This window comes from Pseudorca crassidens, chromosome 4 (assembly GCF_039906515.1).
Source record: "Pseudorca crassidens isolate mPseCra1 chromosome 4, mPseCra1.hap1, whole genome shotgun sequence".
NCBI lineage: Eukaryota > Metazoa > Chordata > Mammalia > Artiodactyla > Delphinidae > Pseudorca > Pseudorca crassidens.
Window position 1 is genome coordinate 93,879,181 of NC_090299.1, and position 72,089 is coordinate 93,951,269.

Consider the following 72,089-nt stretch of genomic DNA (forward strand, 5'->3'; position numbering starts at 1 on the left):
TAAATTGCCCACAGCCACTCTGGAGAAGTGTATGGTGTTTCCTGAAACATCTAAAAAAAAAGCAACAGAGCCTGGGGCACTTCCACTTATGGTCCTATAGCTTAGGGAAATTAAAATCAAAAAGACAAAGCCACCCCAAAATTTGGGACGGTTCTGTTTACAAGAACCTCGTTTACGGTACAAGTTCAATATCACAAAAAGCGAAAAATGGATAAAGAAGTTGTGGTACTTACGTACAATGCAATCTCACTCAACAATAAAATCTATGTCATCAGGCCCGTAGCAGCATAATGAGTGGATTCAGGTACGATGATTCTAAGAGAAATAAGTCACACAGAAAAAGAAACATCATAAAATATCACTACTACACGGAATGTAAACTTGGCTACAGAGGAACTGAATTACAAAACAGAACAGGGTCTCAAATGTAGAAAACCAACGTATGCTTGCTTAAGGGGAAAGGTGAGTTGGGGTGCTGCACAAAACCAGAGATTGAAATTAGCACAGATACCGTTCCATAAGACAAATATGTAATAGACAAGAGCTAAACCTTGCTCAACGAAGTGGACTCAACACCCCATATTAAACGCCTAATAATATACCTGACTAGTAAGAATCTTAAAACCTATGGATTTATATGTCTCTGCAAGAGAATCAAGTGTGTGTACAGCGGCATAAACGCAGCAGTGATAGGACTGGTGAGGATCGGTGAGCAAATGCAGACCCTTTGAAGTCATATTGCATGGTACCCATTCCATGGGTCTCAACTCTCCAGGTTTAAGGGATTCTTCCTTCAGCTAAAACATGCATGTGGAACCCAGAGTATGATCCACCGTGTGATCGGGAAACGTGTTCAAATGTGAGTCAGTTTTCGTACCCCGGTACTCGGGTGCAACATTCCAGACGCTTTACTAACACTCTCCCCACTTGGAGAGTCAGTGCCTTTAACCTCCTGTTTGGCCCAGTTTGCAATTTCTGCGGAAAATGAACAGGAATAGGGAGAACCAATGAGAGACTAGCTGGAGGTGTCTGGACAGGCAAATTTAACTCTCATTTCCCACCAGGAAGAGGAATTAACCAAAGGCTCAGCGTGCCATGCCGGAACCACACTAGGGCCTGACGCAATGCTGCGGTGTTGCGGCCAGCTCACAACAAAGCGAGTTGAAGAAAGGAGCTCAGGGGCACTGTAATTCACAAACCTGCAGAGTTATAAATGACAGCTATCGTCCAAAAAGATATTGAAGTAAGGCTGCCAAGAGGACTTGAAAGCGGGGCAGAATTGCAGGAAACCGATTTCAGGAGGTAGACTGGAATTGTATGTAAAGCATAGGAAAAGAGGCAGAACGTCCACAATGATGCACTTGGCCAAAAAGGGCGTATGCGTTTTTTCCTGAATATATTCAGGAAAAAACGCATACGCCCTTTTTGGCCAACCAAGGAAGCTTGAAAAGGAAATCTGCACTACAATGAAGTCTCACTGCCCCCCGGTCAAAGGGGCCATCTGAAAAAAGTGTAAAATCCAGAAAGGCAGGACAGGCCATGGAGAACTGGGAGCCTTGTTATGCTCATGGGCGGGATGTAAATTGCCAACAGCCACTCTGGAGAAGTGTATGGTGTTTCCTGAAACATCTACAAAACAAAGCAACAGAGCCTAGGGCACTTCCACTTATGGTCCTATAGCTTAGGGAAATTAAAATCAAAAAGACTCAGCCACCCCAAAGTTAGGGACAGCTCTGTTTACAAGAACCTCATTTATGGTCCAAGTTCAATATCACAGAAAGCGAAAAATGGATAAAGAAGTTGTGGTACTTACGTACAATGCAATATCACTCAGCAATGAAATCTATGTCATCAGGCCCGTAGCAGCATAATGAGTGGATTCAGGTACGATGATTCTAAGTGAAATAAGTCACACAGAAAAATAAACATCATAAGATATCACTACTACAAGGAATGTAAACTTGGCTACACAGGAACTGAATTACAAAACAGAACAGGGTCTCAAATGTAGAAAACAAACTTGTGCTTGCTTAAGGCGAAAGGTGAATTGGGGTGCTGCATAAAACCAGAGATTGAAATTAGCACAGATACCGTTCCATAAGCCAAATATTTAATAGACAAGAGCTACTCCTTGCTCAACGAAGTGGACTCTACACCCCATAATAAACGCGTAAGAATATACCTGACTAGAAAGAATCTTAAAACCTATGGATTTATATGTCTCCGAAAGAGAATCCAGCATGTGTACAGTGTCATAAACGCAGCAGTGATAGGATTGGTGAGGTTCGGTGAGCAAATGCAGAACCTTTGAAGACATATTGCATGGTACCCATTCCATGGGTCTCAACTCTCCAGGTTTAAGGGATTCTTCCTTCAGATAAAACATGCATGTGGAACCCAGAGTATGATCCACCGTGTGATCGGGAAACATGTTCAAATGTGTCTCAGTTTTTGTCCCCTGGTACTCGGGTGACACATTCCAGACGCTTTACTTAAACTCTCCCCACTTGGAGAGTCAGTGCCTTTAACCTCCTGTTTGGCCCAGTTTGCAATTTCTGCGGAAAATGAACAGGAATAGGGAGAACCAATGAGAGACTAGCTGGAGGTGTCTGGACGGGCAAATTTAACTCTCATTTCCCACCAGGAAGAGGAATTAACCAAAGGCTCAGCGTGCCATGCCAGAACCACACTAGGGCCTGAAGCAATGCTGCGGTGTTGCGGCCAGCTCACAAGAAAACGAGTTGAAGAAAGGAGCTCAGGGGCACTGTCATTCACATACCTGCAGAGTTATAAATGACAGCTATCGTCCAAAAATATATTGAAGTAAGGCTGCCAAGAGGACTTGAAAGCGGGGCAGAATTGCAGGAAACCGATTTCAGGAGGTAGACTGGAATAGCATGTAAAGCATAGGAAAAGAGGAAGAACGTCCACAATGATGCACTTGGCCAAAAAGGGCGTATGCCTTTTTTCCTGAATATATTCAGGAAAAAACGCATACGCCCTTTTTGGCCAACCAAGCAAGCTTGCAAAGGATATCTGCACTACAATGAAGTCTCACTGCCCCCGGTCAAAAGGGCCATCTGAAAAAAGTGTAAAATCCAGAAAGGCAGGACAGGCCATGGAGAATTGGGAACCTTGTTATGCTGATGTGCAGGATGTAAATTGCGAACAGCCACTCTGGAGAAGTGTATGGTGTTTCCTGAAACATCTAAAAAGCAAAACAACAGAGCCTAGGGCACTTCCACTTATGGTCCTATAGCTTAGGGAAATTAAAATCAAAAAGACACAGCCACCCCAAAGTTTGGGACGGCTCTGTTTACAAGAACCTCATTTACGGTACAAGTTCAGTATCACAGAAAGTGAAAAATGGATAAAGAAGTTGTGGTAATTACGTACAATGCAATATCACGCAGCAATGAAATCTATGTCATCAGGCCCATAGCAGCATAATGAGTGGATTCAGGTACGATGATTCTAAGTGAAATAAGTCACACAGAAAAAGAAACATCATAAGATATCACTACTACACGGAATGTAAACTTGGCTACACAGGAACTGAATTACAAAACAGAACAGGGTCTCAAATGTAGAAAACCAACTTATGCTTGCTTAAGGGGAAAGGTGAGTTGGGGTGCTGCATAAAACCAGAGATTGAAATTAGCACAGATACCGTTCCATAAGCCAAATATGTAATAGACAAGAGCTACTCCTTGCTCAACGAAGTGGACTCTACACCCCATAATAAACGCCTAAGAATATATACCTGACTAGGAAGAATCTTAAAACCTATGGATTTATATGTCTCTGAAAGAGAATCAAGCGTGTGTACAGCGGCATAAACGCAGCAGTGATAGGATTGGTGAGGTTCGGTGGACAAATGCAGACCCTTTGAAGTCATATTGCATGGTACCCATTCCATGGGTCTCAACTCTCCAGGTTTAAGGGATTCTTCCTTCAGCTAAAACATGCATGTGGAACCCAGAGTATGATCCACCGTGTGCTCGGGAAACGTGTTCAATTGTGTCAGTTTTCGTCCCCTGGTACTCGGGTGCAACATTCCAGATGCTTTACTAACACTCTCCCCACTTGGAGAGTCAGTGCCTTTAACCTCCTGTTTGGCCCAGTTTGCAATTTCTGCGGAAAATGAACAGGAATAGGGAGAACCAATGAGAGACTAGCTGGAGGTGTCTGGACGGGCAAATTTAACTCTCATTTCCCACCAGGAAGAGGAATTAACCAAAGGCTCAGCGTGCCATGCCGGAACCACACTGGGGCCTGAAGCAATCCTGCGGTGTTGCGGCCAGCTCACAAGAAAGCGAGTTGAAGAAAGGAGCTCAGGGGCACTGTCATTCACAAACCTGCAGAGTTAAAATTGACAGCTATCGTCCAAAAATATATTGAAGTAAGGCTGCCAAGAGGACTTGAAAGCGGGGCAGAATTGCAGGAAACCGATTTCAGGAGGTAGACTGGATTTGCATGTAAACCACAGGGAAAGAGGCAGAACGTCCACAATGATGCACTTGGCCAAAAAGGGCGTATGCGTTTTTTCCTGAATATATTCAGGAAAAAACGCATACGCCCTTTTTGGACAACCAAGCAAGTTTGCAAAGGAAATCTGCACTACAATGAAGTCTCACTGCCCCCCGGTCAAAAGGGCCTTCTGAAAAAAGTGTAAAATCCAGAAAGACAGGACAGGTCATGGAGAACTGGGAGCCTTGTTATGCTCATGGGCGGGATGTATATTGCCAACAGCCACTCTGGAGAAGTGTATGGTGTTTCCTGAAACATCTAAAAAACAAAGCAACAGAGCCTAGGGCAATTCCACTTATGTTCCTATAGCTTAGGGAAATTAAATTCAAAAAGACACAGCCACCCCAAAGTTTGGGACGGTTCTGTTTACAAAAACTTCGTTTACGGTACAAGTTCAATATCACAGAAAGCGCAAAATGGATAAAGAAGTTGTGGTACTTATGTACAATGCAATATCACTCAGCAATGAAATCTATGTCGTCAGGCCCAGAGAAGCATAACGAGTGGATTCAGGTACGATGATTCTAAGTGAAATAAGTCACAGAGAAAAAGAAACATCATAAGATATCACTACTACACGGAATGTAAACTTGGCTACACAGGAACTGGATTATAAAACAGAACAGGGTCTCAAATGTAGAAAACCAACTTATGCTTGCTTAAGGGGAAATGTGAGTTGGGGTGCTGCAAAAATCCAGAGATTGAAATTAGCACAGATACCGTTCCATAAGCCAAATATGTAATAGACAAGAGCTACTCCTTGCTCAACGAAGTGGACTCAACACCCCATATTAAACGCCTACGAATATACCTGACTAGTAAGAATCTTAAAACCTATGGATTTATATGTCTCCGAAAGAGAATCAAGCGTGTGTACAGCGGCATAAACGCAGCAGTGATAGGATTAGTGAGGTTCGGTGAGCAAATGCAGACCCTTTGAAGTCATATTGCATGGTACCCATTCCATGGGTCTCAACTCTCCAGGTTTAAGGGATTCTTCCTTCAGCTAAAACATGCATGTGGAACCCAGAGTATGATCCACCGTGTGATCGGGAAACGTGTTCAAAGTTGTCTCAGGTTTCGTCCCCCGGTACTCGGGTGCAACATTCCAGACGCTTTACTAACACTCTCCCCACTTGGAGAGTCAGTGCCTTTAACCTCCTGTTTGGCCCAGTTTGCAATTTCTGCGGAAAATGAACAGGAATAGGGAGAACCAATGAGAGACTAGCTGGAGGTGTCTGGACGGGCAAATTTAACTCTCATTTCCCACCAGGAAGAGGAATTAAACAAAGGCTCAGTGTGCCATGCCGGAACCACACTAGGGCCTGAAGCAATCCTGCGGTGTTGCGGCCAGCTCACAAGAAAGCGAGTTGAAGAAAGGAGCTCAGGGGCACTGTCATTCACAGACCTGCAGAGTTATAAATGACAGCTATCGTCCAAAAATATATTGAAGTAAGGCCGCCAAGTGGAGTTGAAAGCGGGGCAGAATTGCAGGAAACCGATTTCAGGAGGTAGACTGGAATTGCATGTAAAGCATAGGTAAAGAGGCAGACCGTCCACAATGATGCACTTGGCCAAAAAGGGCGTATCCGTTTTTTCCTCAGGAAAAAACGGACACGCCCTTTTTGGCCAACCAAGCAAGCTTGCAAAAGAAATCTGCACTACAATGAAGTCTCACTGCCCCCCGGTCAAAAGGGCCATCTGAAAAAAGTGTAAAATCCAGAAAGGCAGGACAGGCCATGGAGGACTGGGAGCCTTGTTATGCTGATGGGCGGGATGTAAATTGCCAATAGCCACTCTGTAGAAGAGTATGGTGTTTCCTGAAACATCTAAAAAACAAAGCAACAGAGCCTAGGGCACTTCCACTTATGGTTCTATAGATTAGGGAATTTAAAATCAAAAAGACACAGCCACCCCAAAGTTTGGGACAGCTCTGTTTACAAAAACCTCGTTTACGGTACAAGTTCAATATCACAGAAAGCGAAAAATGGATAAAGAATTTGTCGTACTTACGTACGATGCAATATAACTCAGCAATGAAATCTATGTCATCAGGCCCATAGCAGCATAATGAGTGGATTCAGGTACGATGATTCTAAGTGACATAAGTCACACAGAAAAAGAAACATCATAAGATATCACTACTACACGGAATGTAAACTTGGCTACACAGGAACTGAATTACAAAACAGAACAGGGTCTCAAATGTAGAAAACCAACTTATGCTTGCTTAAGGGGAAAGCTGAGTTGGGGTGCTGCATAAAACCAGAGATTGAAATTAGCACAGATACCGTTCCATAAACCAAATATGTAATAGACATGAGCTACTCCTTGCTCAACGAAGTGGACTCAACGCCCCATATTAAACGCCTAAGAATATACGTGACAAGTAAGAATCTTAAAACCTATGGATTTATATGTCTCCGAAAGAGAATCAAGCGTGTGTACAGCGGCATAAACGCAGCAGTGATAGGATTGGTGAGGTTTGGTGAGCAAATGCAGACCCTTTGAAGTCATATTGCATGGTACCCATTCCATGGGTCTCAACTCTCCAGGTTTAAGGGATTCTTCCTTCAGCTAAAACATGCATGTGGAACCCAGAGTATGATCCACCGTGTGATCGGGAAACGTGTTCAAATGTGTCTCAGTTTTCGTCCCCTGGTACTCGGGTGCAACATTCCAGACGCTTTACTAACACTCTCCCCACTTGGAGATTCAGTGCCTTTAACCTCCTGTTTGGCCCAGTTTGCAATTTCTGCGGAAAATGAACAGGAATAGGGAGAACCAATGAGAGACTAGCTGGAGGTGTCTGGACGGGCAAATTTAACTCTCATTTCCCACCAGGAAGAGGAATTAACCAAAGGCTCAGCGTGCCATGCCGGAACCACACTAGGGCCTGAAGCAAGACGGCAGTGTTGCGGCCAGCTCACAAGAAAGCGAGTTGAAGAAAGGAGCTCAGGGGCACTGTAATGCACAAACCTGCAGAGTTATAAATGACAGCTATCGTCCAAAAATATATTGAAGTAAGGCTGCGAAGAGGACTTGAATGCGGGGCAGAATTGCTGGAGACCGATTTCAGAAGGTACACGGGAGTCGCTCTTAAAGCATAGGAAAAGAGACAGAACTTGGAAAATAATGCACTTGGCAAAAAAGGGCATATGTGTTTTATCCAGAGCTCTCATAACCGAGGGGAGGAGATTCTCAGCAGGCCCCAACTGCCACCTGAGTGCTCACGTTGCCAAGGCAACATGAGCAAGCCAGGCATGAGTTACCTCACAGCAGAGGTCCCACCTCACAGAAGGGTGAGAAACCCAGCCAACATCAGACTCTCACCAGAGGGCCCACATCACCAAGGGGATGGGAACCAGGCAGGAGTGTCTTCACACCAGTGGGGCCACATCAGCGAAAGGTGACGTACTCAGCACATGTGTCCTCAAACCAGAGGACCCACATCACCAAGGGCCTTGGAGTGAGGCAGGCAGGAGTAGCCTCACAACACTGGGCCCATAGAATAAAAAAGTGAGGAATCCAGCAGTTGGAACCTCCCAGCAGGTGGCCCAGAGCACCGAGGCTATGGGATCCAGGCCACAGTGAACTCACAGAAGAGGGCCCATGTCATGAAACTGAGCAACCCAGCCATTGGGACCTCAGAGCAGGAGGCCCACATCCCCATGGGGATATAAATCTGGTAGGAGTGTCCTCGCACCACTGAGAACATGTCAGAAAATTTTGGGAGACCTGCAGTTAGGGCCTGACGCCAGAGGACCCTCATCACCAAGGGAAGGAGGCTCCCAGCAGGCTCCAACTGCCACCAGAGGGCTGACGTCACCAAGGCGATGTGTGCCAACCAGGCACGAATGACCTCACAGCAGAGGGCCCACCTCAGAGAAGTGTGACGAACCCAGTCAGGATCAGACGTGCACCAGAGGGCCCACATCACCAAATGGATTGGAACCAGGCAGGAGTGTCCTCACATGAGTAGGGCCACATCATCTAAAGGTGAGGAACCCAGAACATGTGGCTTCAAACCATAGGACACCTATCACCAAGGGGCTGGGAGTGAGGCAGGCAGGAGGAGCCTCACAACAGAGGGCCCCAAAATAAGAAAGGTGAGGAATCCAGCAGTTGGAACCTCCCAGCAGGTGGCCCAGAGCACAGAGGCTAGGGGATCCAAGCCAGAGTGAACTAACACCAGACAGCCCACATCATGAAACTGTGAGCAACCCAGACATTGGGACCTCAGAGCAGAAGGCCCACATCCCCATGGTGATGGGAACATGACAGGAGTGTCCTGGCATCACTGGGCTCACATCAGAAAACGTGGGGTGCTCAGAAGTTAGGGCCTGACGCTAGAGGGCACTCATCACCAAGGGGAGGAGGCTCCCAGCAGGCTCCAGCTGCCACCAGAGGGCCAATGTCACCAAGGCGATGTGTGCCAGCCCGGCAGGAGTGACCTCACAGCAGAGGGCCCACCTCACAGAAGGGTGAGGAACACAGCCAGGATCAGACTCTCACCAGAGGGCCCACATCGCCAAGGGGATGGGAACCAGGCAGGAGTGTCCCCACACCAGTGGGACAACATCATCGAAAGGTGAGGATCCCAGCACATGTAGCCTCAAACCAGAGGAACCACATCACCAAGGGTTTCGGAATTAGGCTGGCAGGACTGGCCTCACAACACAGGGTCCATAGAATATAAAAGTTGAGGAATCCAGCAGTTGGAACCTCCCAGCAAGTGGCCCAGAGCACCGAGGCTATGGGATCCAGGCCACAGTGAACTCACAGCAGAGGGCCCACATCATGAACCTGTGAGCAGCCCAGCCGTTGGGACCTCAGAACAGAAGGCCCACATCCCCATTGGGATGGGAACCTGGCAGGAGTGGCTTCGCACCACTTAGCACATATCAGAAAATGTTAGGAGCCCAGCAGTTAGGGCCCGACGCCAGGGAGCCCTCATAACTGAGGGGAGGAGACTCCCAGCAGGTTCCAACTGCCAACAGAGGGCCCACGTCTACAAGGTGGCATGCGCCAGCCAGGCAGTAGTGACCTCACAGCAGAGGGCCTATCTCACAGAAGGGTGAGGAACCGAGGTAGGATGAGACTCTTGCCAGAAGGCCCACAACACCAAGGGGATGGGAACCAGTCAGGACTGTCCTCCCACCAGTGGGGCCACATCATTGAAAGGTGAAGAACCCAGCACATGCGGCCTCATATCAGAGGACATACATCACAAAGGGGATGGGAGTGAGGCAGGTAGGAGTAGCCTAAAAACAGAGGGCCCAAAGAATAAAAAAGGTGAGGAATCCAGCATTTGGAACCTCCCAGCAGGCGGCCGAGAGCACAGAAGCTATGGGATGCAGGCAGGAGTGAACTAACACCAGAGAGCCCACATCATGAAACTGTGAGCCACCCAGGCGTTGGGACCTCAGAGCAGAAAGCCCACATCCCCATGGGGATGGGAACCTGACAGGAGTGTCCTGGCATCACTGGGTTCACATCAGAAAACGTGGGGAGCCCAGCAGTTAGGGCCTGATGCTAGAGGGCCGTCATCACCGAGGGCAGGAGGCTCCCAGCAGGCTCCATGTGCCAACAGAGGGCCCACGTCGCCAAGGTGATGTGTGCAAGTCAGGCAGGATTGACCTCACAGCAGAGGGCCTACCTCACAGAAGAGTGAGGAACCCAGCCAGGATAAGACTGTCACCAGAAGGCCCACATCACCAAGGGGATGGGAACCAGGCAGGAGTGTCCTCACACCAGTGGGGCCACATCATTGAAAGTTGCGGAACCCAGCCCATGTGGCCTCAAACCAGAGGACCCACATCAAGAAGGGGTTGCGAGTGAGGCAGGCAGGAGGAGCATCGCAACACAGGACCCATAGAATACAAAAGTTGAGGAATCGAGCAGTTGGAACCTTCCAGCAGGCGGCCCAGAGCACAGAGGCTATGACATCCAGGCCAGAGCGAACTAACAGCAGAGAGCCCACATCATGAAACTGTGAACAACCCAGCCGTTGGGACCTCAGAGCAGAAGGCCCACATCCCAATGGGGATGTGAACCTGGATGGAGTGTCTTCGAACCACTGGGCGCACATCACAAAATGTGGTGAGCCCAGCAGTTAGGGCCTGATGCCAGAGGGTCCTCATCACCGAGGGGAGGAGACTCCCAGCAGGCTCCAAGTGCCACCAGAGGGCTCATGTCCACAAGGCGAGGTGAGCAAGCCAGGCAGGAGTGACCTCACAGCAGACGGCCCACCTCAAAGAAGGTGAGGAACCCAGCCAGGATCAGACTCTCAACAGAGGGCCCACATCACCAAGGGGATGTGAACCAGGCAGGAGTCTCCTAAGACCATTGGTCCCACATCATCGAAAGGTGAGGAACCCAGCACATGTGGCCTCAAACCAGAGGACACACATCACGAAGGGGCTGGGAGTGAGGCAGGCAGGAGGATCCTCACAACAGAGGGCCTAAAAAATTTAAAAAGTGAGGAATCCAGCAGTTGGAACCTCCCAGCAGGCGGCCAAGAGCACAGAGGCTATGGGATCCAGGCCACAGTGAACTAACACCAGAGAGCCCACATCATGAAACTGTGATCAACCCAGCCGTTGGAACCTCAGAGCAGAAGGCCCACATCCCCATGGAGATGGGAACCTAAGAGGAGTGCCCGAGCATCACTGGGCTCACTAAGAAAAGTTGGGGAGCCCAACAGTTAGGGCCTGACGTCAGAGGGCCCTCATCACAGAGGTGAGGAGGCTCCCAGCAGGGTCCAAGTGCCACCAGAGGGCTCATGTCAACAAGGCGAGGTGAGCAAGCCAGGCAAGAGTTACCTGATAGTAGAGGGCCCACCTCACAGATGGGTGAGGAACCCAGCCAGGATCAGACTCTCACCAGAGGGCCCACATCACAAAGGGGATGTGAACCAGGCAGGAGTCTCCTAAGACCATTGGTCCCACATCATCGAAAGGTGAGGAACCCAGCACATGTGACCTCAAACCAGAGGACACACATCACGAAGGGGCTGGGAGTGAGGCAGGCAGGAGGATCCTCACAACAGAGGGCCTAAAAAATTAAAAAAGTGAGGAATCCAGCAGTTGGAACCTCCCAGCAGGCGGCCAAGAGCACAGAGGCTATGGGATCCAGGCCTCTGTGAACTAACACCAGAGAGCCCACATCATGAAAATGTGAACAACCCAGCCGTTGGGACCTCAGAGCAGAAGGCCCACATCCCCATGGAGATGGGGTCCTAAGAGGAGTGCCCAAGCATCATTGGGCTCACTAAGAAAAGTTGGTGAGCCCAGCAGTTAGGGCCTGACGCAAGAGGGCTCTCATCACCGGGGGCAGGAGATCCCCAGCACGCTCCAACTGCCACCACACAGCTGACTTCACCAAGGCAATGTGTGCCAGCCATGCAGGAGTGACCTATCAGCAGAGGGTCTCCCTCACAGAAGGGTGAGGAACACAGCCAGGAACAGACTCTCACCAGGGGGTCCACATAACCACGTGGATGAGAACCAGGCAGGAGTGTCCTCACACTAGTGGGGCCACATCATCGAAAGGTGAGGAACCCAGCAAAGGTGGCCACAAACCAGAGGACCCACATCACCAAGGGGTTGAGAGTGAGGTAGGTGTCTGGACGGGCATATTTAACACTCATTTCCCACCAGGAAGAGGAATTAACCAAAGGCTCAGCGTGCCCTGCCAGAAGCAGATTAGGGCGTGAAGCAGTCTTGCGGGTTTGCGGCCAGCTCACAAGAAAGCGAGTTGAAGAAAGGAGCTCAGGGGCCCTGTAATTCACAAACCTGCAGAGTTATAAATGACAGATAATGTCCAAAAATATATTGAAGTAAGGCTGCGAAGAGGACTTGAAAGCGGGGCAGAATTTCAGGAAACCGATTTCAGGAGGTAGACTGGATTTGCATTTAAAGCATAGGAAAAGAGGCAGAACATCGACAATGATGCACGTGACAAAAAAGGGCGTATGAGTTTGTTCCTGAATATATTCAGGAACAAACACATACGCCCTTTTTGGCAAACCAAGCAAGCTTACAATGGAAATCCGAACTACTATGAAGTGTCACTTCCCCCCGGTCTAAAGGGCCATCTGAAAAAAGTGTAAAATCCAGAAAGGCAGGACAGGCCATGGAGAACTAGGAGCCTTGTTATGCTGATGGGCGGGATGTAAATTGCCAACAGTCACTCTGGAGAAGTGTATAGTGTTTCCTGATACATCTGAAAAACAAAGCAACAGAGTCTAGGGCATTTCCACTTATGGTCTTATAGCTTAGGGAAATTAAAATCAAAAAGACACAGCCACCCCAAAATTTGGGATGGCTCTGTTTATAGGAACCTCTTCTACGGTACAAGTTAAATATTCCAGAGAACAAATAATTGATAAAGAAGTTGCGGTACTTACGTACAACAGAATACCACTCAGCAATGAAATCTGTGTCACCAGGCCTGTACCAGCATAATGAGTGGATTGAGGCACGATGATTCTAAGTGAAATAAGTCACACAGAAAAAGAAACATCATAAGGTATCACTAATGCACGGAATGTAAACTTGGCTACACAGGAACTGAATTACAAAACAGAACAGGGTCTCAAGTTTAGAAAACCAACTTATGCTTGCTTAAGGGGAAAGGTGAGTTGGGGTGCTGCATAAAACCAGAGTTTGAAATTAGCACAGATACCGTTCCATAATCCAAATATGTAATAGACAAGACCTACCCCTTGCTCAACGAAATGGACTCAACAATGAGGTATCACCTCACACCTGTTAGAATGGGCATCATCTGAAAATCTACAAACAACAAATGCTGGAAAGGGTGTGGAGAAAAGGAAGCCTCTTCCACTATTGTTGGGAATATAAATTGATACAGTCACTATGGAGAACAATATGGAGTTTCTTAAGAAACTATTAATAGAATTACCATATGATACAGCAATCCCAGTACTGGACATATACCCAGACAAAACCATAAATCAAAAAGAGACATTCACCGCAATGTTCATTGCATCACTATTTACAATATCGAGGTAATGGAAGCAACCTAAATGCCCACAGACAGACGAATGCATAAAGATGTGGTACATATATAAAATGGAATATTACTAAGCCATGAAAGGAATGAAATTGGGTCATTTGTAGAGACGTCGATGGATCTAGAGACTGTCATACAGAGTGAAGTAAGTCAGAAAGAGAAAAACAAATCTTGTATATTCATGCATGTATGTGGAACCTAGAAAAACTGTACAGATTAACCGTTTTGCAAGGCATAAATAGAGCAACAGATGTAGACAACAATCGTATGGACAACAAGGGGGGAAAGCTCTTGGGGGGGTGGTGGTGGGAGGAGTTGAGAGATTGGGATTGGCATGTAAACATTTATATGTATAAAATAGATAACAAATAAGAACTTGCTGTATAAAAATATAAAATAAAATTCAAAATTAAAAAGAAATAAAATTTAAAAAACAAAACAGAAAAAACAATTATTCCCTTCACATACATGTATTTATATGAATAAATTATTTCCATGCTTATATCTGTAAATACAAAAAAGAGGAATAAATTCTACCTTGAACCAAAAACGAAAAAGAGAAAAAAAAAACAGAACCCACCAGTTACTCAGAGGAAAACCGTATCAGGGCCCTTGCTCCTGTTGTAAACAATTCTGAAGTTGGTCAGTGGTGGGGAATCGTCTCCCATTCAGCCAGCAGCCCCCACACAACAAGCGTCCTCATTGCAAAGCTGGGGCACCGTGCCGAGGCATCTGTGAGTGAACGTGAGCTGAGCCCCAGGCCAGTTGCTGCTGAACTGTTCCCACCCTTCCCAGGTAAAACACCTGAATATATACAAGGACTTGAAAGCCTAGAGGAAGGGCCATGGAGCCACATGAGTGACAGCATGCCAGCTGACTTGGTGCCTGCAGGCCAGCCAGGATGGCCCTGGTCCTGGGTGCTCTTCTGGAAGATTTCCATTTCCCTGCCTGAGATACCCGTCCTGTCCCTGCTCCCACTGCTTTTTTCCTTCCTCACCTCTGCCCAGGGAGAAATTCCAGCAGCAGGTATGGGTGACACATCCTCTTCTTTAGCAGGTGGCAGCCTGGCAACTGCTGCAGAAAGTCCAGCAGAGCCCCACTCACACTGGGCCACCCACAAAGCCGTGGCCTCTCACTCCCTCCCACCAGCCCAGCCCCGAGACTGCTGACAGGGCAGAGAAAATGGCGTCAGGCACAGCTGCAGGGGCTCTTGCTGCCTGGAGTGGTATTTATATTGATCTCAACCCAGGCACACCTGGGGAGGGCTGGCCGGCACGGTAAGGCTGCCCAGGTCAGCCAATCATCACCCCTCAGGGGCTCACAGTTGCAGAAAATGGAACTTGCTGAACCGGCCAGGTCCAAGGAACAGGTGTGGGCTCCTGAGAGTCAGGATAGACAAGGGGCTGCAGCTTTGGCTTGTTTTCTAATCATTTTATCTGGCCCATGAGTGGGAGACAACTTCAAGAAAAGCCTCTCCTAATGAGAGGAACCCAGGAGTCAGGGAGAGGAGGGGTGGGTGGTGGTTGGAGACAGAGGCCTGGTGCCCCGGGTGCAGTGGAAGTCTCTGGAAGACCAGGTGGAGGGAGGCCACACAGAGTGATGCCCAGGGTCACAGACCTGTCGGAGCTGCTGTTTGTTAGTTCAAGTCCTGCTCTGAGGTGCTCTGTGTCAGCTCTGAGCGACAGGTGAGATGGGGGTGCTCTTCAGTGAGAGCTATGTGCACGGTTCCTGTGTGCTCAGCCCTGCCACGGTACCTGCAAGGGTAGCTCTGTATCCTGGGAGAGGCCTGACCACGAGAGCCCCGTGGGCTGGGTTGGGGGTGGGGTACCTGCCCAGGAGAGCTCCATATCCTGGGATTGGCCTGACCACGAGAGCCCCATGGGCTGCTGGGGACCTGGTAAAGGATGTCAGGACAGTCAGTGAAGCCACCGAGGATATACCTCCAGTTGCTCCTAATTCCTACACCCTGCTGGTCATTCTACCAACCACCAGGACATGGTATTCTGTATTAGTCTCAATGATGCCTTCTTTTGTATTCCATTAGTCCCAGAGTCACAAGAAATTTTGGCTTGTGAGTGGCAGGACTCAACATACAACTAAAACAATACTTCCGGGCCGTCTTGCCCCAAGGGTTCAAAAATTCCCACACCATCTTTGGGGAAAGCTTAGCTAAAGACCAAAAAGTTCTACCTCTGGAAAAGGAAACCCTCCTTCAATATGCAGATGACATTCTGATCGCCAGCCCTACTAAGGAGGCCTCTGAACTACCAAGCCAATAAAGGATAGAAGTTGTCCAAGAAAAAGCTCAAATATCACAGACTGCGGTGACCTGCCTGGGCTTCATTCTCACAGAAGGTCAGAGAAGCCCATCCCAGGAAAGGGAAGAAACCATTTGCAGCCTTACCCCTTTCTAAAACTAGAAGACAGCTTAGGGGTTCCTGGGGAGGCCAGGGTTTGCTGCTTCTGGATCCCTAACTACAGTCTACTAGCTGGGCCTCTATATGAAACACTGAAAGGAAAAGATGATGATCCTTTTGAACAGAATCCAGAAGTGGCCTTTCAAGAATGGAAAGAGCAGTCAATTCAGACCCTTGCCCTGGAACTCCCTAATTGAGCTAAACCCTTTGACCTTTCCATTCCCGGTGAAAGGTGAGTCGCCATTGGAGAATTAGTGCAAAAACTGGGACCACTTGAAATGGAACAACACAAGAATGCCATCCAGGTAGGATAAACTACAGTCACCAAGGGGCTTGGCCCACTGCCACATCTGGCCAAGATACTGGCGGTATCTAAAAACCTGAAAATCAGCAGCCCAAAAGGCCACCTCTCTCCTAAGGGAAAAGGACCCCACGTGGTGATCCTAATCACCAACCATGCCCTGAAGTTGCAGGGTTCACTCCGTGGGCACACCGACCTCGAGTGAGGAGGCCCTCCAACTCCAACATCCAGAGAGATAACCGGGGGCAACAGGGCACCATGACGACTCGTGTGAACATCACTTGACCTGGAGTTTCTCTCATAAAACAACAATAGTGTGTCCCGAAGGAGTAGACTACTGCTTGCAGGACTTACTGCACCCGGAGGGGAGCTAATAATCTTGGCGGGGGAAACGTATATCACACTGTCACCATAGAAAAGCCTACAGACACCGTGATGATGGTGGCCAATAAGACCGGCTGGACTCCTGTTTACTTCAAAAGGCTGTTGACTCAGTGGCCATCATGGTCCTTGATCACCATTGACCCTGGACTGTCTGGGAGTTGAGCGGGCAGGGCTCTGACACCTGGTGCTGTTTTTACGTTAATTCAGGGGCCTAATTGAAGAAAGAGCAGACTACTGGTCAGAGCATCTAGGCTGGCAGAAACGGTCAGCCTAAGGTGGCCGAACAAATGTGGGGCGGGGTGAAACCGGCCCCCACAGCGTCTCTGCACATCTCTTTCCTGGACCCTTAAAGGTCATTAGAATCTATAACACTTCCAATGCTGGTGCTCAGGCGGACGAGCAGGGAGGCAGGGGTCCTGGGGCCAATCAACGTCACCTGGAGGCTGCTGGGGAGAAGTTCTGACCCTCGTCCCCTGGTATGAGGGCTCCCAACTCAGCACTCAGCAGTTACAGAAGAAGGGTCTGCACCCTCAGCACTCCAAGAATGAGGAACGGGACAAAAGGCAGAGGAGGGGTTTGTCCCCAGCAAAGCCCATTAAAAATCCCTGGGAGATAAAAATAGAATCTGGGCAATAAAGTCAAGTCTGACCTTTTTTATCCTTTGTGCTTTGTCTAATTTCACGTGCTCCTAGGGTCCCGCATGCAGAGGTTCCACACCCGGCACTTCAGACCAGATTTCCTAGTGCAGAATGGCTGGGTCGACACCTCAGCTCCTGGGGCCCAGTGCAGACTCCGAGATATAGAGGCTGAGCTGCAGCCAACCCGGCCCTCGAGTGCTCCGCCCCCTCCCTCCCACTGACTCTGACAGGATCTCTACACAGCAGCCCAGCCCACAGCCCACGGGGTAGTGCGTGCTCTCACCTCTCCATTCTCTGTTTAAAATATAAAGTTTCCTTTGCTTGTGAACCAAACTCAGTCTCGATCTGTTGGCCCCAATGACACTGGGCAGGGGGACACTTGTTGGGGTCCACTCTGGAGGATCAGTAACAGAAATTGAGACTATTGTAACTTCAATGAACAGATGTGTGAGCCAAACTGTAGTTAACATAGAACAGTTTATAAGGCTCGGGTAAAATAAGATGTTTCTAACACTTCCATTTGATATTTCCATCACTTTATTATAAGCAAGTTCAGTGAAAAGGTTTGTCTTATTTGTCAGGTCAATATTAGAGAAATGAAGTGATTTCTTTCCAAGGATGTACACCTAATAATCTTGGTTAAAGCTTCAATCTTGTTTTAAATGCTTTTCCATTGAAAATGATACCTCTTTCAGCTCCCCCATTTCTGAGAAGTATAAAATCTTATAATTTATTATTACCAAAGGGGAAAGGTGGGAGGAGGGATAAATTAACAGTTTGGAATTAACACATACACACTGCTATGTATAAAATAGATCATCAACAAGGAACTACTGTATAGCACAGGGAACTACACTCAATATTTTGCAATAACCTATAAGGGGAAATAATCGGAAAAAGAATAGATATTTTTATTGACATCATCTATCAATGACAGTTAAAGTGTAACCTAAGGGAAGCCGGTGGTGAGTGCTTCTGACCCTGAAGACTTCAAACATCTAAAGTTTGGACTCTGCCTACTTCCCAAGGCCCTTAATGAACATATGTGTAGCCGTAGCTTAAAAAATTCCCCAGTTTGGGTTTCGGGGAGACACTGATTTTGAAAAAGCCCTGGTGTTCTCCTTACATGAATGGGACTCTTCCTACTGCTAAAACATGTCTGTCACACCCAGAGGATGGTATACCGTCTGATCGGGAAGAGTTTGGAAAAGGCATCTCATCTCCTCATCTCCTGGTGCTCGGGTTCACCCCTCCAGCGTCTTTACTAACAGTCTCCCCACTTGGAGATGTCAGCACTGTCAACATCCTGTTGCGTACAGTTTGGAATTTGTCCAGAGGATGAAGCGGAAGGATGAGGAACAATGAGAGACAAGTCCTAGGTGTTCAGACAGGCACATGTCACTCTAATTTCCAATCAGGAAGACGAATTGACCAAAGGCTAGGGTTGCCCATGGAAACAGTATAGGGCTTGAGGAAATCCCACTGCTTTGTGGCCAGTTCCCATAAACACAAGTTGAACAATGGAACTCAGGGGCAGTAAAATTCACGAAACTGCAGAGTTGAAAATATCTATCACTGAAAAATGTCTTGAGGAAAGTCAGAGAAAAGGATTGGTAAGCAAGGGAGAATGGCAGGAAAGGGATTTGAGGAGGTAGAAAGGACTCGCCATTAAGCACAAGAAAAGGGGCTGAACATTGCCAACATTGCAGTTGGCCAAAAAGGCTGTATGCGTTTTTTTCTGTATATATTCAAGAAAAGGGCATACACTTTTTTAGCCAACCAAACAGGTGGGCACTGGAAATCAATACTACAAAAGATATCACTTCGCATCAGTCAGAAGAGCCATCCTCATAAAGTGTAAACACCAGAAATGCAGGACAGGGCAAGGAGAAGAGGGAGCCCTGTGAGGCTTATAGTGGAAATGTATATTGCCAACGGCCATTCTGGAGAAGTGTATTGTGTTTACTAAAGCATCTAAAAAATGAGCTACAGAGCATAGGGCACTTGCACTCATGGGCGTATGTCTTGGGAAAAACAAAAATCGAGAGGACACAGGCACCCCAATGTTTACTGCCTCTCTGTTTAAAAGATCCTCGACTAGGATATAACTTAAATGTCTCTGGAGGGAAAAAATGGATAGAGATGTGGTACTTATGTAGAGTGGAATATTACTCAGCCTGGAAATCAATGAAATATGGCCAGTTGTAACAACTCCGGAGGAGTTACGTATGATCATTCTAAGTGACATAATTCAAAAAGAAAAAGACACATATCATAAGATATCACTTAAAGGTGGAATCCAAAATGGCTACACATGAAATAAATTACAAAAGAAAAACATAGTCAAGTATGTAGAAAACACGCGTAAGGCTGCTAAACGGGAAAGGTGGGGAGGGGTGAGGCATCATCCAGGAGGTTGAAATTAGCAAAGATACCATTCCAAATACCAAACTGATAATCAACAAGGCCTACACGGTAGCTAAAAGAACTGCACTCAGCACACTCAAGTCACCGGAAAAGAATATATATGACTGGTAAGAATCTGAAAAAGAATTTATTGATGTCTCTCTGTATGTGAATCAAGTGGATGTACAGCAGCAAGAAACAGAGCTTTGAAAATCAGCTGTAACCAATATAGTAATAAATTGAAAAAAATAAACGACAGAGAGACAGAGAAAACCTCTTACAACTTTTCCTCAGGGACGGTGATGCAACATGGATTGAACACATCTAGACCCACAGCAGGATGACACATAAGGCTGGAAACTGTTCGTGCTAAGAGAAATGTGAGGTTGGGTGAGGAAATGCACACCCTTTAAAGTAATACTACCTGGTACCCATTCAATGGGTCCCAAATCTGCAGGTTCAAGGGATCTTCCTACAGCTAAAACATGCATGGAAAACCCAGAGGACTGTACACCATGTGATGGGGAGATGTGTCTAAAATGCACCTCATTTATCCTCTCCTGGTGCTCCTGTTCATCATTCCAGCCACGTTACTTAGAATCTCCCCACTTAGAGAATCAGCACATTTAAACTTCTGTTTCACACATTTTGCAAATTGTGAGGAGGATGAACGGGAAGAGGGGGAACCAATGAGAGAATAGTTGTAGGGGTTTGGACGGCCACATGTCACTCTAATTTCCCATTAAGAATAAGAAGTAAAAAAAGGCTCAGCCCGCCTCGCTGGAGCCAAAATAGGGCCTGAAGCAATCCTGCGGCTTTGAGGCCAGCTCACAAAAGAGCAACTTAAAAAATGGAGCTCAGGGTCACTGCAATTCACAAACCTGCAGAGTTATAAATGAAAACTAACGTCCAAAAATATGTTGAGGTAAGGCAAAGAAGAGGATCTGAATGCAAGACAGAATTGCAAGAAACAGATTTCAAGAGATAGATTGGACTCGTCTTTAAAGCACATGAAAAGCGGCAGAATTTCGACAATGATGCAGTTGGCCCAAAAAGGAGTATGCGTTTTTTCCTGAATATATCCAGGAAAAAACGCATACGCACTTTATGGGCAACCAAGCAAGCAAGCAATGCAAATGTGCACAACAAAGAAGTCTCATTTCCCACCGGTCAAAAGGGCCATCCGAAAAAATTGTAAAAACCAGAAATGCAGGACAGGCCATGGAGAACAGGGAGCCTTTATACGCTGATGGACAGTGTGTGAACTGCCGAGAGCCACTCTGGAGAAGTGTATGGTGGTTCCTAAATCATCTAAAAAACAGAGCTACAGAGCATAGGGCACTTCCAATCATGGAAGTATATCTAGGGAAGTCTAAAAATCAACAAGACACAAGCACACCACAGTTTAGGCCTACTCTGTTTACAAGAACCTCAACTTCAGTACACCTTAAATATCCCAGGAAAGAGAACAATGGATAAAGAAAATGTGGTACTTATGTACAATGGAATATCTCTTCACCATGAAATCAATGTAATAAGGCTAGTAGAAGGATAAAGAGTGGATTTAGGTCCGATAATACTACTTGAAATAAGTCAAACAGAAAAAGAAACATATCATAAGATATCACTTATAGAGGGAGGATAAATATGGCTGCACAAAAAATGAATTACAAAACAGAACAGTGTCTCACATTTAGAAAACACACTTATGTCAGCTTAAGGGGAAAGGAGAGGTGGGGTGATGCATAAAACCAGAGTTTGAAATTAGCACAGATACCGTTCAATAAACCAAATAGGTATTAGACAAGATCTACACCTTGCTCAATGAACTGGCCTCAACACACCCTATACACCGCAGAGAAATATATCTGAGTAATAAGAATCTTAAAACCCATGTATTGATATATCTCCATAAGGGAATCAAGTGTGTGCAGAGTGGCCAAACACAGCAGTGAAAATGAGCTAAACCCCATTATAGAAATAAATTTTAAAACCAAAACGCAGAAACAATGAAAGAGAGAAAAATTCTTACAAAATTCGCTCAGGGGCTGTGATGCAACCTGGAATGACCACATATAAACCCACAGCTGGATAAGACATAAGGCTGGACACTTGGGGCTGAGAGGATTGGTGAGCTTTGGTGAGCAACTGCCGAAAGTTTAATGCAATACTTCATGCTACTCATTCCAAGGGTCCCAACACTCCAGGTTGAAGGGAATCTTCCTACAGCTAAACCATGCATGGGAAATCCAGCGGATGGTATACCATATGATCGGGAAAGGTTTCTAAAACGCACCTCATTTTCCTCTCCTGGGGCTCCGGATCAACATTCCAGCCACTTTACTAACAACATCCCCACACGGAGAGTCAATGCCTTTAAGTTCCGGTATCGCACAGTCTGCAGTTAGTGCGGAGGATGAATGGGAATAGGGGGAACCAGTGAGAAAATAGCTGTAGCGGTTTCAATGGGCACATGTCACTCTAATTTCACATCAGGAAGAAGAATTAACCAAAGGCAGAGCAAGGCGCCCCAGAAGAAGAATAGGGCATGAAAAAATCCTGTGGATATGAGGCAAGATCACAAAAATAAGAGCTGAAAAATGGAGCTAAGGGCCACTGCAATTCAAAAACCTGCAGAGTTATAAAGGCCAACTATTTTCCAAAAGTATATTGAGGTAAGGCTATGAAGAAGCACTGACAGCAAGGTAGAATTGCAGGAAACCGATTTCAAGAGGTAGACTAGAATTGCATTGACAACATATGAAAAGACTCAGAACGTCGACAATGATGCACTTGGCCAAAAAGGGCGCATGCGTTTTTTCCTGAATATATTCAGGAAGAAACGCATATGCCCTTTCTGGCCAACCAAGCAAGCTTGCAAAGGAAATCTGCACTACAATGAAGTCTCACTTCCCCCAGGTCAAAAGGGCCATCTGAAAAAGTGTAAAATCCAGAAAGGCAGGACAGGCCATGGAGAACTGGGAGCCTTGTTATGCTGGTGGGCGGGATGTAAATTGGCAACAGCCACTCTGAAGAAGTGTATGGTGTTTCCTGAAACATCTAAAAAACAAAGCAACAGAGCCTAGGGCACTTCCACTTATGGTCCTATAGCTTAGGGAAATTAAAATAAAAAAGACACAGCCACCCCAAAGTTTGGGACGGCTCTGTTTACAAGAACCTCGTTTACGGTACAAGTTCAATATCGCAGAAAGCGAAAAATGGATAAAGAAGTTGTGGTACTTACGTACAATGCAATATCACTCAGCAATGAAATCTATGTCATCAGGCCCATAGCAGCATAATGAGTGGATTCAGGTACGATGATTCTAAGTGAAATAAGTCACAAAGAAAAAGAAACATCATAAGATATCACTACTACACGGAATGTAAACTTGGCTACACAGGAACTGAATTACAAAACAGAACAGGGTCTCAAATGTAGAAAACGAACTTATGCTTGCTTAAGGGGAAAGGTGAGTTGGGGTGCTGCATAAAACCAGAGATTGAAATTAGCACAGATACCGTTCCATAAGCCAAATATGTAATAGACAAGAGCTACTCCTTGCTCAACGAAGTGGACTCAACACCCCATATTAAACGCCTAAGAATATACCTGACTAGTAAGAATCTTAAAATCTATGGATATATATGTCTCCGAAAGAGAATCAAGCGTGTGTACAGTGTCATAAACGCAGCAGTGATAGGATTGGTGAGGTTCGGTGAGCAAATGCAGACCCTTTGAAGTCATATTGCATGGTACACATTCCATGGGTCACAACTCTCCAGGTTTAAGGGATTCTTCCTTCAGCTAAAACATGCATGTGGAACCCAGAGTATGATCCACCGTATGATCGAGAAACGTATTCAAATGTGTCTCAGGTTTCGTCCCCTGGTACTCGGGTGCAACATTCCAGACGTTTTACTAACACTCTTTCCACTTGGAGAGTCAGTGCCTTTAAACTTCTGTTTGGCCCAGTTTGCAATTTCTGCGGGAAATGAACAGGAATAGGTAGAACCAATGAGAGAATAGATGGAGGTGTCTGGACGGGCAAATTTAACTCTCATTTCCCACCAGGAAGAGGAGTTAACCAAAGGCTCAACGTGCCAAGCCGGAACCACACTAGGGCCTGAAGCAAGGCTGCGGTGTTGCGGCCAGCTCACAAGAAAGCAAGTTGAAGAAAGGAGCTCAGGGACACTGTAATTCACAAAACTTCAGAGTTATAAATGACAGCTATCGTCCAAAAATATATTGAAGTAAGGCTGCCAAGAGGACTTGAAAGCGGGGCAGAATTGCAGGAAACTGATTTCAGGTGGTAGACTGGAATTGCATGTAAAGCATAGGAAAAGAGGCAGAACGTCCACAATGATGCACTTGGCCAAAAAGGGCGTATGCGTTTTTTCCTGAATATATTCAGGAAAAAACGCATACGCCCTTTTTGGCCAACCAAGCAAGCTTGCAAAGGAAATCTGCACTACAATGAAGTCTCACTGCCCCCCGGTCAAAAGGGCCATCTGAAAAAAATGTAAAATCCAGAAAGGCAGGACAGGCCATGGAGAACTGGGAGCCTTGTTATGCTCATGGGCGGGATGTAAATTGCCCACAGCCACTCTGGAGAAGTGTATGGTGTTTCCTGAAACATCTAAAAAAAAAGCAACAGAGCCTAGGGCACTTCCACTTATGGTCCTATAGCTTAGGGAAATTAAAATCAAAAAGACAAAGCCACCCCAAAATTTGGGACGGTTCTGTTTACAAGAACCTCGTTTACGGTACAAGTTCAATATCACAAAAAGCGAAAAATGGATAAAGAAGTTGTGGTACTTACGTACAATGCAATCTCACTCAACAATAAAATCTATGTCATCAGGCCCGTAGCAGCATAATGAGTGGATTCAGGTACGATGATTCTAAGAGAAATAAGTCACACAGAAAAAGAAACATCATAAAATATCACTACTACACGGAATGTAAACTTGGCTACAGAGGAACTGAATTACAAAACAGAACAGGGTCTCAAATGTAGAAAACCAACGTATGCTTGCTTAAGGGGAAAGGTGAGTTGGGGTGCTGCACAAAACCAGAGATTGAAATTAGCACAGATACCGTTCCATAAGACAAATATGTAATAGACAAGAGCTAAACCTTGCTCAACGAAGTGGACTCAACACCCCATATTAAACGCCTAATAATATACCTGACTAGTAAGAATCTTAAAACCTATGGATTTATATGTCTCTGCAAGAGAATCAAGTGTGTGTACAGCGGCATAAACGCAGCAGTGATAGGACTGGTGAGGATCGGTGAGCAAATGCAGACCCTTTGAAGTCATATTGCATGGTACCCATTCCATGGGTCTCAACTCTCCAGGTTTAAGGGATTCTTCCTTCAGCTAAAACATGCATGTGGAACCCAGAGTATGATCCACCGTGTGATCGGGAAACGTGTTCAAATGTGAGTCAGTTTTCGTACCCCGGTACTCGGGTGCAACATTCCAGACGCTTTACTAACACTCTCCCCACTTGGAGAGTCAGTGCCTTTAACCTCCTGTTTGGCCCAGTTTGCAATTTCTGCGGAAAATGAACAGGAATAGGGAGAACCAATGAGAGACTAGCTGGAGGTGTCTGGACAGGCAAATTTAACTCTCATTTCCCACCAGGAAGAGGAATTAACCAAAGGCTCAGCGTGCCATGCCGGAACCACACTAGGGCCTGACGCAATGCTGCGGTGTTGCGGCCAGCTCACAACAAAGCGAGTTGAAGAAAGGAGCTCAGGGGCACTGTAATTCACAAACCTGCAGAGTTATAAATGACAGCTATCGTCCAAAAAGATATTGAAGTAAGGCTGCCAAGAGGACTTGAAAGCGGGGCAGAATTGCAGGAAACCGATTTCAGGAGGTAGACTGGAATTGTATGTAAAGCATAGGAAAAGAGGCAGAACGTCCACAATGATGCACTTGGCCAAAAAGGGCGTATGCGTTTTTTCCTGAATATATTCAGGAAAAAACGCATACGCCCTTTTTGGCCAACCAAGGAAGCTTGAAAAGGAAATCTGCACTACAATGAAGTCTCACTGCCCCCCGGTCAAAGGGGCCATCTGAAAAAAGTGTAAAATCCAGAAAGGCAGGACAGGCCATGGAGAACTGGGAGCCTTGTTATGCTCATGGGCGGGATGTAAATTGCCAACAGCCACTCTGGAGAAGTGTATGGTGTTTCCTGAAACATCTACAAAACAAAGCAACAGAGCCTAGGGCACTTCCACTTATGGTCCTATAGCTTAGGGAAATTAAAATCAAAAAGACTCAGCCACCCCAAAGTTATGGACAGCTCTGTTTACAAGAACCTCATTTATGGTCCAAGTTCAATATCACAGAAAGCGAAAAATGGATAAAGAAGTTGTGGTACTTACGTACAATGCAATATCACTCAGCAATGAAATCTATGTCATCAGGCCCGTAGCAGCATAATGAGTGGATTCAGGTACGATGATTCTAAGTGAAATAAGTCACACAGAAAAAGAAACATCATAAGATATCTCTACCACATGGAATGTAAACTTGGCTACACAGGAACTGAATTACAAAACAGAACAGGGTCTCAAATGTAGAAAACCGACTTATGCTTGCTTAAGGGGAAAGGTGAGTTGGGGTGCTGCATAAAACCAGAGATTGAAATTAGCACAGATACCGTTCCATAAGCCAAATATGTAATAGACAAGAGCTACTCCTTGCTCAACGAAGTGGACTCTACACCCCATATTAAACGCCTAAGAATATACCTGACTAGTAAGAATCTTAAAACCTATGGATTTATATGTCTCAGAAAGAGAATCAAGCGTGTGTACAGCAGCATAAACGCAGCAGTGATAGGATTGGTGAGGATCGGTGAGCAAATGCAGACCCTTTGAAGTCATATTTCATGGTACCCTTTCCATGGGTCTCAACTCTCCAGGTTTAAGGGATTCTTCCTTCAGCTAAAACATGCATGTGGAACCCAGAGTATGATCCACCGTGTGATCGGGAAACGTGTTCAAAGGTGTCTCAGGTTTCATCCCCCGATACTCGGGTGCAACATTCCAGACGCTTTACTAACACTCTTTCCACTTGGAGAGTCAGTGCCTTTAACCTCCTGTTTGGCCCAGTTTGCAATTTCTGCGGAAAATGAACAGGAATAGGGAGAACCAATGAGAGACTAGCTGGAGGTGTCTGGACGGGCAAATTTAACTCTCATTTCCCACCAGGAATAGGAATTAACCACAGGCTCAGCATGCCATGCCGGAACCACAGTAGGGCCTGAAGCAATCCTGCGGTGTTGCGTCCAGCTCACAAGAAAGCGAGTTGAAGAAAGGAGCTCAGGGGCACTGTCATTCACATACCTGCAGAGTTATAAATGACAGCTATCGTCCAAAAATATATTGAAGTAAGGCTGCCAAGAGGACTTGAAAGCGGGGCAGAATTGCAGGAAACCGATTTCAGGAGGTAGACTGGAATAGCATGTAAAGCATAGGAAAAGAGGCAGAACGTCCACAATGATGCACTTGGCCAAATAGGGCGTATGCGTTTTTTCCTGAATATATTCAGGAAAAAACGCATACGCCCTTTTTGGCCAACCAAGCAAGCTTGCAAAGGAAATCTGCACTACAATGAAGTCTCACTGCCCCCGGTCAAAAGGGCCATCTGAAAAAAGTGTAAAATCCAGAAAGGCAGGACAGGCCATGGAGAATTGGGAACCTTGTTATGCTGATGTGCGGGATGTAAATTGCGAACAGCCACTCTGGAGAAGTGTATGGTGTTTCCTGAAACATCTAAAAAGCAAAGCAACAGAGCCTAGGGCACTTCCACTTATGGTCCTATAGCTTAGGGAAATTAAAATCAAAAAGACACAGCCACCCCAAAGTTTGGGACGGCTCTGTTTACAAGAACCTCGTTTACGGTACAAGTTCAGTATCACAGAAAGTGAAAAATGGATAAAGAAGTTGTGGTAATTACGTACAATGCAATATCACTCAGCAATGAAATCTATGTCATCAGGCCCGTAGCAGCATAATGAGTGGATTCAGGTACGATGATTCTAAGTGAAATAAGTCGCACAGAAAAAGAAACATCATAAGATATCACTAGTACACGGAATGTAAACTTGGCTACACAGGAACTGAATTACAAAACTGAACAGGGTCTCAAATGTAGAAAACCAACGTATGCTTGCTTAAGGGGAAAGGTGAGTTGGGGTGCTGCATAAAACCAGAGATTGAAATTAGCACAGATACCGTTCCATAAGCCAAATATGTAATAGACAAGAGCTACTCCTTGCTCAACGAAGTGGACTCAACACCCCATATTAAACGCCTAAGAATATACCTGACTAGAAAGAATCTTAAAACCTATGGATTTATATGTCTCCGAAAGAGAATCAAGCGTGTGTACAGCGACATAAACGCAGCAGTGATAGGATTGGTGAGGATCGGTGAGCAAATGCAGACCCTTTGAAGTCATATTGCATGGTACCCATTCCATGGGTCTCAACTCTCCAGGTTTAAGGGATTCTTCCTTCAGCTAAAACATGCATGTGGAACCCAGAGTATGATCCACCGTGTGCTCGGGAAACGTGTTCAATTGTGTCAGTTTTCGTCCCCTGGTACTCGGGTGCAACATTCCAGATGCTTTACTAACACTCTCCCCACTTGGAGAGTCAGTGCCTTTAACCTCCTGTTTGGCCCAGTTTGCAATTTCTGCGGAAAATGAACAGGAATAGGGAGAACCAATGAGAGACTAGCTGGAGGTGTCTGGACGGGCAAATTTAACTCTCATTTCCCACCAGGAAGAGGAATTAACCAAAGGCTCAGTGTGCCATGCCGGAACCACACTAGGGCCTGAAGCAATGCTGCGGTGTTGCGGCCAGCTCACAAGAAAGCGAGTTGAAGAAAGGAGCTCAGGGGCACTGTAATTCACATACCTGCAGAGTTATAAATGACAGCTATCGTCCAAAAATATATTGAAGTAAGGCTGCCAAGAGGACTTGAAAGCGGGGCAGAATTGCAGGAAACCGATTTCAGGAAGTAGACTGGAATTGCATGTAAAGCATAGGAAAAGAGGCAGAACGTCCACAATGATGCACTTGGCCAAAAAGGGCGTATGCGTTTTTTCCTGAATATATTCAGGAATAAACGCATACGCCCTTTTTGGCCAACCAAGCAAGCTTGCAAAGGAAATCTGCACTACAATGAAGTCTCACTGCCCCCCGGTCAAAAGGGCCATCTGAAAAAAGTGTAAAATCCACAAAGGCAGGACAGGCCATGGAGAACTGGGAGCCTTGTTATGCTGATGGGCGGGATGTAAATTGCCAACAGTCACTCTGGAGAAGTGTATGGTGTTTCCTGAAACATCTAAAAAACAAAGCAACAGAGCCTAGGGCACTTCCACTTATGGTCCTATAGCTTAGGGAAATTAAAATCAAAAAGACACAACCACCCCAATCTTTGGGACAGCTCTGTTTACAAGAACCTTGTTTACGGTACAAGTTCAATATCACAGAAAGCGCAAAATGGATAAAGAAGTTGTGGTACTTACGTACAATGCAATATCACTCAGCAATGAAATCTATGTCATCAGGCCCATAGCAGCATAATGAGTGGATTCAGGTACGATGATTCTAAGTGAAATAAGTCACACAGAAAAAGAAACATCATAAGATATCTCTACCACATGGAATGTAAACTTGGCTACACAGGAACTGAATTACAAAACAGAACAGGGTCTCAAATGTAGAAAACCGACTTATGCTTGCTTAAGGGGAAAGGTGAGTTGGGGTGCTGCATAAAACCAGAGATTGAAATTAGCACAGATACCGTTCCATAAGCCAAATATGTAATAGACAAGAGCTCCTCCTTGCTCAACGAAGTGGACTCTACACCCCATATTAAACGCCTAAGAATATACCTGACTAGTAAGAATCTTAAAACCTATGGATTTATATGTCTCAGAAAGAGAATCAAGCGTGTGTACAGCAGCATAAACGCAGCAGTGATAGGATTGGTGAGGATCGGTGAGCAAATGCAGACCCTTTGAAGTCATATTTCATGGTACCCATTCCATGGGTCTCAACTCTCCAGGTTTAAGGGATTCTTCCTTCAGCTAAAACATGCATGTGGAACCCAGAGTATGATCCACCATGTGATCGGGAAACGTGTTCAAAGGTGTCTCAGGTTTCATCCCCCGATACTCGGGTGCAACATTCCAGACGCTTTACTAACACTCTCCCCACTTGGAGAGTCAGTGCCTTTAACCTCCTGTTTGGCCCAGTTTGCAATTTCTGCGGAAAATGAACAGGAAAAGGGAGAACCAATGAGAGACTAGCTGGAGGTGTCTGGACGGGCAAATTTAACTCTCATTTCCCACCACGAAGAGGAATTAACCAAAGGCTCAGTGTGCCGTGCCGGAAGCACACTAGGGCCTGAAGCAATCCTGCGGTGTTGCGGCCAGCTCACAAGAAAGCGAGTTGAAGAAAGGAGCTCAGGGGCACTGTAATTCACAAACCTGCAGAGTTATAAATGACAGCTATCGTCCAAAAATATATTGAAGTAAGGCTGCCAAGTGGACTTGAAAGCGGGGCAGACTTTAAAGAAACCGATTTCAGGAGGTAGGCTGGAATTGCATGTAAAGCATAGGAAAAGAGGCAGAACGTCCACAATGATGCACTTGGCCAAAAAGGGCGTATGCGTTTTTTCCTGAATATATTCAGGAAAAAACGCATACGCCCTTTTTGGCCAACCAAGGAAGCTTGAAAAGGAAATCTGCACTACAATGAAGTCTCACTGCCCCCCGGTCAAAGGGGCCATCTGAAAAAAGTGTAAAATCCAGAAAGGCAGGACAGGCCATGGAGAACTGGGAGCCTTGTTATGCTCATGGGCGGGATGTAAATTGCCAACAGCCACTCTGGAGAAGTGTATGGTGTTTCCTGAAACATCTACAAAACAAAGCAACAGAGCCTAGGGCACTTCCACTTATGGTCCTATAGCTTAGGGAAATTAAAATCAAAAAGACTCAGCCACCCCAAAGTTATGGACAGCTCTGTTTACAAGAACCTCATTTATGGTCCAAGTTCAATATCACAGAAAGCGAAAAATGGATAAAGAAGTTGTGGTACTTACGTACAATGCAATATCACTCAGCAATGAAATCTATGTCATCAGGCCCGTAGCAGCATAATGAGTGGATTCAGGTACGATGATTCTAAGTGAAATAAGTCACACAGAAAAAGAAACATCATAAGATATCTCTACCACATGGAATGTAAACTTGGCTACACAGGAACTGAATTACAAAACAGAACAGGGTCTCAAATGTAGAAAACCGACTTATGCTTGCTTAAGGGGAAAGGTGAGTTGGGGTGCTGCATAAAACCAGAGATTGAAATTAGCACAGATACCGTTCCATAAGCCAAATATGTAATAGACAAGAGCTACTCCTTGCTCAACGAAGTGGACTCTACACCCCATATTAAACGCCTAAGAATATACCTGACTAGTAAGAATCTTAAAACCTATGGATTTATATGTCTCAGAAAGAGAATCAAGCGTGTGTACAGCAGCATAAACGCAGCAGTGATAGGATTGGTGAGGATCGGTGAGCAAATGCAGACCCTTTGAAGTCATATTTCATGGTACCCTTTCCATGGGTCTCAACTCTCCAGGTTTAAGGGATTCTTCCTTCAGCTAAAACATGCATGTGGAACCCAGAGTATGATCCACCGTGTGATCGGGAAACGTGTTCAAAGGTGTCTCAGGTTTCATCCCCCGATACTCGGGTGCAACATTCCAGACGCTTTACTAACACTCTTTCCACTTGGAGAGTCAGTGCCTTTAACCTCCTGTTTGGCCCAGTTTGCAATTTCTGCGGAAAATGAACAGGAATAGGGAGAACCAATGAGAGACTAGCTGGAGGTGTCTGGACGGGCAAATTTAACTCTCATTTCCCACCAGGAATAGGAATTAACCACAGGCTCAGCATGCCATGCCGGAACCACAGTAGGGCCTGAAGCAATCCTGCGGTGTTGCGTCCAGCTCACAAGAAAGCGAGTTGAAGAAAGGAGCTCAGGGGCACTGTCATTCACATACCTGCAGAGTTATAAATGACAGCTATCGTCCAAAAATATATTGAAGTAAGGCTGCCAAGAGGACTTGAAAGCGGGGCAGAATTGCAGGAAACCGATTTCAGGAGGTAGACTGGAATAGCATGTAAAGCATAGGAAAAGAGGCAGAACGTCCACAATGATGCACTTGGCCAAATAGGGCGTATGCGTTTTTTCCTGAATATATTCAGGAAAAAACGCATACGCCCTTTTTGGCCAACCAAGCAAGCTTGCAAAGGAAATCTGCACTACAATGAAGTCTCACTGCCCCCGGTCAAAAGGGCCATCTGAAAAAAGTGTAAAATCCAGAAAGGCAGGACAGGCCATGGAGAATTGGGAACCTTGTTATGCTGATGTGCGGGATGTAAATTGCGAACAGCCACTCTGGAGAAGTGTATGGTGTTTCCTGAAACATCTAAAAAGCAAAGCAACAGAGCCTAGGGCACTTCCACTTATGGTCCTATAGCTTAGGGAAATTAAAATCAAAAAGACACAGCCACCCCAAAGTTTGGGACGGCTCTGTTTACAAGAACCTCGTTTACGGTACAAGTTCAGTATCACAGAAAGTGAAAAATGGATAAAGAAGTTGTGGTAATTACGTACAATGCAATATCACTCAGCAATGAAATCTATGTCATCAGGCCCGTAGCAGCATAATGAGTGGATTCAGGTACGATGATTCTAAGTGAAATAAGTCGCACAGAAAAAGAAACATCATAAGATATCACTAGTACACGGAATGTAAACTTGGCTACACAGGAACTGAATTACAAAACTGAACAGGGTCTCAAATGTAGAAAACCAACGTATGCTTGCTTAAGGGGAAAGGTGAGTTGGGGTGCTGCATAAAACCAGAGATTGAAATTAGCACAGATACCGTTCCATAAGCCAAATATGTAATAGACAAGAGCTACTCCTTGCTCAACGAAGTGGACTCAACACCCCATATTAAACGCCTAAGAATATACCTGACTAGAAAGAATCTTAAAACCTATGGATTTATATGTCTCCGAAAGAGAATCAAGCGTGTGTACAGCGACATAAACGCAGCAGTGATAGGATTGGTGAGGATCGGTGAGCAAATGCAGACCCTTTGAAGTCATATTGCATGGTACCCATTCCATGGGTCTCAACTCTCCAGGTTTAAGGGATTCTTCCTTCAGCTAAAACATGCATGTGGAACCCAGAGTATGATCCACCGTGTGCTCGGGAAACGTGTTCAATTGTGTCAGTTTTCGTCCCCTGGTACTCGGGTGCAACATTCCAGATGCTTTACTAACACTCTCCCCACTTGGAGAGTCAGTGCCTTTAACCTCCTGTTTGGCCCAGTTTGCAATTTCTGCGGAAAATGAACAGGAATAGGGAGAACCAATGAGAGACTAGCTGGAGGTGTCTGGACGGGCAAATTTAACTCTCATTTCCCACCAGGAAGAGGAATTAACCAAAGGCTCAGTGTGCCATGCCGGAACCACACTAGGGCCTGAAGCAATGCTGCGGTGTTGCGGCCAGCTCACAAGAAAGCGAGTTGAAGAAAGGAGCTCAGGGGCACTGTAATTCACATACCTGCAGAGTTATAAATGACAGCTATCGTCCAAAAATATATTGAAGTAAGGCTGCCAAGAGGACTTGAAAGCGGGGCAGAATTGCAGGAAACCGATTTCAGGAAGTAGACTGGAATTGCATGTAAAGCATAGGAAAAGAGGCAGAACGTCCACAATGATGCACTTGGCCAAAAAGGGCGTATGCGTTTTTTCCTGAATATATTCAGGAATAAACGCATACGCCCTTTTTGGCCAACCAAGCAAGCTTGCAAAGGAAATCTGCACTACAATGAAGTCTCACTGCCCCCCGGTCAAAAGGGCCATCTGAAAAAAGTGTAAAATCCACAAAGGCAGGACAGGCCATGGAGAACTGGGAGCCTTGTTATGCTGATGGGCGGGATGTAAATTGCCAACAGTCACTCTGGAGAAGTGTATGGTGTTTCCTGAAACATCTAAAAAACAAAGCAACAGAGCCTAGGGCACTTCCACTTATGGTCCTATAGCTTAGGGAAATTAAAATCAAAAAGACACAACCACCCCAATCTTTGGGACAGCTCTGTTTACAAGAACCTTGTTTACGGTACAAGTTCAATATCACAGAAAGCGCAAAATGGATAAAGAAGTTGTGGTACTTACGTACAATGCAATATCACTCAGCAATGAAATCTATGTCATCAGGCCCATAGCAGCATAATGAGTGGATTCAGGTACGATGATTCTAAGTGAAATAAGTCACACAGAAAAAGAAACATCATAAGATATCTCTACCACATGGAATGTAAACTTGGCTACACAGGAACTGAATTACAAAACAGAACAGGGTCTCAAATGTAGAAAACCGACTTATGCTTGCTTAAGGGGAAAGGTGAGTTGGGGTGCTGCATAAAACCAGAGATTGAAATTAGCACAGATACCGTTCCATAAGCCAAATATGTAATAGACAAGAGCTCCTCCTTGCTCAACGAAGTGGACTCTACACCCCATATTAAACGCCTAAGAATATACCTGACTAGTAAGAATCTTAAAACCTATGGATTTATATGTCTCAGAAAGAGAATCAAGCGTGTGTACAGCAGCATAAACGCAGCAGTGATAGGATTGGTGAGGATCGGTGAGCAAATGCAGACCCTTTGAAGTCATATTTCATGGTACCCATTCCATGGGTCTCAACTCTCCAGGTTTAAGGGATTCTTCCTTCAGCTAAAACATGCATGTGGAACCCAGAGTATGATCCACCGTGTGATCGGGAAACGTGTTCAAAGGTGTCTCAGGTTTCATCCCCCGATACTCGGGTGCAACATTCCAGACGCTTTACTAACACTCTCCCCACTTGGAGAGTCAGTGCCTTTAACCTCCTGTTTGGCCCAGTTTGCAATTTCTGCGGAAAATGAACAGGAAAAGGGAGAACCAATGAGAGACTAGCTGGAGGTGTCTGGATGGGCAAATTTAACTCTCATTTCCCACCACGAAGAGGAATTAACCAAAGGCTCAGCGTGCCGTGCCGGAAGCACACTAGGGCCTGAAGCAATCCTGCGGTGTTGCGGCCAGCTCACAAGAAAGCGAGTTGAAGAAAGGAGCTCAGGGGCACTGTAATTCACAAACCTGCAGAGTTATAAATGACAGCTATCGTCCAAAAATATATTGAAGTAAGGCTGCCAAGTGGACTTGAAAGCGGGGCAGAATTTAAAGAAACCGATTTCAGGAGGTAGGCTGGAATTGCATGTAAAGCATAGGAAAAGAGGCAGAACGTCCACAATGATGCACTTGGCCAAAAAGGGCGTATGCGTTTTATCCTGAATATATTCAGGAAAAAACGCATACGCCCTTTTTGGCCAACCAAGCAAGCTTGCTAAGGAAATCTGCACTACAATGAAGTCTCACAGTCCCCCGGTCAAAAGGGCCACCTGAAAAAAGTGTAAAATCCAGAAAGGCAGGACAGGCCATGGAGAACTGGGGGCCTTGTTAAGCTGATGGGCGGGATGTAAACTGCCAACAGCCACTCTGGAGAAGTGTATGGTGTTTCCTGAAACATCTAAAAAACAAAGCAACAGAGCCTAGGGCACTTCCACTTATGGTCCTATAGCTTAGGGAAATTAAAATCAAAAAGACACAGCCACCCCAAAGTTTGGGACGGCTCTGTTTACAAGAACCTCGTTTATAGTACAAGTTCAATATCACAGAAAGCGAAAAATGGATAAAGAAGTTGTGGTACTTACGTACAATGCAATATCACTCAGCAATGAAATCTATGTCATCAGGCCCGTAGCAGCATAATGAGTGCATTCAGGTACGATGATTCTAAGTGAAATAAATCACACAGAAAAGAAACATCATAAGATATCACTACTACACGGAATGTAAAGTTGGCTACACAGCTACTGAATTACAAAACAGAACAGGGTCTCAAATGTAGAAAACCAACTTATGCTTGCTTAAGGGGAAAGGTGAGTTGGGGTGCTGCATAAAACCAGAGATTGAAATTAGCACAGATACCATTCCATAAGCCAAATATGTAATAGACAAGAGCTACTCCTTGCTCAACGAAGTGGACTCAACACCCCATATTAAACGCCTAAGAATATACCTGACTAGTAAGAATCTTAAAACCTATGGATTTATATGTCTCCGAAAGAGAATCAAGCGTGTGTACAGCAGCATAAATGCAGCAGTGATAGGATTGGTGAGGTTCGGTGAGCAAATGCAGACCCTTTGAAGTCATATTGCATGGTACCCATTGCAGGGGTCTCAACTCTCCAGGTTTAAGGGATTCTTCCTTCAGCTAAAACATACATGTGGAACCCAGAGTATGATCCACCGTGTGATCAGGAAACGTGTTTAAATGTGACTCAGTTTTCATCCCCCGGTACTCGGGTGCAACATTCCAGACACTTTACTAACACTGTCCCCACTTGGAGAGTCAGTGCCTTTAACCTCCTGTTTGGGCCAGTTTGCAATTTCTGTCGAAAATGAACAGGAATAGAGGGAACCAATGAGCGACTAGCTGGAGGTGTCTGGACAGGCAAATTTAACTCTCATTTCCCACCAGGAAGAGGAATTAACCAAACGCTCAGCGTGTCATGCCGGAACCACACTAGCGCCTAAAGCAATTCTGCGGTGTTGCGGCCAGCTCACAAAAAAGCGAGTTGAATAAAGGATCTCAGGGGCACTGTAATTCACAAACCTGCAGAGTTATAAATGACAGCTATCGTCCAAAAATATATTGAAGTAAGGCTGCCAAGTGGACTTGAAAGCGGGGCAGAATTTCAAGAAACCGATTTCAGGAGGTAGGCTGGAATTGCATGTAAAGCATAGGAAAAGAGGCAGAACGTCCACAATGATGCACTTGGCCAAAAAGGGCGTATGCGTTTTATCCTGAATATATTCAGGAAAAAACGCATACGCCCTTTTTGGCCAACCAAGCAAGCTTGCTAAGGAAATCTGCACTACAATGAAGTCTCACAGTCCCCCGGTCAAAAGGGCCACCTGAAAAAAGTGTAAAATCCAGAAAGGCAGGACAGGCCATGGAGAACTGGGGGCCTTGTTAAGCTGATGGGCAGGATGTAAATTGCCAACAGCCACTCTGGAGAAGTGTATGGTGTTTCCTGAAACATCTAAAAAACAAAGCAACAGAGCCTAGGGCACTTCCACTTATGGTCCTATAGCTTAGGGAAATTAAAATCAAAAAGACACAGCCACCCCAAAGTTTGGGACGGCTCTGTTTACAAGAACCTCGTTTACAGTACAAGTTCAATATCACAGAAAGCGAAAAATGGATAAAGAAGTTGTGGTACTTACGTACAATGCAATATCACTCAGCAATGAAATCTATGTCATCAGGCCAGTAGCAGCATAATGAGTGCATTCAGGTACGATGATTCTAAGTGAAATAAGTCACAGAGAAAAAGAAACATCATATGATATCACTACTACACGGAATGAAACTTGGCTACACAGGAACTGAATTACAAAACAGAACAGGGTCTCAAATGTAGAAAACCAACTTATGCTTGCTTAAGGGGAAAGGTGAGTTGGGGTGCTGCATAAAACCAGAGATTGAAATTAGCACACATACCGTTCCATAAGCCAAATATGTAATAGACAAGAGCTACTCCTTGCTCAACGAAGTGGACTCAAAACCCCATATTAAATGCCTAACAATATACCTGACTAGAAAGAATCTTAAAACCTATGGATTTATATGTCTCCGAAAGAGAATCAAGCGTGTGTACAGCGGCATAAACGCAGCAGTGATAGGATTGGTGAGGTTCGGTGAGCAAATGCAGACCCTTTGAAGTCATATTGCATGGTACACATTCCATGGGTCTCAACTCTCCAGGTTTAAGGGATTCTTCCTTCAGCTAAAACATGCATGTGGAACCCAGAGTATGATCCACCGTGTGATCGAGAAACGTATTCAAATGTGTCTCAGGTTTCGTCCCCTGGTACTCGGGTGCAACATTCCAGACGTTTTACTAACACTCTTTCCACTTGGAGAGTCAGTGCCTTTAAACTTCTGTTTGGCCCAGTTTGCAATTTCTGCGGGAAATGAACAGGAATAGGTAGAACCAATGAGAGAATAGATGGAGGTGTCTGGACGGGCAAATTTAACTCTCATTTCCCACCAGGAAGAGGAGTTAACCAAAGGCTCAACGTGCCAAGCCGGAACCACACTAGGGCCTGAAGCAAGGCTGCGGTGTTGCGGCCAGCTCACAAGAAAGCAAGTTGAAGAAAGGAGCTCAGGGACACTGTCATTCACATACCTGCAGAGTTATAAATGACAGCTATCGTCCAAAAATATATTGAAGTAAGGCTGCCAAGAGGACTTGAAAGCGGGGCAGAATTGCAGGAAACTGATTTCAGGTGGTAGACTGGAATTGCATGTAAAGCATAGGAAAAGAGGCAGAACGTCCACAATGATGCACTTGGCCAAAAAGGGCGTATGCGTTTTTTCCTGAATATATTCAGGAAAAAACGCATACGCCCTTTTTGGCCAACCAAGCAAGCTTGCAAAGGAAATCTGCACTACAATGAAGTCTCACTGCCCCCCGGTCAAAAGGGCCATCTGAAAAAAATGTAAAATCCAGAAAGGCAGGACAGGCCATGGAGAACTGGGAGCCTTGTTATGCTCATGGGCGGGATGTAAATTGCCCACAGCCACTCTGGAGAAGTGTATGGTGTTTCCTGAAACATCTAAAAAAAAAGCAACAGAGCCTGGGGCACTTCCACTTATGGTCCTATAGCTTAGGGAAATTAAAATCAAAAAGACAAAGCCACCCCAAAATTTGGGACGGTTCTGTTTACAAGAACCTCGTTTACGGTACAAGTTCAATATCACAAAAAGCGAAAAATGGATAAAGAAGTTGTGGTACTTACGTACAATGCAATCTCACTCAACAATAAAATCTATGTCATCAGGCCCGTAGCAGCATAATGAGTGGATTCAGGTACGATGATTCTAAGAGAAATAAGTCACACAGAAAAAGAAACATCATAAAATATCACTACTACACGGAATGTAAACTTGGCTACAGAGGAACTGAATTACAAAACAGAACAGGGTCTCAAATGTAGAAAACCAACGTATGCTTGCTTAAGGGGAAAGGTGAGTTGGGGTGCTGCACAAAACCAGAGATTGAAATTAGCACAGATACCGTTCCATAAGACAAATATGTAATAGACAAGAGCTAAACCTTGCTCAACGAAGTGGACTCAACACCCCATATTAAACGCCTAATAATATACCTGACTAGTAAGAATCTTAAAACCTATGGATTTATATGTCTCTGCAAGAGAATCAAGTGTGTGTACAGCGGCATAAACGCAGCAGTGATAGGACTGGTGAGGATCGGTGAGCAAATGCAGACCCTTTGAAGTCATATTGCATGGTACCCATTCCATGGGTCTCAACTCTCCAGGTTTAAGGGATTCTTCCTTCAGCTAAAACATGCATGTGGAACCCAGAGTCTGATCCACCGTGTGATCGGGAAACGTGTTCAAATGTGAGTCAGTTTTCGTACCCCGGTACTCGGGTGCAACATTCCAGACGCTTTACTAACACTCTCCCCACTTGGAGAGTCAGTGCCTTTAACCTCCTGTTTGGCCCAGTTTGCAATTTCTGCGGAAAATGAACAGGAATAGGGAGAACCAATGAGAGACTAGCTGGAGGTGTCTGGACAGGCAAATTTAACTCTCATTTCCCACCAGGAAGAGGAATTAACCAAAGGCTCAGCGTGCCATGCCGGAACCACACTAGGGCCTGACGCAATGCTGCGGTGTTGCGGCCAGCTCACAACAAAGCGAGTTGAAGAAAGGAGCTCAGGGGCACTGTAATTCACAAACCTGCAGAGTTATAAATGACAGCTATCGTCCAAAAAGATATTGAAGTAAGGCTGCCAAGAGGACTTGAAAGCGGGGCAGAATTGCAGGAAACCGATTTCAGGAGGTACACTGGAATTGTATGTAAAGCATAGGAAAAGAGGCAGAACGTCCACAATGATGCACTTGGCCAAAAAGGGCGTATGCGTTTTTTCCTGAATATATTCAGGAAAAAACGCATACGCCCTTTTTGGCCAACCAAGGAAGCTTGAAAAGGAAATCTGCACTACAATGAAGTCTCACTGCCCCCCGGTCAAAGGGGCCATCTGAAAAAAGTGTAAAATCCAGAAAGGCAGGACAGGCCATGGAGAACTGGGAGCCTTGTTATGCTCATGGGCGGGATGTAAATTGCCAACAGCCACTCTGGAGAAGTGTATGGTGTTTCCTGAAACATCTACAAAACAAAGCAACAGAGCCTAGGGCACTTCCACTTATGGTCCTATAGCTTAGGGAAATTAAAATCAAAAAGACTCAGCCACCCCAAAGTTAGGGACAGCTCTGTTTACAAGAACCTCATTTATGGTCCAAGTTCAATATCACAGAAAGCGAAAAATGGATAAAGAAGTTGTGGTACTTACGTACAATGCAATATCACTCAGCAATGAAATCTATGTCATCAGGCCCGTAGCAGCATAATGAGTGGATTCAGGTACGATGATTCTAAGTGAAATAAGTCACACAGAAAAATAAACATCATAAGATATCACTACTACAAGGAATGTAAACTTGGCTACACAGGAACTGAATTACAAAACAGAACAGGGTCTCAAATGTAGAAAACAAACTTGTGCTTGCTTAAGGCGAAAGGTGAGTTGGGGTGCTGCATAAAACCAGAGATTGAAATTAGCACAGATACCGTTCCATAAGCCAAATATTTAATAGACAAGAGCTACTCCTTGCTCAACGAAGTGGACTCTACACCCCATAATAAACGCGTAAGAATATACCTGACTAGAAAGAATCTTAAAACCTATGGATTTATATGTCTCCGAAAGAGAATCAAGCGTGTGTACAGTGTCATAAACGCAGCAGTGATAGGATTGGTGAGGTTCGGTGAGCAAATGCAGAACCTTTGAAGACATATTGCATGGTACCCATTCCATGGGTCTCAACTCTCCAGGTTTAAGGGATTCTTCCTTCAGATAAAACATGCATGTGGAACCCAGAGTATGATCCACCGTGTGATCGGGAAACATGTTCAAATGTGTCTCAGTTTTTGTCCCCTGGTACTCGGGTGACACATTCCAGACGCTTTACTTAAACTCTCCCCACTTGGAGAGTCAGTGCCTTTAACCTCCTGTTTGGCCCAGTTTGCAATTTCTGCGGAAAATGAACAGGAATAGGGAGAACCAATGAGAGACTAGCTGGAGGTGTCTGGACGGGCAAATTTAACTCTCATTTCCCACCAGGAAGAGGAATTAACCAAAGGCTCAGCGTGCCATGCCAGAACCACACTAGGGCCTGAAGCAATGCTGCGGTGTTGCGGCCAGCTCACAAGAAAACGAGTTGAAGAAAGGAGCTCAGGGGCACTGTCATTCACATACCTGCAGAGTTATAAATGACAGCTATCGTCCAAAAATATATTGAAGTAAGGCTGCCAAGAGGACTTGAAAGCGGGGCAGAATTGCAGGAAACCGATTTCAGGAGGTAGACTGGAATAGCATGTAAAGCATAGGAAAAGAGGAAGAACGTCCACAATGATGCACTTGGCCAAAAAGGGCGTATGCCTTTTTTCCTGAATATATTCAGGAAAAAACGCATACGCCCTTTTTGGCCAACCAAGCAAGCTTGCAAAGGATATCTGCACTACAATGAAGTCTCACTGCCCCCGGTCAAAAGGGCCATCTGAAAAAAGTGTAAAATCCAGAAAGGCAGGACAGGCCATGGAGAATTGGGAACCTTGTTATGCTGATGTGCAGGATGTAAATTGCGAACAGCCACTCTGGAGAAGTGTATGGTGTTTCCTGAAACATCTAAAAAGCAAAGCAACAGAGCCTAGGGCACTTCCACTTATGGTCCTATAGCTTAGGGAAATTAAAATCAAAAAGACACAGCCAACCCAAAGTTTGGGACGGCTCTGTTTACAAGAACCTCGTTTACGGTACAAGTTCAGTATCACAGAAAGTGAAAAATGGATAAAGAAGTTGTGGTAATTACGTACAATGCAATATCACGCAGCAATGAAATCTATGTCATCAGGCCCATAGCAGCATAATGAGTGGATTCAGGTACGATGATTCTAAGTGAAATAAGTCACACAGAAAAAGAAACATCATAAGATATCTCTACCACATGGAATGTAAACTTGGCTACACAGGAACTGAATTACAAAACAGAACAGGGTCTCAAATGTAGAAAACCGACTTATGCTTGCTTAAGGGGAAAGGTGAGTTGGGGTGCTGCATAAAACCAGAGATTGAAATTAGCACAGATACCGTTCCATAAGCCAAATATGTAATAGACAAGAGCTACTCCTTGCTCAACGAAGTGGACTCTACACCCCATAATAAACGCCTAAGAATATATACCTGACTAGGAAGAATCTTAAAACCTATGGATTTATATGTCTCTGAAAGAGAATCAAGCGTGTGTACAGCGGCATAAACGCAGCAGTGATAGGATTGGTGAGGTTCGGTGGACAAATGCAGACCCTTTGAAGTCATATTGCATGGTACCCATTCCATGGGTCTCAACTCTCCAGGTTTAAGGGATTCTTCCTTCAGCTAAAACATGCATGTGGAACCCAGAGTATGATCCACCGTGTGCTCGGGAAACGTGTTCAATTGTGTCAGTTTTCGTCCCCTGGTACTCGGGTGCAACATTCCAGATGCTTTATTAACACTCTCCCCACTTGGAGAGTCAGTGCCTTTAACCTCCTGTTTGGCCCAGTTTGCAATTTCTGCGGAAAATGAACAGGAATAGGGAGAACCAATGAGAGACTAGCTGGAGGTGTCTGGACTGGCAAATTTAACTCTCATTTCCCACCAGGAAGAGGAATTAACCAAAGGCTCAGCGTGCCATGCCGGAACCACACTGGGGCCTGAAGCAATCCTGCGGTGTTGCGGCCAGCTCACAAGAAAGCGAGTTGAAGAAAGGAGCTCAGGGGCACTGTCATTCACAAACCTGCAGAGTTAAAATTGACAGCTATCGTCCAAAAATATATTGAAGTAAGGCTGCCAAGAGGACTTGAAAGCGGGGCAGAATTGCAGGAAACCGATTTCAGGAGGTAGACTGGATTTGCATGTAAACCACAGGGAAAGAGGCAGAACGTCCACAATGATGCACTTGGCCAAAAAGGGCGTATGCGTTTTTTCCTGAATATATTCAGGAAAAAACGCATACGCCCTTTTTGGACAACCAAGCAAGTTTGCAAAGGAAATCTGCACTACAATGAAGTCTCACTGCCCCCCGGTCAAAAGGGCCTTCTGAAAAAAGTGTAAAATCCAGAAAGACAGGACAGGTCATGGAGAACTGGGAGCCTTGTTATGCTCATGGGCGGGATATATATTGCCAACAGCCACTCTGGAGAAGTGTATGGTGTTTCCTGAAACATCTAAAAAACAAAGCAACAGAGCCTAGGGCAATTCCACTTATGTTCCTATAGCTTAGGGAAATTAAATTCAAAAAGACACAGCCACCCCAAAGTTTGGGACGGTTCTGTTTACAAAAACCTCGTTTACGGTACAAGTTCAATATCACAGAAAGCGCAAAATGGATAAAGAAGTTGTGGTACTTATGTACAATGCAATATCACTCAGCAATGAAATCTATGTCGTCAGGCCCAGAGAAGCATAACGAGTGGATTCAGGTACGATGATTCTAAGTGAAATAAGTCACAGAGAAAAAGAAACATCATAAGATATCACTACTACACGGAATGTAAACTTGGCTACACAGGAACTGGATTATAAAACAGAACAGGGTCTCAAATGTAGAAAACCAACTTATGCTTGCTTAAGGGGAAATGTGAGTTGGGGTGCTGCAAAAATCCAGAGATTGAAATTAGCACAGATACCGTTCCATAAGCCAAATATGTAATAGACAAGAGCTACTCCTTGCTCAACGAAGTGGACTCAACACCCCATATTAAACGCCTACGAATATACCTGACTAGTAAGAATCTTAAAACCTATGGATTTATATGTCTCCGAAAGAGAATCAAGCGTGTGTACAGCGGCATAAACGCAGCAGTGATAGGATTAGTGAGGTTCGGTGAGCAAATGCAGACCCTTTGAAGTCATATTGCATGGTACCCATTCCATGGGTCTCAACTCTCCAGGTTTAAGGGATTCTTCCTTCAGCTAAAACATGCATGTGGAACCCAGAGTATGATCCACCGTGTGATCGGGAAACGTGTTCAAAGTTGTCTCAGGTTTCGTCCCCCGGTACTCGGGTGCAACATTCCAGACGCTTTACTAACACTCTCCCCACTTGGAGAGTCAGTGCCTTTAACCTCCTGTTTGGCCCAGTTTGCAATTTCTGCGGAAAATGAACAGGAATAGGGAGAACCAATGAGAGACTAGCTGGAGGTGTCTGGACGGGCAAATTTAACTCTCATTTCCCACCAGGAAGAGGAATTAAACAAAGGCTCAGTGTGCCATGCCGGAACCAAACTAGGGCCTGAAGCAATCCTGCGGTGTTGCGGCCAGCTCACAAGAAAGCGAGTTGAAGAAAGGAGCTCAGGGGCACTGTCATTCACAGACCTGCAGAGTTATAAATGACAGCTATCGTCCAAAAATATATTGAAGTAAGGCCGCCAAATGGAGTTGAAAGCGGGGCAGAATTGCAGGAAACCGATTTCAGGAGGTAGACTGGAATTGCATGTAAAGCATAGGTAAAGAGGCAGACCGTCCACAATGATGCACTTGGCCAAAAAGGGCGTATCCGTTTTTTCCTCAGGAAAAAACGGACACGCCCTTTTTGGCCAACCAAGCAAGCTTGCAAAAGAAATCTGCACTACAATGAAGTCTCACTGCCCCCCGGTCAAAAGGGCCATCTGAAAAAAGTGTAAAATCCAGAAAGGCAGGACAGGCCATGGAGGACTGGGAGCCTTGTTATGCTGATGGGCGGGATGTAAATTGCCAATAGCCACTCTGTAGAAGAGTATGGTGTTTCCTGAAACATCTAAAAAACAAAGCAACAGAGCCTAGGGCACTTCCACTTATGGTTCTATAGATTAGGGAATTTAAAATCAAAAAGACACAGCCACCCCAAAGTTTGGGACAGCTCTGTTTACAAAAACCTCGTTTACGGTACAAGTTCAATATCACAGAAAGCGAAAAATGGATAAAGAATTTGTCGTACTTACGTACGATGCAATATAACTCAGCAATGAAATCTATGTCATCAGGCCCATAGCAGCATAATGAGTGGATTCAGGTACGATGATTCTAAGTGACATAAGTCACACAGAAAAAGAAACATCATAAGATATCACTACTACACGGAATTTAAACTTGGCTACATAGGAACTGAATTACAAAACAGAACAGGTTCTCAAATGTAGAAAACCAACTTATGCTTGCTTAAGGGGAAAGCTGAGTTGGGGTGCTGCATAAAACCAGAGATTGAAATTAGCACAGATACCGTTCCATAAACCAAATATGTAATAGACATGAGCTACTCCTTGCTCAACGAAGTGGACTCAACGCCCCATATTAAACGCCTAAGAATATACGTGACAAGTAAGAATCTTAAAACCTATGGATTTATATGTCTCCGAAAGAGAATCAAGCGTGTGTACAGCGGCATAAACGCAGCAGTGATAGGATTGGTGAGGTTTGGTGAGCAAATGCAGACCCTTTGAAGTCATATTGCATGGTACCCATTCCATGGGTCTCAACTCTCCAGGTTTAAGGGATTCTTCCTTCAGCTAAAACATGCATGTGGAACCCAGAGTATGATCCACCGTGTGATCGGGAAACGTGTTCAAATGTGTCTCAGTTTTCGTCCCCCGGTACTCGGGTGCAACATTCCAGACGCTTTACTAACACTCTCCCCACTTGGAGATTCAGTGCCTTTAACCTCCTGTTTGGCCCAGTTTGCAATTTCTGCGGAAAATGAACAGGAATAGGGAGAACCAATGAGAGACTAGCTGGAGGTGTCTGGACGGGCAAATTTAACTCTCATTTCCCACCAGGAAGAGGAATTAACCAAAGGCTCAGCGTGCCATGCCGGAACCACACTAGGGCCTGAAGCAAGACGGCAGTGTTGCGGCCAGCTCACAAGAAAGCGAGTTGAAGAAAGGAGCTCAGGGGCACTGTAATGCACAAACCTGCAGAGTTATAAATGACAGCTATCGTCCAAAAATATATTGAAGTAAGGCTGCGAAGAGGACTTGAATGCGGGGCAGAATTGCTGGAGACCGATTTCAGAAGGTACACGGGAGTCGCTCTTAAAGCATAGGAAAAGAGACAGAACTTGGAAAATAATGCACTTGGCAAAAAAGGGCATATGTGTTTTATCCAGAGCTCTCATAACCGAGGGGAGGAGATTCTCAGCAGGCCCCAACTGCCACCTGAGTGCTCACGTTGCCAAGGCAACATGAGCAAGCCAGGCATGAGTTACCTCACAGCAGAGGTCCCACCTCACAGAAGGGTGAGAAACCCAGCCAACATCAGACTCTCACCAGAGGGCCCACATCACCAAGGGGATGGGAACCAGGCAGGAGTGTCTTCACACCAGTGGGGCCACATCAGCGAAAGGTGACGTACTCAGCACATGTGTCCTCAAACCAGAGGACCCACATCACCAAGGGCCTTGGAGTGAGGCAGGCAGGAGTAGCCTCACAACACTGGGCCCATAGAATAAAAAAGTGAGGAATCCAGCAGTTGGAACCTCCCAGCAGGTGGCCCAGAGCACCGAGGCTATGGGATCCAGGCCACAGTGAACTCACAGAAGAGGGCCCATGTCATGAAACTGAGCAACCCAGCCATTGGGACCTCAGAGCAGGAGGCCCACATCCCCATGGGGATATAAATCTGGTAGGAGTGTCCTCGCACCACTGAGAACATGTCAGAAAATTTTGGGAGACCTGCAGTTAGGGCCTGACGCCAGAGGACCCTCATCACCAAGGGAAGGAGGCTCCCAGCAGGCTCCAACTGCCACCAGAGGGCTGACGTCACCAAGGCGATGTGTGCCAACCAGGCACGAATGACCTCACAGCAGAGGGCCCACCTCAGAGAAGTGTGACGAACCCAGTCAGGATCAGACGTGCACCAGAGGGCCCACATCACCAAATGGATTGGAACCAGGCAGGAGTGTCCTCACATGAGTAGGGCCACATCATCTAAAGGTGAGGAACCCAGAACATGTGGCTTCAAACCATAGGACACCTATCACCAAGGGGCTGGGAGTGAGGCAGGCAGGAGGAGCCTCACAACAGAGGGCCCCAAAATAAGAAAGGTGAGGAATCCAGCAGTTGGAACCTCCCAGCAGGTGGCCCAGAGCACAGAGGCTAGGGGATCCAAGCCAGAGTGAACTAACACCAGACAGCCCACATCATGAAACTGTGAGCAACCCAGACATTGGGACCTCAGAGCAGAAGGCCCACATCCCCATGGTGATGGGAACATGACAGGAGTGTCCTGGCATCACTGGGCTCACATCAGAAAACGTGGGGTGCTCAGAAGTTAGGGCCTGACGCTAGAGGGCACTCATCACCAAGGGGAGGAGGCTCCCAGCAGGCTCCAGCTGCCACCAGAGGGCCAATGTCACCAAGGCGATGTGTGCCAGCCCGGCAGGAGTGACCTCACAGCAGAGGGCCCACCTCACAGAAGGGTGAGGAACACAGCCAGGATCAGACTCTCACCAGAGGGCCCACATCGCCAAGGGGATGGGAACCAGGCAGGAGTGTCCCCACACCAGTGGGACAACATCATCGAAAGGTGAGGATCCCAGCACATGTAGCCTCAAACCAGAGGAACCACATCACCAAGGGTTTCGGAATTAGGCTGGCAGGACTGGCCTCACAACACAGGGTCCATAGAATATAAAAGTTGAGGAATCCAGCAGTTGGAACCTCCCAGCAAGTGGCCCAGAGCACCGAGGCTATGGGATCCAGGCCACAGTGAACTCACAGCAGAGGGCCCACATCATGAACCTGTGAGCAGCCCAGCCGTTGGGACCTCAGAACAGAAGGCCCACATCCCCATTGGGATGGGAACCTGGCAGGAGTGGCTTCGCACCACTTAGCACATATCAGAAAATGTTAGGAGCCCAGCAGTTAGGGCCCGACGCCAGGGAGCCCTCATAACTGAGGGGAGGAGACTCCCAGCAGGTTCCAACTGCCAACAGAGGGCCCACGTCTACAAGGTGGCATGCGCCAGCCAGGCAGTAGTGACCTCACAGCAGAGGGCCTATCTCACAGAAGGGTGAGGAACCGAGGTAGGATGAGACTCTTGCCAGAAGGCCCACAACACCAAGGGGATGGGAACCAGTCAGGACTGTCCTCCCACCAGTGGGGCCACATCATTGAAAGGTGAAGAACCCAGCACATGCGGCCTCATATCAGAGGACATACATCACAAAGGGGATGGGAGTGAGGCAGGTAGGAGTAGCCTAAAAACAGAGGGCCCAAAGAATAAAAAAGGTGAGGAATCCAGCATTTGGAACCTCCCAGCAGGCGGCCGAGAGCACAGAAGCTATGGGATGCAGGCAGGAGTGAACTAACAGCAGAGAGCCCACATCATGAAACTGTGAGCCACCCAGGCGTTGGGACCTCAGAGCAGAAAGCCCACATCCCCATGGGGATGGGAACCTGACAGGAGTGTCCTGGCATCACTGGGTTCACATCAGAAAACGTGGGGAGCCCAGCAGTTAGGGCCTGATGCTAGAGGGCCGTCATCACCGAGGGCAGGAGGCTCCCAGCAGGCTCCATGTGCCAACAGAGGGCCCACGTCGCCAAGGTGATGTGTGCAAGTCAGGCAGGATTGACCTCACAGCAGAGGGCCTACCTCACAGAAGAGTGAGGAACCCAGCCAGGATAAGACTGTCACCAGAAGGCCCACATCACCAAGGGGATGGGAACCAGGCAGGAGTGTCCTCACACCAGTGGGGCCACATCATTGAAAGTTGCGGAACCCAGCACATGTGGCCTCAAACCAGAGGACCCACATCAAGAAGGGGTTGCGAGTGAGGCAGGCAGGAGGAGCATCGCAACACAGGACCCATAGAATACAAAAGTTGAGGAATCGAGCAGTTGGAACCTTCCAGCAGGCGGCCCAGAGCACAGAGGCTATGACATCCAGGCCAGAGCGAACTAACAGCAGAGAGCCCACATCATGAAACTGTGAACAACCCAGCCGTTGGGACCTCAGAGCAGAAGGCCCACATCCCAATGGGGATGTGAACCTGGATGGAGTGTCTTCGAACCACTGGGCGCACATCACAAAATGTGGTGAGCCCAGCAGTTAGGGCCTGATGCCAGAGGGTCCTCATCACCGAGGGGAGGAGACTCCCAGCAGGCTCCAAGTGCCACCAGAGGGCTCATGTCCACAAGGCGAGGTGAGCAAGCCAGGCAGGAGTGACCTCACAGCAGACGGCCCACCTCAAAGAAGGTGAGGAACCCAGCCAGGATCAGACTCTCAACAGAGGGCCCACATCACCAAGGGGATGTGAACCAGGCAGGAGTCTCCTAAGACCATTGGTCCCACATCATCGAAAGGTGAGGAACCCAGCACATGTGGCCTCAAACCAGAGGACACACATCACGAAGGGGCTGGGAGTGAGGCAGGCAGGAGGATCCTCACAACAGAGGGCCTAAAAAATTTAAAAAGTGAGGAATCCAGCAGTTGGAACCTCCCAGCAGGCGGCCAAGAGCACAGAGGCTATGGGATCCAGGCCACAGTGAACTAACACCAGAGAGCCCACATCATGAAACTGTGATCAACCCAGCCGTTGGAACCTCAGAGCAGAAGGCCCACATCCCCATGGAGATGGGAACCTAAGAGGAGTGCCCGAGCATCACTGGGCTCACTAAGAAAAGTTGGGGAGCCCAACAGTTAGGGCCTGACGTCAGAGGGCCCTCATCACAGAGGTGAGGAGGCTCCCAGCAGGGTCCAAGTGCCACCAGAGGGCTCATGTCAACAAGGCGAGGTGAGCAAGCCAGGCAAGAGTTACCTGATAGTAGAGGGCCCACCTCACAGATGGGTGAGGAACCCAGCCAGGATCAGACTCTCACCAGAGGGCCCACATCACAAACGGGATGTGAACCAGGCAGGAGTCTCCTAAGACCATTGGTCCCACATCATCGAAAGGTGAGGAACCCAGCACATGTGACCTCAAACCAGAGGACACACATCACGAAGGGGCTGGGAGTGAGGCAGGCAGGAGGATCCTCACAACAGAGGGCCTAAAAAATTAAAAAAGTGAGGAATCCAGCAGTTGGAACCTCCCAGCAGGCGGCCAAGAGCACAGAGGCTATGGGATCCAGGCCTCTGTGAACTAACACCAGAGAGCCCACATCATGAAAATGTGAACAACCCAGCCGTTGGGACCTCAGAGCAGAAGGCCCACATCCCCATGGAGATGGGGTCCTAAGAGGAGTGCCCAAGCATCATTGGGCTCACTAAGAAAAGTTGGTGAGCCCAGCAGTTAGGGCCTGACGCAAGAGGGCTCTCATCACCGGGGGCAGGAGATCCCCAGCACGCTCCAACTGCCACCACACAGCTGACTTCACCAAGGCAATGTGTGCCAGCCATGCAGGAGTGACCTATCAGCAGAGGGTCTCCCTCACAGAAGGGTGAGGAACACAGCCAGGAACAGACTCTCACCAGGGGGTCCACATAACCACGTGGATGAGAACCAGGCAGGAGTGTCCTCACACTAGTGGGGCCACATCATCGAAAGGTGAGGAACCCAGCAAAGGTGGCCACAAACCAGAGGACCCACATCACCAAGGGGTTGAGAGTGAGGTAGGTGTCTGGACGGGCATATTTAACACTCATTTCCCACCAGGAAGAGGAATTAACCAAAGGCTCAGCGTGCCCTGCCAGAAGCAGATTAGGGCGTGAAGCAGTCTTGCGGGTTTGCGGCCAGCTCACAAGAAAGCGAGTTGAAGAAAGGAGCTCAGGGGCCCTGTAATTCACAAACCTGCAGAGTTATAAATGACAGATAATGTCCAAAAATATATTGAAGTAAGGCTGCGAAGAGGACTTGAAAGCGGGGCAGAATTTCAGGAAACCGATTTCAGGAGGTAGACTGGATTTGCATTTAAAGCATAGGAAAAGAGGCAGAACATCGACAATGATGCACGTGACAAAAAAGGGCGTATGAGTTTTTTCCTGAATATATTCAGGAACAAACACATACGCCCTTTTTGGCAAACCAAGCAAGCTTGCAATGGAAATCCGAACTACTATGAAGTGTCACTTCCCCCCGGTCTAAAGGGCCATCTGAAAAAAGTGTAAAATCCAGAAAGGCAGGACAGGCCATGGAGAACTAGGAGCCTTGTTATGCTGATGGGCGGGATGTAAATTGCCAACAGTCACTCTGGAGAAGTGTATAGTGTTTCCTGATACATCTGAAAAACAAAGCAACAGAGTCTAGGGCATTTCCACTTATGGTCTTATAGCTTAGGGAAATTAAAATCAAAAAGACACAGCCACCCCAAAATTTGGGATGGCTCTGTTTATAGGAACCTCTTCTACGGTACAAGTTAAATATTCCAGAGAACAAATAATTGATAAAGAAGTTGCGGTACTTACGTACAACAGAATACCACTCAGCAATGAAATCTGTGTCACCAGGCCTGTACCAGCATAATGAGTGGATTGAGGCACGATGATTCTAAGTGAAATAAGTCACACAGAAAAAGAAACATCATAAGGTATCACTAATGCACGGAATGTAAACTTGGCTACACAGGAACTGAATTACAAAACAGAACAGGGTCTCAAGTTTAGAAAACCAACTTATGCTTGCTTAAGGGGAAAGGTGAGTTGGGGTGCTGCATAAAACCAGAGTTTGAAATTAGCACAGATACCGTTCCATAATCCAAATATGTAATAGACAAGACCTACCCCTTGCTCAACGAAATGGACTCAACAATGAGGTATCACCTCACACCTGTTAGAATGGGCATCATCTGAAAATCTACAAACAACAAATGCTGGAAAGGGTGTGGAGAAAAGGAAGCCTCTTCCACTATTGTTGGGAATATAAATTGATACAGTCACTATGGAGAACAATATGGAGTTTCTTAAGAAACTATTAATAGAATTACCATATGATACAGCAATCCCAGTACTGGACATATACCCAGACAAAACCATAAATCAAAAAGAGACATTCACCGCAATGTTCATTGCATCACTATTTACAATATCGAGGTAATGGAAGCAACCTAAATGCCCACAGACAGACGAATGCATAAAGATGTGGTACATATATAAAATGGAATATTACTAAGCCATGAAAGGAATGAAATTGGGTCATTTGTAGAGACGTCGATGGATCTAGAGACTGTCATACAGAGTGAAGTAAGTCAGAAAGAGAAAAACAAATCTTGTATATTCATGCATGTATGTGGAACCTAGAAAAACTGTACAGATTAACCGTTTTGCAAGGCATAAATAGAGCAACAGATGTAGACAACAATCGTATGGACAACAAGGGGGGAAAGCTCTTGGGGGGGTGGTGGTGGGAGGAGTTGAGAGATTGGGATTGGCATGTAAACATTTATATGTATAAAATAGATAACAAATAAGAACTTGCTGTATAAAAATATAAAATAAAATTCAAAATTAAAAAGAAATAAAATTTAAAAAACAAAACAGAAAAAACAATTATTCCCTTCACATACATGTATTTATATGAATAAATTATTTCCATGCTTATATCTGTAAATACAAAAAAGAGGAATAAATTCTACCTTGAACCAAAAACGAAAAAGAGAAAAAAAAAAACAGAACCCACCAGTTACTCAGAGGAAAACCGTATCAGGGCCCTTGCTCCTGTTGTAAACAATTCTGAAGTTGGTCAGTGGTGGGGAATCGTCTCCCATTCAGCCAGCAGCCCCCACACAACAAGCGTCCTCATTGCAAAGCTGGGGCACCGTGCCGAGGCATCTGTGAGTGAACGTGAGCTGAGCCCCAGGCCAGTTGCTGCTGAACTGTTCCCACCCTTCCCAGGTAAAACACCTGAATATATACAAGGACTTGAAAGCCTAGAGGAAGGGCCATGGAGCCACATGAGTGACAGCATGCCAGCTGACTTGGTGCCTGCAGGCCAGCCAGGATGGCCCTGGTCCTGGGTGCTCTTCTGGAAGATTTCCATTTCCCTGCCTGAGATACCCGTCCTGTCCCTGCTCCCACTGCTTTTTTCCTTCCTCACCTCTGCCCAGGGAGAAATTCCAGCAGCAGGTATGGGTGACACATCCTCTTCTTTAGCAGGTGGCAGCCTGGCAACTGCTGCAGAAAGTCCAGCAGAGCCCCACTCACACTGGGCCACCCACAAAGCCGTGGCCTCTCACTCCCTCCCACCAGCCCAGCCCCGAGACTGCTGACAGGGCAGAGAAAATGGCGTCAGGCACAGCTGCAGGGGCTCTTGCTGCCTGGAGTGGTATTTATATTGATCTCAACCCAGGCACACCTGGGGAGGGCTGGCCGGCACGGTAAGGCTGCCCAGGTCAGCCAATCATCACCCCTCAGGGGCTCACAGTTGCAGAAAATGGAACTTGCTGAACCGGCCAGGTCCAAGGAACAGGTGTGGGCTCCTGAGAGTCAGGATAGACAAGGGGCTGCAGCTTTGGCTTGTTTTCTAATCATTTTATCTGGCCCATGAGTGGGAGACAACTTCAAGAAAAGCCTCTCCTAATGAGAGGAACCCAGGAGTCAGGGAGAGGAGGGGTGGGTGGTGGTTGGAGACAGAGGCCTGGTGCCCCGGGTGCAGTGGAAGTCTCTGGAAGACCAGGTGGAGGGAGGCCACACAGAGTGATGCCCAGGGTCACAGACCTGTCGCAGCTGCTGTTTGTTAGTTCAAGTCCTGCTCTGAGGTGCTCTGTGTCAGCTCTGAGCGACAGGTGAGATGGGGGTGCTCTTCAGTGAGAGCTATGTGCACGGTTCCTGTGTGCCCAGCCCTGCCACGGTACCTGCAAGGGTAGCTCTGTATCCTGGGAGAGGCCTGACCACGAGAGCCCCGTGGGCTGGGTTGGGGGTGGGGTACCTGCCCAGGAGAGCTCCATATCCTGGGATTGGCCTGACCACGAGAGCCCCATGGGCTGCTGGGGACCTGGTAAAGGATGTCAGGACAGTCAGTGAAGCCACCGAGGATATACCTCCAGTTGCTCCTAATTCCTACACCCTGCTGGTCATTCTACCAACCACCAGGACATGGTATTCTGTATTAGTCTCAATGATGCCTTCTTTTGTATTCCATTAGTCCCAGAGTCACAAGAAATTTTGGCTTGTGAGTGGCAGGACTCAACATACAACTAAAACAATACTTCCGGGCCGTCTTGCCCCAAGGGTTCAAAAATTCCCACACCATCTTTGGGGAAAGCTTAGCTAAAGACCAAAAAGTTCTACCTCTGGAAAAGGAAACCCTCCTTCAATATGCAGATGACATTCTGATCGCCAGCCCTACTAAGGAGGCCTCTGAACTACCAAGCCAATAAAGGATAGAAGTTGTCCAAGAAAAAGCTCAAATATCACAGACTGCGGTGACCTGCCTGGGCTTCATTCTCACAGAAGGTCAGAGAAGCCCATCCCAGGAAAGGGAAGAAACCATTTGCAGCCTTACCCCTTTCTAAAACTAGAAGACAGCTTAGGGGTTCCTGGGGAGGCCAGGGTTTGCTGCTTCTGGATCCCTAACTACAGTCTACTAGCTGGGCCTCTATATGAAACACTGAAAGGAAAAGATGATGATCCTTTTGAACAGAATCCAGAAGTGGCCTTTCAAGAATGGAAAGAGCAGTCAATTCAGACCCTTGCCCTGGAACTCCCTAATTGAGCTAAACCCTTTGACCTTTCCATTCCCGGTGAAAGGTGAGTCGCCATTGGAGAATTAGTGCAAAAACTGGGACCACTTGAAATGGAACAACACAAGAATGCCATCCAGGTAGGATAAACTACAGTCACCAAGGGGCTTGGCCCACTGCCACATCTGGCCAAGATACTGGCGGTATCTAAAAACCTGAAAATCAGCAGCCCAAAAGGCCACCTCTCTCCTAAGGGAAAAGGACCCCACGTGGTGATCCTAATCACCAACCATGCCCTGAAGTTGCAGGGTTCACTCCGTGGGCACACCGACCTCGAGTGAGGAGGCCCTCCAACTCCAACATCCAGAGAGATAACCGGGGGCAACAGGGCACCATGACGACTCGTGTGAACATCACTTGACCTGGAGTTTCTCTCATAAAACAACAATAGTGTGTCCCGAAGGAGTAGACTACTGCTTGCAGGACTTACTGCACCCGGAGGGGAGCTAATAATCTTGGCGGGGGAAACGTATATCACACTGTCACCATAGAAAAGCCTACAGACACCGTGATGATGGTGGCCAATAAGACCGGCTGGACTCCTGTTTACTTCAAAAGGCTGTTGACTCAGTGGCCATCATGGTCCTTGATCACCACTGACCCTGGACTGTCTGGGAGTTGAGCGGGCAGGGCTCTGACACCTGGTGCTGTTTTTACGTTAATTCAGGGGCCTAATTGAAGAAAGAGCAGACTACTGGTCAGAGCATCTAGGCTGGCAGAAACGGTCAGCCTAAGGTGGCCGAACAAATGTGGGGCGGGGTGAAACCGGCCCCCACAGCGTCTCTGCACATCTCTTTCCTGGACCCTTAAAGGTCATTAGAATCTATAACACTTCCAATGCTGGTGCTCAGGCGGACGAGCAGGGAGGCAGGGGTCCTGGGGCCAATCAACGTCACCTGGAGGCTGCTGGGGAGAAGTTCTGACCCTCGTCCCCTGGTATGAGGGCTCCCAACTCAGCACTCAGCAGTTACAGAAGAAGGGTCTGCACCCTCAGCACTCCAAGAATGAGGAACGGGACAAAAGGCAGAGGAGGGGTTTGTCCCCAGCAAAGCCCATTAAAAATCCCTGGGAGATAAAAATAGAATCTGGGCAATAAAGTCAAGTCTGACCTTTTTTATCCTTTGTGCTTTGTCTAATTTCACGTGCTCCTAGGGTCCCGCATGCAGAGGTTCCACACCCGGCACTTCAGACCAGATTTCCTAGTGCAGAATGGCTGGGTCGACACCTCAGCTCCTGGGGCCCAGTGCAGACTCCGAGATATAGAGGCTGAGCTGCAGCCACCCCGGCCCTCGAGTGCTCCGCCCCCTCCCTCCCACTGACTCTGACAGGATCTCTACACAGCAGCCCAGCCCACAGCCCACGGGGTAGTGCGTGCTCTCACCTCTCCATTCTCTGTTTAAAATATAAAGTTTCCTTTGCTTGTGAACCAAACTCAGTCTCGATCTGTTGGCCCCAATGACACTGGGCAGGGGGACACTTGTTGGGGTCCACTCTGGAGGATCAGTAACAGAAATTGAGACTATTGTAACTTCAATGAACAGATGTGTGAGCCAAACTGTAGTTAACATAGAACAGTTTATAAGGCTCGGGTAAAATAAGATGTTTCTAACACTTCCATTTGATATTTCCATCACTTTATTATAAGCAAGTTCAGTGAAAAGGTTTGTCTTATTTGTCAGGTCAATATTAGAGAAATGAAGTGATTTCTTTCCAAGGATGTACACCTAATAATCTTGGTTAAAGCTTCAATCTTGTTTTAAATGCTTTTCCATTGAAAATGATACCTCTCTTTCAGCTCCCCCATTTCTGAGAAGTATAAAATCTTATAATTTATTATTACCAAAGGGGAAAGGTGGGAGGAGGGATAAATTAACAGTTTGGAATTAACACATACACACTGCTATGTATAAAATAGATCATCAACAAGGAACTACTGTATAGCACAGGGAACTACACTCAATATTTTGCAATAACCTATAAGGGGAAATAATCGGAAAAAGAATAGATATTTTTATTGACATCATCTATCAATGACAGTTAAAGTGTAACCTAAGGGAAGCCGGTGGTGAGTGCTTCTGACCCTGAAGACTTCAAACATCTAAAGTTTGGACTCTGCCTACTTCCCAAGGCCCTTAATGAACATATGTGTAGCCGTAGCTTAAAAAATTCCCCAGTTTGGGTTTCGGGGAGACACTGATTTTGAAAAAGCCCTGGTGTTCTCCTTACATGAATGGGACTCTTCCTACTGCTAAAACATGTCTGTCACACCCAGAGGATGGTATACCGTCTGATCGGGAAGAGTTTGGAAAAGGCATCTCATCTCCTCATCCCCTCCAGCGTCTTTACTAACAGTCTCCCCACTTGGAGATGTCAGCACTGTCAACATCCTGTTGCGTACAGTTTGGAATTTGTCCAGAGGATGAAGCGGAAGGATGAGGAACAATGAGAGACAAGTCCTAGGTGTTCAGACAGGCACATGTCACTCTAATTTCCAATCAGGAAGACGAATTGACCAAAGGCTAGGGTTGCCCATGGAAACAGTATAGGGCTTGAGGAAATCCCACTGCTTTGTGGCCAGTTCCCATAAACACAAGTTGAACAATGGAACTCAGGGGCAGTAAAATTCACGAAACTGCAGAGTTGAAAATATCTATCACTGAAAAATGTCTTGAGGAAAGTCAGAGAAAAGGATTGGTAAGCAAGGGAGAATGGCAGGAAAGGGATTTGAGGAGGTAGAAAGGACTCGCCATTAAGCACAAGAAAAGGGGCTGAACATTGCCAACATTGCAGTTGGCCAAAAAGGCTGTATGCGTTTTTTTCTGTATATATTCAAGAAAAGGGCATACACTTTTTTAGCCAACCAAACAGGTGGGCACTGGAAATCAATACTACAAAAGATATCACTTCGCATCAGTCAGAAGAGCCATCCTCATAAAGTGTAAACACCAGAAATGCAGGACAGGGCAAGGAGAAGAGGGAGCCCTGTGAGGCTTATAGTGGAAATGTATATTGCCAACGGCCATTCTGGAGAAGTGTATTGTGTTTACTAAAGCATCTAAAAAATGAGCTACAGAGCATAGGGCACTTGCACTCATGGGCGTATGTCTTGGGAAAAACAAAAATCGAGAGGACACAGGCACCCCAATGTTTACTGCCTCTCTGTTTAAAAGATCCTCGACTAGGATATAACTTAAATGTCTCTGGAGGGAAAAAATGGATAGAGATGTGGTACTTATGTAGAGTGGAATATTACTCAGCCTGGAAATCAATGAAATATGGCCAGTTGTAACAACTCCGGAGGAGTTACGTATGATCATTCTAAGTGACATAATTCAAAAAGAAAAAGACACATATCATAAGATATCACTTAAAGGTGGAATCCAAAATGGCTACACATGAAATAAATTACAAAAGAAAAACATAGTCAAGTATGTAGAAAACACGCGTAAGGCTGCTAAACGGGAAAGGTGGGGAGGGGTGAGGCATCATCCAGGAGGTTGAAATTAGCAAAGATACCATTCCAAATACCAAACTGATAATCAACAAGGCCTACACGGTAGCTAAAAGAACTGCACTCAGCACACTCAAGTCACCGGAAAAGAATATATATGACTGGTAAGAATCTGAAAAAGAATTTATTGATGTCTCTCTGTATGTGAATCAAGTGGATGTACAGCAGCAAGAAACAGAGCTTTGAAAATCAGCTGTAACCAATATAGTAATAAATTGAAAAAAATAAACGACAGAGAGACAGAGAAAACCTCTTACAACTTTTCCTCAGGGACGGTGATGCAACATGGATTGAACACATCTAGACCCACAGCAGGATGACACATAAGGCTGGAAACTGTTCGTGCTAAGAGAAATGTGAGGTTGGGTGAGGAAATGCACACCCTTTAAAGTAATACTACCTGGTACCCATTCAATGGGTCCCAAATCTGCAGGTTCAAGGGATCTTCCTACAGCTAAAACATGCATGGAAAACCCAGAGGACTGTACACCATGTGATGGGGAGATGTGTCTAAAATGCACCTCATTTATCCTCTCCTGGTGCTCCTGTTCATCATTCCAGCCACGTTACTTAGAATCTCCCCACTTAGAGAATCAGCACATTTAAACTTCTGTTTCACACATTTTGCAAATTGTGAGGAGGATGAACGGGAAGAGGGGGAACCAATGAGAGAATAGTTGTAGGGGTTTGGACGGCCACATGTCACTCTAATTTCCCATTAAGAATAAGAAGTAAAAAAAGGCTCAGCCCGCCTCGCTGGAGCCAAAATAGGGCCTGAAGCAATCCTGCGGCTTTGAGGCCAGCTCACAAAAGAGCAACTTAAAAAATGGAGCTCAGGGTCACTGCAATTCACAAACCTGCAGAGTTATAAATGAAAACTAACGTCCAAAAATATGTTGAGGTAAGGCAAAGAAGAGGATCTGAATGCAAGACAGAATTGCAAGAAACAGATTTCAAGAGATAGATTGGACTCGTCTTTAAAGCACATGAAAAGCGGCAGAATTTCGACAATGATGCAGTTGGCCCAAAAAGGAGTATGCGTTTTTTCCTGAATATATCCAGGAAAAAACGCATACGCACTTTATGGGCAACCAAGCAAGCAAGCAATGCAAATGTGCACAACAAAGAAGTCTCATTTCCCACCGGTCAAAAGGGCCATCCGAAAAAATTGTAAAAACCAGAAATGCAGGACAGGCCATGGAGAACAGGGAGCCTTTATACGCTGATGGACAGTGTGTGAACTGCCGAGAGCCACTCTGGAGAAGTGTATGGTGGTTCCTAAATCATCTAAAAAACAGAGCTACAGAGCATAGGGCACTTCCAATCATGGAAGTATATCTAGGGAAGTCTAAAAATCAACAAGACACAAGCACACCACAGTTTAGGCCTACTCTGTTTACAAGAACCTCAACTTCAGTACACCTTAAATATCCCAGGAAAGAGAACAATGGATAAAGAAAATGTGGTACTTATGTACAATGGAATATCTCTTCACCATGAAATCAATGTAATAAGGCTAGTAGAAGGATAAAGAGTGGATTTAGGTCCGATAATACTACTTGAAATAAGTCAAACAGAAAAAGAAACATATCATAAGATATCACTTATAGAGGGAGGATAAATATGGCTGCACAAAAAATGAATTACAAAACAGAACAGTGTCTCACATTTAGAAAACACACTTATGTCAGCTTAAGGGGAAAGGAGAGGTGGGGTGATGCATAAAACCAGAGTTTGAAATTAGCACAGATACCGTTCAATAAACCAAATAGGTATTAGACAAGATCTACACCTTGCTCAATGAACTGGCCTCAACACACCCTATACACCGCAGAGAAATATATCTGAGTAATAAGAATCTTAAAACCCATGTATTGATATATCTCCATAAGGGAATCAAGTGTGTGCAGAGTGGCCAAACACAGCAGTGAAAATGAGCTAAACCCCATTATAGAAATAAATTTTAAAACCAAAACGCAGAAACAATGAAAGAGAGAAAAATTCTTACAAAATTCGCTCAGGGGCTGTGATGCAACCTGGAATGACCACATATAAACCCACAGCTGGATAAGACATAAGGCTGGACACTTGGGGCTGAGAGGATTGGTGAGCTTTGGTGAGCAACTGCCGAAAGTTTAATGCAATACTTCATGCTACTCATTCCAAGGGTCCCAACACTCCAGGTTGAAGGGAATCTTCCTACAGCTAAACCATGCATGGGAAATCCAGCGGATGGTATACCATATGATCGGGAAAGGTTTCTAAAACGCACCTCATTTTCCTCTCCTGGGGCTCCGGATCAACATTCCAGCCACTTTACTAACAACATCCCCACACGGAGAGTCAATGCCTTTAAGTTCCGGTATCGCACAGTCTGCAGTTAGTGCGGAGGATGAATGGGAATAGGGGGAACCAGTGAGAAAATAGCTGTAGCGGTTTCAATGGGCACATGTCACTCTAATTTCACATCAGGAAGAAGAATTAACCAAAGGCAGAGCAAGGCGCCCCAGAAGAAGAATAGGGCATGAAAAAATCCTGTGGATATGAGGCAAGATCACAAAAATAAGAGCTGAAAAATGGAGCTAAGGGCCACTGCAATTCAAAAACCTGCAGAGTTATAAAGGCCAACTATTTTCCAAAAGTATATTGAGGTAAGGCTATGAAGAAGCACTGACAGCAAGGTAGAATTGCAGGAAACCGATTTCAAGAGGTAGACTAGAATTGCATTGACAACATATGAAAAGACTCAGAACGTCGACAATGATGCACTTGGCCAAAAAGGGCGCATGCGTTTTTTCCTGAATATATTCAGGAAGAAACGCATATGCCCTTTCTGGCCAACCAAGCAAGCTTGCAAAGGAAATCTGCACTACAATGAAGTCTCACTTCCCCCAGGTCAAAAGGGCCATCTGAAAAAGTGTAAAATCCAGAAAGGCAGGAAAGGCCATGGAGAACTGGGAGCCTTGTTATGCTGGTGGGCGGGATGTAAATTGGCAACAGCCACTCTGAAGAAGTGTATGGTGTTTCCTGAAACATCTAAAAAACAAAGCAACAGAGCCTAGGGCACTTCCACTTATGGTCCTATAGCTTAGGGAAATTAAAATAAAAAAGACACAGCCACCCCAAAGTTTGGGACGGCTCTGTTTACAAGAACCTCGTTTACGGTACAAGTTCAATATCGCAGAAAGCGAAAAATGGATAAAGAAGTTGTGGTACTTACGTACAATGCAATATCACTCAGCAATGAAATCTATGTCATCAGGCCCATAGCAGCATAATGAGTGGATTCAGGTATGATGATTCTAAGTGAAATAAGTCACAAAGAAAAAGAAACATCATAAGATATCACTACTACACGGAATGTAAACTTGGCTACACAGGAACTGAATTACAAAACAGAACAGGGTCTCAAATGTAGAAAACGAACTTATGCTTGCTTAAGGGGAAAGGTGAGTTGGGGTGCTGCATAAAACCAGAGATTGAAATTAGCACAGATACCGTTCCATAAGCCAAATATGTAATAGACAAGAGCTACTCCTTGCTCAACGAAGTGGACTCAACACCCCATATTAAACGCCTAAGAATATACCTGACTAGTAAGAATCTTAAAATCTATGGATATATATGTCTCCGAAAGAGAATCAAGCGTGTGTACAGTGTCATAAACGCAGCAGTGATAGGATTGGTGAGGTTCGGTGAGCAAATGCAGACCCTTTGAAGTCATATTGCATGGTACACATTCCATGGGTCACAACTCTCCAGGTTTAAGGGATTCTTCCTTCAGCTAAAACATGCATGTGGAACCCAGAGTATGATCCACCGTGTGATCGAGAAACGTATTCAAATGTGTCTCAGGTTTCGTCCCCTGGTACTCGGGTGCAACATTCCAGACGTTTTACTAACACTCTTTCCACTTGGAGAGTCAGTGCCTTTAAACTTCTGTTTGGCCCAGTTTGCAATTTCTGCGGGAAATGAACAGGAATAGGTAGAACCAATGAGAGAATAGATGGAGGTGTCTGGACGGGCAAATTTAACTCTCATTTCCCACCAGGAAGAGGAGTTAACCAAAGGCTCAACGTGCCAAGCCGGAACCACACTAGGGCCTGAAGCAAGGCTGCGGTGTTGCGGCCAGCTCACAAGAAAGCAAGTTGAAGAAAGGAGCTCAGGGACACTGTAATTCACAAAACTTCAGAGTTATAAATGACAGCTATCGTCCAAAAATATATTGAAGTAAGGCTGCCAAGAGGACTTGAAAGCGGGGCAGAATTGCAGGAAACTGATTTCAGGTGGTAGACTGGAATTGCATGTAAAGCATAGGAAAAGAGGCAGAACGTCCACAATGATGCACTTGGCCAAAAAGGGCGTATGCGTTTTTTCCTGAATATATTCAGGAAAAAACGCATACGCCCTTTTTGGCCAACCAAGCAAGCTTGCAAAGGAAATCTGCACTACAATGAAGTCTCACTGCCCCCCGGTCAAAAGGGCCATCTGAAAAAAATGTAAAATCCAGAAAGGCAGGACAGGCCATGGAGAACTGGGAGCCTTGTTATGCTCATGGGCGGGATGTAAATTGCCCACAGCCACTCTGGAGAAGTGTATGGTGTTTCCTGAAACATCTAAAAAAAAAGCAACAGAGCCTGGGGCACTTCCACTTATGGTCCTATAGCTTAGGGAAATTAAAATCAAAAAGACAAAGCCACCCCAAAATTTGGGACGGTTCTGTTTACAAGAACCTCGTTTACGGTACAAGTTCAATATCACAAAAAGCGAAAAATGGATAAAGAAGTTGTGGTACTTACGTACAATGCAATCTCACTCAACAATAAAATCTATGTCATCAGGCCCGTAGCAGCATAATGAGTGGATTCAGGTACGATGATTCTAAGAGAAATAAGTCACACAGAAAAAGAAACATCATAAAATATCACTACTACACGGAATGTAAACTTGGCTACAGAGGAACTGAATTACAAAACAGAACAGGGTCTCAAATGTAGAAAACCAACGTATGCTTGCTTAAGGGGAAAGGTGAGTTGGGGTGCTGCACAAAACCAGAGATTGAAATTAGCACAGATACCGTTCCATAAGACAAATATGTAATAGACAAGAGCTAAACCTTGCTCAACGAAGTGGACTCAACACCCCATATTAAACGCCTAATAATATACCTGACTAGTAAGAATCTTAAAACCTATGGATTTATATGTCTCTGCAAGAGAATCAAGTGTGTGTACAGCGGCATAAACGCAGCAGTGATAGGACTGGTGAGGATCGGTGAGCAAATGCAGACCCTTTGAAGTCATATTGCATGGTACCCATTCCATGGGTCTCAACTCTCCAGGTTTAAGGGATTCTTCCTTCAGCTAAAACATGCATGTGGAACCCAGAGTATGATCCACCGTGTGATCGGGAAACGTGTTCAAATGTGAGTCAGTTTTCGTACCCCGGTACTCGGGTGCAACATTCCAGACGCTTTACTAACACTCTCCCCACTTGGAGAGTCAGTGCCTTTAACCTCCTGTTTGGCCCAGTTTGCAATTTCTGCGGAAAATGAACAGGAATAGGGAGAACCAATGAGAGACTAGCTGGAGGTGTCTGGACAGGCAAATTTAACTCTCATTTCCCACCAGGAAGAGGAATTAACCAAAGGCTCAGCGTGCCATGCCGGAACCACACTAGGGCCTGACGCAATGCTGCGGTGTTGCGGCCAGCTCACAACAAAGCGAGTTGAAGAAAGGAGCTCAGGGGCACTGTAATTCACAAACCTGCAGAGTTATAAATGACAGCTATCGTCCAAAAAGATATTGAAGTAAGGCTGCCAAGAGGACTTGAAAGCGGGGCAGAATTGCAGGAAACCGATTTCAGGAGGTAGACTGGAATTGTATGTAAAGCATAGGAAAAGAGGCAGAACGTCCACAATGATGCACTTGGCCAAAAAGGGCGTATGCGTTTTTTCCTGAATATATTCAGGAAAAAACGCATACGCCCTTTTTGGCCAACCAAGGAAGCTTGAAAAGGAAATCTGCACTACAATGAAGTCTCACTGCCCCCCGGTCAAAGGGGCCATCTGAAAAAAGTGTAAAATCCAGAAAGGCAGGACAGGCCATGGAGAACTGGGAGCCTTGTTATGCTCATGGGCGGGATGTAAATTGCCAACAGCCACTCTGGAGAAGTGTATGGTGTTTCCTGAAACATCTACAAAACAAAGCAACAGAGCCTAGGGCACTTCCACTTATGGTCCTATAGCTTAGGGAAATTAAAATCAAAAAGACTCAGCCACCCCAAAGTTATGGACAGCTCTGTTTACAAGAACCTCATTTATGGTCCAAGTTCAATATCACAGAAAGCGAAAAATGGATAAAGAAGTTGTGGTACTTACGTACAATGCAATATCACTCAGCAATGAAATCTATGTCATCAGGCCCGTAGCAGCATAATGAGTGGATTCAGGTACGATGATTCTAAGTGAAATAAGTCACACAGAAAAAGAAACATCATAAGATATCTCTACCACATGGAATGTAAACTTGGCTACACAGGAACTGAATTACAAAACAGAACAGGGTCTCAAATGTAGAAAACCGACTTATGCTTGCTTAAGGGGAAAGGTGAGTTGGGGTGCTGCATAAAACCAGAGATTGAAATTAGCACAGATACCGTTCCATAAGCCAAATATGTAATAGACAAGAGCTACTCCTTGCTCAACGAAGTGGACTCTACACCCCATATTAAACGCCTAAGAATATACCTGACTAGTAAGAATCTTAAAACCTATGGATTTATATGTCTCAGAAAGAGAATCAAGCGTGTGTACAGCAGCATAAACGCAGCAGTGATAGGATTGGTGAGGATCGGTGAGCAAATGCAGACCCTTTGAAGTCATATTTCATGGTACCCTTTCCATGGGTCTCAACTCTCCAGGTTTAAGGGATTCTTCCTTCAGCTAAAACATGCATGTGGAACCCAGAGTATGATCCACCGTGTGATCGGGAAACGTGTTCAAAGGTGTCTCAGGTTTCATCCCCCGATACTCGGGTGCAACATTCCAGACGCTTTACTAACACTCTTTCCACTTGGAGAGTCAGTGCCTTTAACCTCCTGTTTGGCCCAGTTTGCAATTTCTGCGGAAAATGAACAGGAATAGGGAGAACCAATGAGAGACTAGCTGGAGGTGTCTGGACGGGCAAATTTAACTCTCATTTCCCACCAGGAATAGGAATTAACCACAGGCTCAGCATGCCATGCCGGAACCACAGTAGGGCCTGAAGCAATCCTGCGGTGTTGCGTCCAGCTCACAAGAAAGCGAGTTGAAGAAAGGAGCTCAGGGGCACTGTCATTCACATACCTGCAGAGTTATAAATGACAGCTATCGTCCAAAAATATATTGAAGTAAGGCTGCCAAGAGGACTTGAAAGCGGGGCAGAATTGCAGGAAACCGATTTCAGGAGGTAGACTGGAATAGCATGTAAAGCATAGGAAAAGAGGCAGAACGTCCACAATGATGCACTTGGCCAAATAGGGCGTATGCGTTTTTTCCTGAATATATTCAGGAAAAAACGCATACGCCCTTTTTGGCCAACCAAGCAAGCTTGCAAAGGAAATCTGCACTACAATGAAGTCTCACTGCCCCTGGTCAAAAGGGCCATCTGAAAAAAGTGTAAAATCCAGAAAGGCAGGACAGGCCATGGAGAATTGGGAACCTTGTTATGCTGATGTGCGGGATGTAAATTGCGAACAGCCACTCTGGAGAAGTGTATGGTGTTTCCTGAAACATCTAAAAAGCAAAGCAACAGAGCCTAGGGCACTTCCACTTATGGTCCTATAGCTTAGGGAAATTAAAATCAAAAAGACACAGCCACCCCAAAGTTTGGGACGGCTCTGTTTACAAGAACCTCGTTTACGGTACAAGTTCAGTATCACAGAAAGTGAAAAATGGATAAAGAAGTTGTGGTAATTACGTACAATGCAATATCACTCAGCAATGAAATCTATGTCATCAGGCCCGTAGCAGCATAATGAGTGGATTCAGGTACGATGATTCTAAGTGAAATAAGTCGCACAGAAAAAGAAACATCATAAGATATCACTAGTACACGGAATGTAAACTTGGCTACACAGGAACTGAATTACAAAACTGAACAGGGTCTCAAATGTAGAAAACCAACGTATGCTTGCTTAAGGGGAAAGGTGAGTTGGGGTGCTGCATAAAACCAGAGATTGAAATTAGCACAGATACCGTTCCATAAGCCAAATATGTAATAGACAAGAGCTACTCCTTGCTCAACGAAGTGGACTCAACACCCCATATTAAACGCCTAAGAATATACCTGACTAGAAAGAATCTTAAAACCTATGGATTTATATGTCTCCGAAAGAGAATCAAGCGTGTGTACAGCGACATAAACGCAGCAGTGATAGGATTGGTGAGGATCGGTGAGCAAATGCAGACCCTTTGAAGTCATATTGCATGGTACCCATTCCATGGGTCTCAACTCTCCAGGTTTAAGGGATTCTTCCTTCAGCTAAAACATGCATGTGGAACCCAGAGTATGATCCACCGTGTGCTCGGGAAACGTGTTCAATTGTGTCAGTTTTCGTCCCCTGGTACTCGGGTGCAACATTCCAGATGCTTTACTAACACTCTCCCCACTTGGAGAGTCAGTGCCTTTAACCTCCTGTTTGGCCCAGTTTGCAATTTCTGCGGAAAATGAACAGGAATAGGGAGAACCAATGAGAGACTAGCTGGAGGTGTCTGGACGGGCAAATTTAACTCTCATTTCCCACCAGGAAGAGGAATTAACCAAAGGCTCAGTGTGCCATGCCGGAACCACACTAGGGCCTGAAGCAATGCTGCGGTGTTGCGGCCAGCTCACAAGAAAGCGAGTTGAAGAAAGGAGCTCAGGGGCACTGTAATTCACATACCTGCAGAGTTATAAATGACAGCTATCGTCCAAAAATATATTGAAGTAAGGCTGCCAAGAGGACTTGAAAGCGGGGCAGAATTGCAGGAAACCGATTTCAGGAAGTAGACTGGAATTGCATGTAAAGCATAGGAAAAGAGGCAGAACGTCCACAATGATGCACTTGGCCAAAAAGGGCGTATGCGTTTTTTCCTGAATATATTCAGGAATAAACGCATACGCCCTTTTTGGCCAACCAAGCAAGCTTGCAAAGGAAATCTGCACTACAATGAAGTCTCACTGCCCCCCAGTCAAAAGGGCCATCTGAAAAAAGTGTAAAATCCACAAAGGCAGGACAGGCCATGGAGAACTGGGAGCCTTGTTATGCTGATGGGCGGGATGTAAATTGCCAACAGTCACTCTGGAGAAGTGTATGGTGTTTCCTGAAACATCTAAAAAACAAAGCAACAGAGCCTAGGGCACTTCCACTTATGGTCCTATAGCTTAGGGAAATTAAAATCAAAAAGACACAACCACCCCAATCTTTGGGACAGCTCTGTTTACAAGAACCTTGTTTACGGTACAAGTTCAATATCACAGAAAGCGCAAAATGGATAAAGAAGTTGTGGTACTTACGTACAATGCAATATCACTCAGCAATGAAATCTATGTCATCAGGCCCATAGCAGCATAATGAGTGGATTCAGGTACGATGATTCTAAGTGAAATAAGTCACACAGAAAAAGAAACATCATAAGATATCTCTACCACATGGAATGTAAACTTGGCTACACAGGAACTGAATTACAAAACAGAACAGGGTCTCAAATGTAGAAAACCGACTTATGCTTGCTTAAGGGGAAAGGTGAGTTGGGGTGCTGCATAAAACCAGAGATTGAAATTAGCACAGATACCGTTCCATAAGCCAAATATGTAATAGACAAGAGCTCCTCCTTGCTCAACGAAGTGGACTCTACACCCCATATTAAACGCCTAAGAATATACCTGACTAGTAAGAATCTTAAAACCTATGGATTTATATGTCTCAGAAAGAGAATCAAGCGTGTGTACAGCAGCATAAACGCAGCAGTGATAGGATTGGTGAGGATCGGTGAGCAAATGCAAACCCTTTGAAGTCATATTTCATGGTACCCATTCCATGGGTCTCAACTCTCCAGGTTTAAGGGATTCTTCCTTCAGCTAAAACATGCATGTGGAACCCAGAGTATGATCCACCGTGTGATCGGGAAACGTGTTCAAAGGTGTCTCAGTTTTCGTCCCCCGATACTCGGGTGCAACATTCCAGACGCTTTACTAACACTCTCCCCACTTGGAGAGTCAGTGCCTTTAACCTCCTGTTTGGCCCAGTTTGCAATTTCTGCGGAAAATGAACAGGAAAAGGGAGAACCAATGAGAGACTAGCTGGAGGTGTCTGGACGGGCAAATTTAACTCTCATTTCCCACCACGAAGAGGAATTAACCAAAGGCTCAGCGTGCCGTGCCGGAACCACACTAGGGCCTGAAGCAATCCTGCGGTGTTGCGGCCAGCTCACAAGAAAGCGAGTTGAAGAAAGGAGCTCAGGGGCACTGTAATTCACAAACCTGCAGAGTTATAAATGACAGCTATCGTCCAAAAATATATTGAAGTAAGGCTGCCAAGTGGACTTGAAAGCGGGGCAGAATTTCAAGAAACCGATTTCAGGAGGTAGGCTGGAATTGCATGTAAAGCATAGGAAAAGAGGCAGAACGTCCACAATGATGCACTTGGCCAAAAAGGGCGTATGCGTTTTATCCTGAATATATTCAGGAAAAAACGCATACGCCCTTTTTGGCCAACCAAGCAAGCTTGCTAAGGAAATCTGCACTACAATGAAGTCTCACAGTCCCCCGGTCAAAAGGGCCACCTGAAAAAAGTGTAAAATCCAGAAAGGCAGGACAGGCCATGGAGAACTGGGGGCCTTGTTAAGCTGATGGGCGGGATGTAAACTGCCAACAGCCACTCTGGAGAAGTGTATGGTGTTTCCTGAAACATCTAAAAAACAAAGCAACAGAGCCTAGGGCACTTCCACTTATGGTCCTATAGCTTAGGGAAATTAAAATCAAAAAGACACAGCCACCCCAAAGTTTGGGACGGCTCTGTTTACAAGAACCTCGTTTATAGTACAAGTTCAATATCAGAGAAAGCGAAAAATGGATAAAGAAGTTGTGGTACTTACGTACAATGCAATATCACTCAGCAATGAAATCTATGTCATCAGGCCCATAGCAGCATAATGAGTGCATTCAGGTACGATGATTCTAAGTGAAATAAATCACACAGAAAAGAAACATCATAAGATATCACTACTACACGGAATGTAAAGTTGGCTACACAGCTACTGAATTACAAAACAGAACAGCATCTCAAATGTAGAAAACCAACTTATGCTTGCTTAAGGGGAAAGGTGAGTTGGGGTGCTGCATAAAACCAGAGATTGAAATTAGCACAGATACCATTCCATAAGCCAAATATGTAATAGACAAGAGCTACTCCTTGCTCAACGAAGTGGACTCAACACCCCATATTAAACGCCTAAGAATATACCTGACTAGTAAGAATCTTAAAACCTATGGATTTATATGTCTCCGAAAGAGAATCAAGCGTGTGTACAGCAGCATAAATGCAGCAGTGATAGGATTGGTGAGGTTCGGTGAGCAAATGCAGACCCTTTGAAGTCATATTGCATGGTACCCATTGCAGGGGTCTCAACTCTCCAGGTTTAAGGGATTCTTCCTTCAGCTAAAACATACATGTGGAACCCAGAGTATGATCCACCGTGTGATCAGGAAACGTGTTTAAATGTGACTCAGTTTTCATCCCCCGGTACTCGGGTGCAACATTCCAGACACTTTACTAACACTGTCCCCACTTGGAGAGTCAGTGCCTTTAACCTCCTGTTTGGGCCAGTTTGCAATTTCTGTCGAAAATGAACAGGAATAGAGGGAACCAATGAGCGACTAGCTGGAGGTGTCTGGACGGGCAAATTTAACTCTCATTTCCGATCAGGAAGAGGAATTAACCAAACGCTCAGCGTGTCATGCCGGAACCACACTAGCGCCTAAAGCAATTCTGCGGTGTTGCGGCCAGCTCACAAAAAAGCGAGTTGAATAAAGGATCTCAGGGGCACTGTAATTCACAAACCTGCAGAGTTATAAATGACAGCTATCGTCCAAAAATATATTGAAGTAAGGCTGCCAAGTGGACTTGAAAGCGGGGCAGAATTTCAAGAAACCGATTTCAGGAGGTAGGCTGGAATTGCATGTAAAGCATAGGAAAAGAGGCAGAACGTCCACAATGATGCACTTGGCCAAAAAGGGCGTATGCGTTTTATCCTGAATATATTCAGGAAAAAACGCATACGCCCTTTTTGGCCAACCAAGCAAGCTTGCTAAGGAAATCTGCACTACAATGAAGTCTCACAGTCCCCCGGTCAAAAGGGCCACCTGAAAAAAGTGTAAAATCCAGAAAGGCAGGACAGGCCATGGAGAACTGGGGGCCTTGTTAAGCTGATGGGCGGGATGTAAATTGCCAACAGCCACTCTGGAGAAGTGTATGGTGTTTCCTGAAACATCTAAAAAACAAAGCAACAGAGCCTAGGGCACTTCCACTTATGGTCCTATAGCTTAGGGAAATTAAAATCAAAAAGACACAGCCACCCCAAAGTTTGGGACGGCTCTGTTTACAAGAACGTCGTTTACAGTACAAGTTCAATATCACAGAAAGCGAAAAATGGATAAAGAAGTTGTGGTACTTACGTACAATGCAATATCACTCAGCAATGAAATCTATGTCATCAGGCCAGTAGCAGCATAATGAGTGCATTCAGGTACGATGATTCTAAGTGAAATAAGTCACAGAGAAAAAGAAACATCATATGATATCACTACTACACGGAATGAAACTTGGCTACACAGGAACTGAATTACAAAACAGAACAGGGTCTCAAATGTAGAAAACCAACTTATGCTTGCTTAAGGGGAAAGGTGAGTTGGGGTGCTGCATAAAACCAGAGATTGAAATTAGCACACATACCGTTCCATAAGCCAAATATGTAATAGACAAGAGCTACTCCTTGCTCAACGAAGTGGACTCAAAACCCCATATTAAATGCCTAACAATATACCTGACTAGCAAGAATCTTAAAACCTATGGATTTATATGTCTCCGAAAGAGAATCAAGCGTGTGTACAGCGGCATAAACGCAGCAGTGATAGGATTGGTGAGGTTCGGTGAGCAAATGCAGACCCTTTGAAGTCATATTGCATGGTACACATTCCATGGGTCTCAACTCTCCAGGTTTAAGGGATTCTTCCTTCAGCTAAAACATGCATGTGGAACCCAGAGTATGATCCACCGTGTGATCGAGAAACGTATTCAAATGTGTCTCAGGTTTCGTCCCCTGGTACTCGGGTGCAACATTCCAGACGTTTTACTAACACTCTTTCCACTTGGAGAGTCAGTGCCTTTAAACTTCTGTTTGGCCCAGTTTGCAATTTCTGTGGGAAATGAACAGGAATAGGTAGAACCAATGAGAGAATAGATGGAGGTGTCTGGACGGGCAAATTTAACTCTCATTTCCCACCAGGAAGAGGAGTTAACCAAAGGCTCAACGTGCCAAGCCGGAACCACACTAGGGCCTGAAGCAAGGCTGCGGTGTTGCGGCCAGCTCACAAGAAAGCAAGTTGAAGAAAGGAGCTCAGGGACACTGTCATTCACATACCTGCAGAGTTATAAATGACAGCTATCGTCCAAAAATATATTGAAGTAAGGCTGCCAAGAGGACTTGAAAGCGGGGCAGAATTGCAGGAAACTGATTTCAGGTGGTAGACTGGAATTGCATGTAAAGCATAGGAAAAGAGGCAGAACGTCCACAATGATGCACTTGGCCAAAAAGGGCGTATGCGTTTTTT